This window comes from Micropterus salmoides, unplaced genomic scaffold, assembly GCF_014851395.1.
Source record: "Micropterus salmoides isolate LMB-PRFRI ecotype aquatic unplaced genomic scaffold, ASM1485139v1 Ms_hic_scaffold_2, whole genome shotgun sequence".
Classification (NCBI taxonomy): domain Eukaryota; kingdom Metazoa; phylum Chordata; class Actinopteri; order Centrarchiformes; family Centrarchidae; genus Micropterus; species Micropterus salmoides.
The window spans coordinates 36,111,638-36,172,585 of NW_024041150.1; the positions used below are offsets into that span (position 1 = coordinate 36,111,638).

The 60,948-nt window shown below is 39.5% G+C and overlaps 2 protein-coding genes and 4 long non-coding RNA genes across 6 annotated transcripts; 2 read left to right on the plus strand and 4 right to left on the minus strand.

The window, feature by feature from the left end:
• Positions 1-666: 666 nt before the first annotated feature.
• Positions 667-3,640, plus strand: LOC119913308. The gene is made up of 3 exons (XR_005446433.1): positions 667-1,152; positions 2,237-2,376; positions 2,521-3,640. It is a non-coding gene; the product is annotated as an uncharacterized LOC119913308 (long non-coding RNA).
• An 849-nt stretch (positions 3,641-4,489) lies between these two features.
• On the minus strand, positions 4,490-15,646 carry LOC119913180. Its single transcript, XM_038732532.1, has 10 exons — positions 15,429-15,646; positions 14,189-14,269; positions 12,816-12,949; positions 11,784-11,901; positions 10,536-10,568; positions 9,389-9,468; positions 9,168-9,258; positions 8,976-9,083; positions 7,027-7,197; positions 4,490-5,883 (listed from the first exon to the last, which is right to left on the minus strand). The coding sequence occupies exons 1-10, from the start codon at positions 15,460-15,462 to the stop codon at positions 5,738-5,740; spliced, it is 996 nt and encodes a 331-aa protein (XP_038588460.1). The 5' UTR covers positions 15,463-15,646; the 3' UTR covers positions 4,490-5,737.
• A 3,072-nt stretch (positions 15,647-18,718) lies between these two features.
• Positions 18,719-27,089, minus strand: LOC119913427. Its single transcript, XR_005446447.1, has 3 exons — positions 26,357-27,089; positions 21,100-21,264; positions 18,719-19,968 (listed from the first exon to the last, which is right to left on the minus strand). It is a non-coding gene; the product is annotated as an uncharacterized LOC119913427 (long non-coding RNA).
• Positions 24,955-25,894, plus strand: LOC119913426. Its single transcript, XR_005446446.1, has 2 exons — positions 24,955-25,135; positions 25,627-25,894. It is a non-coding gene; the product is annotated as an uncharacterized LOC119913426 (long non-coding RNA).
• Positions 27,090-30,490: 3,401 nt separating the features above from the next.
• On the minus strand, positions 30,491-40,438 carry LOC119913385. Its single transcript, XR_005446440.1, has 3 exons — positions 40,236-40,438; positions 34,011-34,124; positions 30,491-32,212 (listed from the first exon to the last, which is right to left on the minus strand). It is a non-coding gene; the product is annotated as an uncharacterized LOC119913385 (long non-coding RNA).
• Positions 40,439-41,189: 751 nt separating this feature from the next.
• On the minus strand, positions 41,190-60,559 carry LOC119913219 (protein FAM160A1-like). The gene is made up of 18 exons (XM_038732586.1): positions 58,629-60,559; positions 56,996-57,047; positions 55,062-55,311; positions 53,720-53,912; positions 53,413-53,634; positions 52,977-53,139; positions 52,294-52,405; positions 49,586-49,687; positions 49,187-49,243; positions 49,004-49,090; positions 48,389-48,556; positions 48,214-48,293; positions 47,878-48,050; positions 47,684-47,795; positions 45,064-46,445; positions 44,278-44,456; positions 44,048-44,168; positions 41,190-43,340 (listed from the first exon to the last, which is right to left on the minus strand). Exons 3-18 carry the CDS (start codon positions 55,164-55,166, stop codon positions 43,108-43,110), a joined length of 3,489 nt encoding a protein of 1,162 aa, XP_038588514.1. The 5' UTR covers positions 55,167-55,311; positions 56,996-57,047; positions 58,629-60,559; the 3' UTR covers positions 41,190-43,107.
• Positions 60,560-60,948: the final 389 nt, after the last annotated feature.

The window sequence follows — 60,948 nt, forward strand, 5'->3', positions numbered from 1 at the left end:
CAGAGAACACAAACAAACAGCTTGAGCCCAAAAACACTTGACACCCCTCCCTCGCTCAGAGAACAGAGAAAATTAATCAAAACACACTCACTCACATTCAGGGAGTTTCCCTCAGATCTGCTGAGTCTTGACATACCAATTTTCATTCCAGTTACTATCCCCTCTAGGCGATCACTTGTTTGTTCTTGTAGCCTCAGTATGTGTGTGTGTGTGTGTGTGTGTGTGTGTGTGTGTGTACCTGTCCGCTAATCTCATGTACCATTGGGCCCATCTGCCAAATAGTTTTTGTACACATTTGTACACAACTGTATGCTTAACTTTATTGACTGATCCTCTCATAAATCAAAGTCCATTCAAGGCCATTGTAAGAAAGACGCTGTTTGCTGTCTGATGGCTGAACCTGTGTCAGGTGTTCATGTTTATCTCTGTCTCCTCTGACAGGAACAAATGTTTTGCAGGATCCTGCAGATCATCATCCTGGCCTCTTGTGTCTCTGGTTAGTTTCCACCTTCTTAATTTGAAGCCACCATAAATGACTTGGGATGAACATTAAAACACACAATAGACTCCATTTTAATAGGTTTGGTATGAACTAGTAGAGCACAAACACGACTATTGGAAGTGTCTTGTTAATTTATTGCTCTCTTTCCTTTACAGAGGCATGTTTTATGAATGTGACCGCCAGGATACACAATGGATCTACAACAATAAGTGTGAACATGTGTGGTCAGAAGACACCCAACATGTCCCAGATTGACCTTGTTTATATTTACAATTCAGATACTCACAAGGAGCTTTTAGGCATTCTTAAAGGTAGTGATACGGATAAAGGTAGCTACAGCATCAGTGGATGCATAATGGATATCAGGTTGTCACATTTCAGGCCTAATGACGTGGGAAACTACATGTGTAAATTAATCGATATAAATGGCAGCACCTTAGACAGTGGTGAGTTGTCTTAGTGGAACTTTGCTGATTTGGTTCATTTCAGCAAATTCTTCAGTTAAAAGGGAAACATGCAAATGCTCCTGTAACACTAACAATGATTTCTGCCAACAGAAAGTTTTGTCTTGGATGGGCTCCCCACCAATGGTGGAAAGAAGAGTGATGTGCCCCCCATCACACCAACACCTGGACCAGCAGCTACTGAAGGTAAGTCAGCACAGTGAACAGTTATTTTACTCATGTAGAAATAATGGCTGGTGATGAAACAGTGAATAAGACACATGCGTTTGGTGAGGGAGACCTGGGTTCAATTCCTGTTGTGAGTACAGCGACTGACATATTTAGTGCTTGTAAGTTGCTTTGGATCATAGCTAAATGGGTAAATGTAAAACATATTTAGGAAATATAGAAATAGTCATTGTGTTTCCTGTTTTATTTTGAAGTTGTGCTGCGTCTGGTGTCCTTGTCTTACTTTGTTTCCACATGTGTCTCTTTATCTCCACCACTCTTGTGTATATAGGTCCTGAGCAGATTGAGCATTCAGCTCTGTTTCTTGTGTTCCCTGGTGTCTTGTGGATTTTCTACCTTGTGGATTTCTCGCTCATGCCATTCATGGCATTGTTTGTGCTTTGCTTTGGATTGCCTGCCTCACTCACAGTTGTATGTTCTGCGTCTGTCCTGCGTCTGGGTCCAAATCCCCAGTTTTCCTGTGTCAGCTCTGAGCTAAACATAACAGAAATAATGTTTTCAGTCCAGTAATCACTTTAAATTTCACACAAGTGTCTGCGTGCAAAGCACAAATGTATTTTCAGCTTCTGACATTAACTGCTGTACCACATATTAATAATGCAAATGTGACCAAAATGAAACATGCTATTTAATCTGATGGATTTACCATCTCACACCATTTTCACATCTCTGCCAACTGATTTTAATACTCACGACACTGAAATCAGCGGTTGTCTCGGGGATGGTAGTTTTGATCCAGAGGATAGGTGGAAAAGACAGTTAGCTCAGCTCAGCAGCCTTTTACCAATATGAGATTAAGATTATTATAGTCCCACCATCTGGCCAAAGTAGTGTGTGAAAGTGAATATTTTTTTTGTGACTGCTTGATGAAAAACACTTCCTGAAGAGGGTATTTACATGTATTTATTCCCCAGCAAGATTATGCATTGCTGGATTTATTTTTAATTCTCTGAATTTCTCCAATTTTGTTGAATTTATGTGAAGTTGTAGAGATCATGCATCAGAAATCATATACAAAAACTTGTGTGCTGTCTTCATCCAGGTCCAAAACAGACAGTTGATTCATGGGTTTGGATTTTAAATGGACTTTTTGGACTGGCTGCCCTAGCAGTGGGAACATTTCTCATTTGGAAGTTCAACATACCAAGTCTTCTAACAGAATTATGTCGTGGGAACCAACAAGTAAGATGTTCTCATTTTTAATGGAGCGGTTTTAGGTGTGTTTGGATTTGTAGGTGACAATTATATATCTGCACTTAATTCTGTCCATCAGTCATTCAGATCAAAACCGGAATGGTGATGTTCTGTACTTTAATCCCAATAAAGATGTGTCCCCATCACCAAGTGAAAATGGAAGAAGTTTGCATTTGCAGAGGTGGGGGTGACGTCCCAGCGCTCAAAATGTGATCAGACCCTGCTTGAAGAAGAAAAAGTGACTGGGCCCACGTGTTTATTTTGAATAACTGAAGTGATGGCTTTCAAGCAGTGGGCATGTCAGTAAACATCCTATTGTCACAGTGAGTCCTCTTTTAGCTTGTACTTTTGGTTTTATGGCACATTGACTGTATGGTCCACTGTCAATGATCTCATCTACATCGTGTCCAGCAGTATTAGGCCAGTTGTTCTTTCATCATTTCAATCTGTTGTCTTCAGACTGTTTCCTATTTGAGATAGAGTCAGCTCGAAGAGTGGGCTCCTTCATTCAAGTGAAGGATGGGAGACAGCTCCTATCTAAGAGCTGATTTTTGTCATTTCTTGACATATTCGACTTTTTGACCATCAATATGACAGAATATTTCAATGTATTAGATGATGAATTCAGCATAATGCAAATAAAGCTATGACTAGCATAAGTGGTACTAAATGAAGAGCCGGCTCTCAGAAAGGATTTGGAGCAGTAATTCTCATCACTATTGCTAGGAACAACTTAATTTAGCACTTTACTAAAGTATATATTTTTCTATGGTATTTTTTATTTGCCACTTTAAAATGCATTGAAGGTAAGTGTTTAAAATGAAAGTTTACAAGCTCAGTTTCATAAGTGAAGGATGTTTACTGAGTAAACCCAAACCTCATTTTTCTTTGTTAACATCAGTATTTTTTATCTGTTTTGTCAGATAGAATGTAAATTGTGGTGCTATGTTGTGGAGGAATTAAAACAAGAAAAGTAGTCATTGTGAAATTTTAATTGCACCTCCGTTCTGTGTCTGGGCTGAGCGCCTCCACATACACACAAGCAAAATACACACTCACACACACACACACACACACACACACACACACACACACACACACACACACACACACACACACACACACACACACACACACACACACACACACACACACTCTGATACAGTAAATGTGCCATATACCCATAATTATGATGCAAAAGAGGATAAAACGTTCAGAAGAGTTGCAGACTTCTTCTAAGTCTCTGTGTCAATCAGAGGGCTCACTGCTACAAAGCTTTGTTGAATAATCTGTTTTTTTTTATTTAGAAAACAATTTTATAAGCTATACCTTTTGAATTGTTTTTAAATGTTTGTACTTTTGCATATAAATAGCATTTATTTTATTTCATAGCCTGTGCTGTGTATAGGAATAAATAAAATGTATTTGTATGAAACAATTGCCAGTGGTTATTAATGTAGTTTGACTAGAGGCATTCATGGGGGTGATGTTGGTGCAGTGGATAAGACACATGCCTTTTGCGTGAGAGTCCCGGGTTCGAATCCACTGTGACGCATCCATCAATGTGTCCCTGAGCAAAACACTCAACCCCTAGTTGCTCCAGAGCCGTCCGACCTCTTCTCTTATCGCTTTGGATAAAAGCATCAGCTAAATCACCAGCCGTAATGATTCACCAACACATTTAACAGTGTGTGTGGTTGTCCAATGTAAATAGATTTATTTTATAATAATAATAAAGATGTTTATTTGTGTTGCACTTTTTAAAACAACAAGAACCAGATAACGTAAAAATATTTGTGATGCTCCATAAAAGCCTAAACGCTGAGTAAAGTTGAACAGGACAAAACAAAATGGTCAAACGTTTTTTCTTTCTTAAAGGGATAGAAATAAGAGTTATAATCAAGACTTTTAACAACATCAACAGTCTTAGCCTTTGTGACACAGTTCAGTATAATTATAAAGTGAACAAGAGCTACAGCTGCGAATGCAAACTGGATTTGTTTAGCAGAATAAAAACTCCAGATGAAGATTAGTTTACTGGCTAGATGGCTGAGAGAAGGTCCCAAGGTCCAAAGCATTACCTAAATAAAGTAAAATGACAGAGATGAAATATGTTTTTTATTTATTTCTAATTATTTTCTACAAATAATGTATTCATTAAAAAATTGTAAGTAAAAACAAATACTAAAAATCCAGCAAACAAAACCACAAGTCCCTAAAACATTTCATCTTCTTGGATTTATAAACAGATGTGTTGTACAGAATTTAAAGAGTTACTGAAAAAAACTTGATAACCCATATTTTAAAATATAGAAAACATATTTACAGTAACTCTCCAGCAGTGAAGACATTATTTAGTTAGGAAACAGGTTTTTAATGGCTTGAAAGCATCATATTCTTGTAGTTTGAGAAACAGCAGTTAGTTAAGGCTGATAATAGCTCCATCAAAACACATGCTGCATTCATTTTAAAGAGACCACTGCGATAACACAAAGGCTTGCTACTGCTAACTGCAATAGTAAAATGTTTGTCTTGCTAGATAGCTAGCTAACGTTTAGTTCAGGTTAATTGAGCTGCTGTTGTTTTGGTGTTTTGGCGTAAAGACCCAGCCCGTTCTCTTTCCCAGAGCGTCAAACCGCTAAGCTTTGTCACGTCCTTCAGTGTCTGGTAGCAATGCACAAGGCACCCTTCAGCGTCATAGTTCAATGCTTGAAGTACAACTTTAAATAACAGAAAAGTCCAGGTAAAGAGCTGGTTGAGGCAGGTGGATCAGAAACTGGGTTTTCGTCCAGGATTCGTTTCCCGTGTGAAACAAAAAGTTAACATTGATTTCTTTTTAGTGATGTTATGCAGCTTATTAATTTATGTATGTTCACGTAAGTAATGCAGTTATTTTAACCCAAACCATGATCTTTTCCTACACCTAACCAAGTAGTTTTGTTACCTAAACCTAACCAAATTGTGATGTTTCACAATGATAACCACTAATTTTATTTTGAAAGTGTATCCAGACATTGCACATTTATTCTTGCTAACTTGACCACGGAGTCCTAGAGGTACAAAAACTACGCCAAAGGGGTACCCAGAGTGTTAAAAAGCGACACCAAGGGGTCTTGCAAACGCGACCATATGTGACGCCCTGGGATGAGAACGGGTTGCGAGACCACAGGTGAAGACAAGACCTCCAGTCGAAACACATCACAACAAAATGCTTAAGTTTACATTTTCACTTGTTTCACTGACAAAGAATCCCAGTTTGTTTAGGAACAGACTTGAAATAAAAGACAAAAATCTTTTTAAAGACACAGACGCTGCCTCCATGTTGATCTTGGCGTCATCAATGAAGGTGCTAAGAAGAAGAGGAGGAGGAGGAGGAGAAGGAGAAAGGAGAGAAGGGGAGGACTGAAGAAGGAGCTTCAGGAGAGGTGAGGAGCTGATCACAACACGCCGGGTCATCAAGGTTTATTTCAACGAACGGGTCACTGGAGCAAACCGCTGAAGAAAGTAGAAGAGAAGGACAAGATTTCATACAATATAGTGTATAAAATATTACCTAAAACATTATATTTTCCAAAACACTTGTTTCTTTACTTAAATACTTTTTTAGCCTAGCTTAGCATTAGGGTGAAACAGCTAATCTAGCTCCATCAAAGGTGCCTTAACAACTCCAGAGGTGTGTTTAACTTGTAAAAATAAAAAGTGAAACGAGTGGTGGAAGAAGGATCTTTTACTTCGGTATTAAAAACAATACCAACATACTCAAAGGTCTTGCATTAAACATCTTTCTCAAAGCAAAAGTACAAATATATTCGAATACTAATAAGGCACAATGTCAATTTTCAGAATGACATACTGTATATTATATCACTGGATTATAATTAGTGATGTATTCATGTGTAAGAATTACTAATGTTGCAGCTGGATACTGGATACTACTTTAAATGTAGCTGTGATGCTAATCCATAATAATGCATTAATTTACCTGTTAATTTATATTTTATATTAATAATCTCAATCTGTAAAGTAAATAATGCTGTCAAATAAATGTAGTGGAGTACAAAATACATAATGTATCATAAAAAGAAAATACTCAAGTGAAGTGCAAGTACCTCAAAACTGTACTTCAGTAGGTACAAAACTTGAGTTTCCACGACTGAATGAAACACAGCGGTGAACAAGTGCTATTTTTACTAACCACAGACACAACATATCAGTTCATGTCCACTAGCTATAACAGCCTAGTTGGCAGGTTTGTAAATTTTCCTAAATTTAACCAATTGAACTGAGACTAGCTCACAAGATAACAAAACACAAAATGTGACTAAAACAGTTTTCGAGTTGTTTTAAGTCAATACATGTTTTTTTCTGCTTTTGGTGGAGGCCAGCAATTTTCCCCTGCTTTCCCACTTTGTGCTAAGCTGCTGTAGGTTAAACACCATTAATAAGACTGGGCGGCTGTGGCTCAGGAGGTAAAGTGGTTCACTTTTAAAATTGACAATCTAAGGGAAAGGAAAATACTTTTGCCTGTTAAACAATAATGTCTCCATGCACATTGTACATTTTCTAAATCAGCACTAAATCAGTTGCGTATCCCATTAAGACATATTTATGTGTTTGTATCAATATAAAGCATCTTACATGGGTTGTTGTTGTTTTCGTTCTGCTGCTCCTTCCCAACAGCATCAAAGAATAGGTTTGTAATGCTCGATGAGCTGGATGTCTTCTCAGCTGGGTCGTCGCCCAGTGAGAGGCTGGTGTGACTGGTGGGTGAAGAAGCCAGACCGTTTGCTTCTGGCTGTTCCTTTGGAGCTGGAGTGAGGGAATGAGCAGACGAAGAGAAGAAAAGGTTAAGACAAGTTGCAATGTTTTATGACTGCACCAGGCTCAGTGACAAGATGTAGACTTGATAAATGTGAGGATGTGAGTAGTTCAGTGTTTCGCCCCACACACTCTATTTTGTAGTTTCACGGTGAAAATTTTGTAGTCTCACATTTCATTTCCTCTACTGAGCTCTATCGCTATGTCAGTTTTGTGAAAACATGTGGACTGATGATGGATAACAAGGTAAACAGTAAACCCTGTGTTTAGCTTGATACAGATGATCTCATTTACTAACATGAACATGACGACAGTTCTGCCAGTGGCTAGATTCAAAGCAATTTAAACAAACCATTTATCCTTGCCTTTACTGAATGGTTTGCTCTCAACAGAGTTTAAATTTTACTGACTTCACTGTTTTAACTGGACACAAAAGCCACCAGTCAGTGTCCCCCTAGTGGAGAACAGAAGCAGAAGAAATGCACAGACTGTTCAAACCCCTCACCACTTAACAGGCATTCCCGAGCAAAAACAGAGCAGGCCAGACCAGACTCACTGGATACTGTTAATTAGTTGGTGTGATGGGGCGTCCTGATGGTCTAGTGGTTACACAATGAAATCAATCTAAAGCACACCGTCTGCTTCAGAAAATGTCAGTCAGTACCAAGCAGGTAACTTCCGGTCTGATACGCAAAGCCAATGAGGAAGTCCTATAAACCTGCATTATATCAAACGGCCAGCAGGGGGCGACTTTTCTGGTTGTAAAAAGAAGTCTGGCTCCATTAGAAATAATGGTAAAATGACCCTACTTCTCAGCTGATATATTACTTCAGTAAACACTTATAATAAGCTTATGGTCTCAATCACTAATTTCAGGTCTTCTTCAATACAACATGATGTTCATTTAGTAAATTATGGTCCCATTTATTTTAAAATAGACCATAAAGCAGAGTATGCTTCAGGGTGGGATTATCTTGACAGGTCGCCATGGTAACAACTTGTCAATCAGGATAGAGTGACTCCTACCCACAGCACTGTGTAAATTTAACCAGCGCCGTTGAAAAAGCTTATTAGGAGTTGGATGTTCACTTTCTCTGGTGAGTGTATTTAGCTTTAAGACAAAATTGTCAGCCCTGTTAAAATGACAGTTAACGTGAATTACAGCTTCACCTAGCTAAGCAAGCTAGCTAGCTCCACACACGGCCGTTAGCTCCACCGTCTCGCCCAAATATGGTCACGTCTCAACATGGCGGCGCCCTATTGGCCAAACTCGAGGCTTCAAACCAGCAGTCCAGCATGACTACGTCCACTTCTTATATACAGTCTATGGTCAGTACAAAGAAATATTTTAAAGAAATATATGCTAATTGGATTTCTGTCTTGGAGTTAGATGACAAGATTGATTTATCATCTATGTGTGAAGCTATAGTGCAGCCTAAAGATGGGAAATAATCTGCCCAGCACCTTTAAAGCTCGTTAATTAACACACTATATTTTGATTATTTCATTTGATTATTTTAATTTGTATTAGAATTGTAAAAAAAATATTTTGTGTGAATTTGTGGGGTTAAATGTGGTCATGAAATATGCGGAGTCAGGCTAGCTGTTTCTGCCTGCTTCCAAACTTTATGCTAAGCTAAGCTAATACTTCATGCTCATAACTCTCAGAGAGAAAGAGAATAAGCATATTTACCAAAAGTATTGAACCATCTCTTTAAAATGAAATAACGGCCACATGAAAACCAGAAAAATATAATTTGATGTTGTACCAATCTCTCCGTTGGAGCCCTTTTCCTCCGACTGTAGAGTCGTGCCATTGGCTACTGGAGGAGGTGAAAGGTCGTCAGGGGTCACTTGGTTTTTAGGGGCAGGTTGATCTGAGATGCAACACACGCAAACCACGTCAGGATAGGCTCATATGTATTCATGACACAGTAATTTAAATGTAACCCCACACATACCCAGGTCGTCCAGGTAGACTGGTTCAAAGGTGCCAGTTGGTTCGTTGTGATGGGTGGCGGGACTTGGACGCTGGAGGTCAAACGAGTACGTCTGGACAAACGAACGAGCAAGTTAGTTATTACAGTTCAATATAAAGTGCAACATAAGAGCATCAACTGACTGTCCTAGCTGTAACAGATATGAGATATGAGTGGGTGTGAAATATATCTCATCCTCTCACCCTGGAGACTCTCCTGAGATAGTAGAGGATGACACACAGAACAACGATCGCCAGGATGATAAACACCAGGATCACATAGACTAGAGACAGAGGTGGAGAGAGATCCATTTCAGTTTTATTAGCAGTGACCGTAGAATCTGGGGGCTCCTTTGTGCCACTTATATGATCAATTATCAAGAAATTATAGATATATAATCATTTTTATTTTTTAATAAAAACAAAAATCTGTACATTTGATCACTATGAATGTATGGAGCCCCAAAATATCAATGTTACAAAAGTCACATTAAAATGAGATTAAATGAAATTGTAATTAGGGAAAATGCTGTTATAAAATGTCACACAAAGGGGAAGTTCTTTTGTTACAGTTGCTCGCTTTACACATCAAGTTATTAAAGGAATAGGAATAATAATATAAAGTTAACAAATAGAAAATACAAATAAAATATTGCCTACAAATATAAAAACATAAATATCAAATATAAAAAGGAGCATGGATAAGTACAGTATTTACAGTATTAACAGAAGTTTAATGAATAAATATTAGTAATAATAATGATTACTGGTAGTGTTGAGGTGGAATGGATAAAAATCCTTAAAAACTACCGTATTGTTTTGAAATAAGCACATATGTAATAACATAAAAACTCAAAAACTTGTTGTAAGGAAGTAAAATTGCATTCTGTAATAATAGGTTGAGTTGTAATAATTAATTCAATTATTTCACAATTTATTGGTTATATATATATATTTTTTTTTTATTTCATAATGTGTATTTATTTAATATGAACCACTCCTCTATATGGAACATTGCATTCCCCAAAGAAAAAACAATTAGACATGTTTTTTTGTAAGTATGACTTTCATATCTTGTAACTCTTATTTCGTATCTCAAAATTTAAACATCTGTTTCACATAATTACAAGAATCAGAATCTTTTTTTGTTGTTGTTGCTGAATTTGTTGTGTCTTTCCATGTATGTAATGATATGTGGGCTTTGCTTGTTTTGCACCTTAAAAAAACTGTAATCAGTCAGTCTGTCAGTAGTTGTGTTTCAGGAGCAGCAGTGAGGAATGAAAAAGAGAAATAGAAATAGGATATAACATGCTGGTTTGGTATCATAAATAAAACAATAAATAGTCCTTACCCCAGGATGAATTACCCGTGTTTTCAATAATTACTACAAAGAGAAAGAAGACACAGAAACCTGGTTACTGTTCAGCACTCTGAGGTTCAGTAATTCATAACAACAAAAGTCAGTTCTTGGTGTCACCACGTGTGCCATCTAGTGGAGAACAGAAGGCTTTGTAGACTGACTGGATAATGTTAGTGTGAGGAGCATCCCTGTGGAATAGTGGTTAAGACACAATGTCCCTGGTTTGATACCAGCTGGGGACATTTGTTGCATGCCATATAACTCCCTATGTTTCCTGTCTCTATTCGCTGTTTTCTAACAGTTTTGATTAGACATGATACTGAAGACGCAGGAAACAGCAGAGACAGAGAGGGTGTCATCTGTAACCAACGTCCTATGCTCCTTTAATCATTAATCACTGGGCCAGCAGGACGTCCTGAGTCCTCTTTTATTAATTCAAAGTATTTTAGAAGTTCGAAAAAGAGATGATGTATGCATGTCACAATAGCATGAAGCTTTAATAGTGCCACGTTATCAATAATCGAGTGCAGCATTAGAAATACAAGATAGAAGATTCCCCTACAATAGAGAGCATGTTCTTCTTTTCAAAGAAGAAACAACTTGATACAACCCCTTAAACTGTACAAACTTACAAAGATGTCTAAGAGTAAATAAAAACACATCTCTTTTTATTTATGCCTCCTTTTTTTTTCATAATCAGGGCTGTAACTAACAATTAGCATATATTTATTTACAGTTAATCCGTAAGTTATTTTTCTAAATTCACCCATTAACTGTTTTCACTATAAAATGTCAGAAAAGAGTTAAAAATCCTTAAAATTCCCCAGATTCTTCAGATTGCTAGTTTTATTTGACCAACAGCCTATGAAGATATTCAGTTTACTGTCTTATAGGACAAAGAAAAGCATCAAATACTCACATTTGAGAAGCTGCAACCAGCAAATATTTAATATTTATTTTATAATAATTTATTTTCTCATCTCAGTTTAAACTTGACTGGTTGCCATTTAAAACTGAATTTATAGAAACGCTGGGTGTGGTTGCACTTTGTGTGAGCTTGACACACCAGCCGTTGCGTGTGTGTCTGAACGTTTGAGTGTGTTTGACGGTTTGAGTGTGTTTGTGTGGCAGCAGGGTAGCAGTTACAGAGAACCACGTGAGTGTGTGGTTTGACACACAGGAAGACAAAGCTGAGAGGCTCGACTCTCACATATATAGCTTTTACATCGAGTACGGTACCTGATGGCTCTGGTGAGGTACTTGACGTTGTCATAGAAACTGTTGTCTGGGAAACCTGATCTTCCTCCCTCCCACTGGCCGGGGTTGTAGTCACAGTGTCGTTAGAGTCATTCTGGGTCTGTAAAAGATTTCAGAGGGAGATCACACATCATTTCTTAAGATCCCCACATTTACTTTTCTAATCTGCTCTGTCTCAATTAAATTTCCTCTTACTGGCTGATTGATTTCATTCATGTACTGTGTGTATGTCACCACGCACTGGCTGGATTCATGTAAATTAAGCTTTACATGTGTTGATGTTGGATAGTGGATCCTGTTTTTGTGTGAAGACGTCATGTCTTAGTCATCTGTGGTTTGGATTGTTTTAGCTCAGTTAAATTTAATGTATATCTTTTTAGTTATATTTAGAAAGTCACTGTTTCCTGTCAGTAACATGCGATAATCACATAACAATGTGACAAAATAGTCTTGGTGAACAAGACTTGAAACTTGCTTGAGGTAATCCATTTTATAGAACAACTGGTGACAGTTTATTTACTTTCGTCAAAGTTATATTATTAGGGCTGCGCTTTAGAATCAGTCTATAATTTTATCATTATTTTAGTCAATAAAATGGCAGAAAATAATAAAAAAATGCTCATGTAGCTTGTTTTTCAGATTGAAAGTCCAAACCCCAAAAATATTAAATTGAAATCCTCACAATTATTTTTTGTTGTTGTTTGTTTTCTTAACTTTTATTTATTCAGAGGAGGAAGCCTCTCTTTTGCAGGAAGGCCCTGATCATATTCACACCTGGAAGCTGCCCAGTACAACCGCAGCCCCGTCTGCTGGCCAGCTCCACTGGAGCTGCTGGGGTTATGGACCTTGCTCAAGGGCACGTAAATGAGGGAGGGCAAGCACTGCTTGGTTTACTTTCTACACCTAGATTTTATCCTGCCAGCTCAGGGATTGAACCAGTGACCTCCCGGTCACAAGCTCGCTACAGTTCTAACTCTCAGAAAGAAAGAAAATAATAAGGTAATAAGGTATTACCGTAAAGACTGGCAGATGTGTTGTATTTGATAATGCATGATCAGAAAGAAAAGATGTGGGCAGCGTGGTAACTTCATTGACAGTTGTGTTCGATGACAGCGGGGACGGGGAAGCAGTCAAGAGCTCAGAAGAATCTGTGTCAGACAAGGAGGAGACACACAGAATCAGCCAGAGGTTTTCTGAACACTTTGAGGCCCCCAGACCATCTCCCCCCACACAACACTGGTACAGGAAAGATGCAGGATGTGGACACTGACACCATGCAGTGTGCCAGAGGGCAGCGCATTTATTCAGCACAGATCATATAACCTGATAGAGCACAGCACATTACAACAGATCCAGCCGTTATCGTACACAATCGTACAAGATACAAAGAAGGACAGTAAAAAGACAGAACAGTAGAGGATGTTACAGGACATTGCGGGACAGTACAACTCAGGACAGTTCAGCACAGGACAGGACAATACAGTACTGGGCAGTTTAGGACAACAGAGTACACACCAGGACAGGACCCAAGAGGACAAAACCAGATAAGACAAGAATAATAATATAGGACAATAAAGTACAGGACGGGACAATATAATACAGGGCAGGGCTTGATGGTTTAGGACAGCAGAATACACAGGACAGGACGCTAGAGGACAAAACCGGACAGGACAAGAAACAATAACATAGAATAATACAGTCTGGGACAGAACAGTACATTATATTACAGTAGAGTAAGGGACAGCACAGTACATTACAGAACAGGACAGGACGCCAGAAGACAAAACATGAAAGGACAGGAAATGCCAATGACAGGCCAGAACAATTGAGGACAGTATGGAGGAGTAGAGTTCAAGACATGATAGTACAGTACAATAAACCATAGGACAGTATATAACAGTTAGGACCTGACAATACAGTACGGAGCAAGACTGGACAGGAGACTGCAGTGGAGTAAGTTTGGATGCTAGAGGACAAAGTGGGACTGTACAAAAAGAGTACAGTTCAAGCCAGTACAGTTCAGGATAGTACAGTACAGTGCAGTTAGACACAGTAAAGTGCATTATAGGACAATTTGGGACAAAGCAGTACAGCACAGGACAGTACATTTCACTATAGGACAGGACAGCAGTGCTTCCCAAAGTGTCTCAAGGACAAGTCAAGGTTACCTTAAGATTTGTTCATTTTACTTTAATAAACTTTCAGCACATTACATTAACTTAATTTATGTATCTCAAAAACATGGTCTGGCTGTTACAGTCCGACCTACTATAGCACTCAGCGCGCAATTGCTAGTTGAGCAAGATTTGGGAAACCACTGAGTCCATGACAGGACACAAGCTGCCCTGATCCACAGCACATGTCAATAAAGTCTGTTTTCACCGTACCTGTCTTGTTTTTAGGATGCTGGTCATCTTTTGAATCAGAAGGACCAGTTTGTCCTCTGGAAATGAATGAAACTGCTAGAACTGGGACAGAAAGAGAGAGTTATTATGCAAGGTCAGGTAGACCATGGACCAAGGACAGATCAAATCTTCATATGAATTGCTTCTGGCTAGTGTTAGCTAAAGAAAACAGAAAAAACATTAACACATATACTCAGTTATAGTAAAGAGGTCACACTTGTTGACAGGTAGAGTTTTCTGCAACAAGTTTTCATACGTGTGAAAAAGACAACCGCTGGTGTGCAAATGTGAGCAGAGAAGTAAGACACAAGAAGGACAGGAGATCATGTAGGAGTGCATTAATCATATATGTACACACTTATTCCATCTTTTACTGTGACCTTTAACTCCAGATTTCAGTATGTGCAATGCATGAATGTTTTTTGCACTTCATGTCTACATACCATCTCATATTTACTGTGGTTTAACAAATCACTTGTTGAGAAATCAATGGGGCATACGATGGCTCTGTAAGTTGCAAATATAGAAGACCAATAACTTGGACAATACCTGCATTATATTGCAAATTTCAGAGAGAATAAATGAGGCTATGCTAATGAGAAAAGTGCCACTCAGGGTAAATAGATCTTGAGGTGACGGTAAAACTAAATAATATGAGAGTAGTTTAACAGTAGGGTTGGGTCATAGTTACAACTTTCTAAATGTACTTTTAAATTTCCTGATAATTCAAATTGGGTCTCCATTAACTTTTCACCTGTATTGCAGCATGTGTGTGCTCCATAGTACTTCCTGCATACGTCAGGTGTTCCTGAGTCCTTAAATGAACCCAAAAGTCATTCAAGGACCTTGAAGTGTAAATTAAAGACAAAATCAAGGCCTTGAAAGTGTTGGTAAATTAATGGACATCTGTTTACTTAGAGATGTTACCAGCACTTCTTGCATCTACGCGCGCAGCAGTGAAACCATGAGGCCGCTGCAGCGTCTCTTTCAACTACTGTCAAAACAATGTGAACATTTGAAAGTTTTGGATTTGGTGTGCGAGTGAGCGCGGGAGCCCTGCTCTGCTTACAAAGTTAGTGTTCCTCTTCTGCTTTTTAACAAATCAATTAACTAGTCACATTTTTATGTTAAGTTTTGTTTTTTATCACCATGGAAAACAACACATGCATACAAAAGTTTGAAATCTGAGATGAAAGCAGGTGGGCGGTTGAGCTGAACTCACCAAGGAAGCAGAGGCGACTCCACAACTTCACCATGGTGACAAATTCTCTCTCTCTCTCAAAATATGTTCTTAAAGATGGTGAATGATCATCGGCAGAGCTGTTGAGAGTCCTTTTATATTATTTATTTTGTTCCTTTTTCCACCGGCCTCTACCTCTACTCTCACTTCTTGTCTACGAGCTTTCTGCTTTGTGCTCTTTCTTCCTCTCTCTCTCCACTCTCTCTCAGTATCTCTCAACATCTCCGCCCCCCACTCTCTCTTCCTATCTCTGCTTTCTCTCATACTCTTGTCGTGTCTCTATGTCTCTCACTCATCCCACTAGCTAATCACTATTTGTCTCGCTCCCTCCTTTGCTTTATTCTCCCTCTTCCTGTCTCGCTCTTTTTGTCTTAGAATACAGCCAAAAGTATGTGGACACAGAACAGTAGTTTGGTGTGGTTCACTGGTTCACCCACAGTCATATCAGATGGGCCTCAGTTCCTTTATCATACTTTTGTAGTTTTGTCCAAGTTTGCATATGTACCCTAGCAACACTTTTACAATATCTTTACTTTTTGTTGTCTACAGGTGCTGGTCATATAATTAGAATATTATCAAAAAGTTGACTTATTTCAGTAATGACATTCAAAAAGTGAAACTTGTATAATGTATACATTCATTCCACACAGACTGATATATTTCAAGTGTTCATTCCTTTTAATTTTGATGATTATAACTGACATCTAATGAAACACCAAAATCAGTATCTCCGAAAATTTGAATATTGTGAAAAGGTTCAATATTGAAGACACCTGGTGCCACACTCTGATCAGCTAATTAACTCAAAACACCTGCAAAGGCCTTTAAATGGTCTCTCAGTCCAGTTCTGTAGGCTACACAATCATGGGGAAGACTGCTGACTTGACAGCTGTCCAAAAGACGACCATTGACACCTTGCACAAGGAGGGCAAGACACAAAAGGTCATTGCTAAAGAGGCTGGCTGTTCACAGAGCTCTGTGTCAAAGCACATTATTAGAGAGGCGAAGGGAAGGAAAAGATGTGGTATAAAAAAGTGTACAAGCAATAGGGATAACCGCACCCTGGAGAGGATTGTGAAAAAAAACCCATTAAAAAATGTGGGGGAGATTCACAGAGAGTGGACTGCAGCTGGAGTCAGAGCTTCAAGAACCATCACGCACAGACGTATGCAAGACCTGGGTTTCAGCTGTCGGCTTCCTTGTGTCAGTCCACAGGACTGGAATGCTGCTGAGTGGTCCAAAGTTATGTTCTCTGATGAAAGTAAATTTTGCATTTCCTTTGGAAATCCAGAGTCTGGAGGAAGAGAGGAGAGGCACAGAATCCATGTTTGGAACCTGCACACAGTGCCAAAGCTACCAGTACCTGCTTTAAGGACCATGGTGTCCCTGTTCTTAATTGACCAGCAAACTCGCCTGACCTTAACCCTATAGAAAATCTATGGAGTATTGTGAAGAGGAAGATGCGATACACCAGACCCAACAATGCAGAAGAGCTGAAGGCCACTATAGTTGTGTTTTGAGAGCCCAGCAACCTGGGCTCTCATAACACCTGAGCAGTGCCATAGACTGATCGACTCCATGCCACGCTGCATTGCTGCAGTAATTCAGGCAAAAGGAGCCCCAACTAAGTATTGAGTGCTGTACATGCTCATACTTTTCATGTTCATACTTCGTACTCAGTTGGCCAACATTTCTAAAAATCCTTTTTTTGTATTGGTCTTAAGTAATATTCTAAGTTTTGGAGATACTGAATTTGGGATTTTCATTAGTTGTCAGTTTGAATCATCACAATTAAATGAAATAAACATTTGAAATATGTCAGTCTGTGTGTAATGAATGAATATAATATCCAAGTTTCACTTTTTGAATGGAATTACTGAAATAAATCAACTTTTTGATGATATTCTAATTATATGACCAGCACCTGTAGTTTTTCTGCAGTCTTGATCAGCTGAGGCAAGTCTTGTGCATGGCTTATTATCTTATTATTGTCAATAATAAGATAATAAGATCAGCATCACATAAATGTCTCATCTTATCAGTTTGTAGATTTTCCTCCTAAACACAAAAATGTAGATATATATTATCATAATTTCAATTTTTTTTAAATTTAGCTGAGCTTCACAATTTTTCCACACACCCCCTGCTACCCCTTGGAGAACAAGTACCCCTGGTTGGGATTCACTGGTTGAGCCTCTTTAGTTCTCATGAGGGGAAATCTTAATGCTACACCATACAAGGGTATTTTGGACAACATTTTCTTGGTGGAGAGTTGTCTGTGGAGAGTTGTCTTCCAACATTGTGTCATCAGTTTGGGGAATTCAAACCTTTCCTGTTTCAATGTCACAACCTCCGAACACAAGATATTGTGTTCCCAGTTTGTTTCCATTTTGGTGTGGAGTGTTGGACCTGACTGATGCTCTTAAGTTTGAATGGGAGCAAATCCCTGCAGCAGATTCAAACCTCTGGTGGAAAGAAGAAGAGTGGAGGCTGTTATATCAGCACACTGTTGCCCATGATTTTCGAATGGCATGTTCAGCAATGACATATGGTTTTTATATTTTGGTGTACATTTGGCCATGTGGTGTACATTAATTTTCTCTTTTACCCACATTTCCCTGTTTGTATTGTTTTAACCTCTCTCCTCTTGCTCTTTCTTGTTTGGTTCTTTCGTTCCACCTACCATGATTTTTTCTCCTCCCCACCCCCCTTCTATTTCTCAACATCTCAACCCACCCTCTCATGCTGTCTCTCTCTCTCCCTCTCTACACTCTCTATGTCTCTCTACCCTCTAAATCTTTCTCAGTATCAGTCAGCATTCAGGAACTGAGTCATCGACCGCAGCGCTAGCTCCAGAACAACACAGGATGCTAGTTCAGTTTTTGACTTCTTTGCTCAGTAACTCATTTTAGTACCTGTTCACAACTAATTTTCACTTTGTCATGTGTGAAGGCATAACATACAGACCACTTTAATAACAACACCAAGCTTCTACAACTTTATTTTAAAAGCTCCTGAAACACAGATTTTGGCACTTAAGTTTGCAATTATGTGCTTTTTAAGATTTTACTGGATTGATCAGATGAATTTAATGCTTTTCTCTAACTTGATAAAATTATCTAAACCTCTTCGGTTTAGTGCATTCTTCCTCTTTCTATACATAGCTGGCCAATCATAAAATATGTGACTTCTACAGCAGCTCCAGTGAAGTTTGATTTTGGTTGTGTCAACAATTTTAGGGGCAGTAGTGATAAAAGTATGCATACCAAGTAAAAGCAACAATTTCACAATAACAATATTAACTTTATTTATGTAACACATTTCATACAAAGATGAAGCCAATGTGCTTAACTACGCAAGCTCAGAATCAAAATAGGTTAAAAAATTTTTTATTAAAATTAAAAAACAGAAATTAAAAGTTATCTATCATATTTTTCACATAATTCTAAGATGATAAAAACACGATTGCACAAACTTTGTGGTGTGCTGCTCGAAACTTAAATTACAGTCAAACCAGACAGCAAGATTCCTCGCAACAGACTGGACATGATCCAACACATAACCAGCAGATAGCAGAATTTGTTTTGCCATATTCTTGGACCCAAAAACTAGTATCTCTGTTTTGTTTGAGATCAGATCGAGGGAATATTTTAACAAACAGTTTTTGAAATCACAGAAGCAGTCATTAAGTGAAGTGGGGAGGGGTCATCTTAACCACCACCAATGTGTAGCACCAACCTGGGTGATGCCCAGCAGCCAACTTGCGCCAGAACACTCACCACACATCAGCTTGAGGGAGAGAAACATTGAGCCAGTTACTCTGGGGGGGATGTGGAATTTTTCCGTGACACCGGGGAACCCCCTACTCTTTGTGCCATGGGATTTTTAATGACCACAATGAGTCAGGACCTTGGTTTAACGTCTCATCCAAAGGACAACATCCTCTACAGCACAGTGTCCCCATCACTGCACTGGGGTATTGGGATCTTACTATTAGGACCAGAGGGAAGACTGCCCCCTACTGGACCACCTACATCTGTTCCAGCAGCAACTTAGTTTTCCCTGGAGGTCTGCCTTCCAGATTCTAGCTAAGCCCAAACCTGCTTAGCTTCAGTCATTCAGCGGAAGCAGGCTCATAGGACTTTGAGTTCTTAAGTTAACTACAGTGATAATATAAATGTACAGGAGTTAAAACCATAGAAATACTGAAATAAGGTTGAGAACATTTTCTATACAAGAAATAGACGAATAGAGTGACTTCATCTGCAGACAGACACAACACGATCATATCACCAAACAATCCTGTACTTTCACAGGAGGAGGTTAAAAATAAGCCTTTTCACATAATGGTTAATAAAAGTCTACATTGTGTTTACAAGTACAACAAACGTTACCACAAACATGACGTAAAATGTGTTTTAATATGCGAACATGCACAAACCCGAGAGAACAGAGACCGGAAAAAAGTAGTTGAGGTTAGCTGTGGAGGAGGAACAAGATGAGCCCCTGATGTTGCTGGTAGCTGTAGGTAGAGAGAGAACAGGTAAGTTATTAAAATACAACAACGTGAGTGTAAACCATCACATAACATTTTATTTTAAAAAAGGCACAACAGAAAGTGGTTAAACATGTTGAAGGATCAACTGAAATTGATGGAAGCTGCTGATCAAATAAATGACCTGCCTTCTCAAAATGATCAAAATTTTCATGGGAGATCTCCCAGACTGTCCACTTAATAAGTGTCCCCTCAAACCTATGCTCATGCTTTTCTACAAAAACTGTACCCCATACATTCACAAAAAAATGTGAATGATACTAAAATGTCTCTGATATCATTTCGGGGGGGAACATTCTTTTTTCTTTTTTATTGCAAGACAAAATACACATAGACATAGACAAAACATAAACATGACGATACAAAGGGAACAAGAAGAGAGAAAAGACAAAAAAAAACAAAATAAAAAACAGGTACGTGACAACATTAACAACAGCAGCAACAAAATTTATTTAATACTTAATCTTGTGTGTGTATATGTGCTTATGTATGTGTGTGTATGTACATGCGTCCTATATTGACAGGGAAAGGGGATGCCTATTGGATAGATAATAGAGAGAGGCAAAGAGGCTGGCGGGGAGCTACAAGTGAAAAAACAAAACAAAACAAAAAACCCTATGATAACAATAGCAACAGCAATAATAAGAAATAAGTAAGAGTTATTAATAATTATACAAACAAAAAGTCAAAATAGAATTGGAATAAAGCTGCAAGTGACCATTTACGCAGTACTTGGGTAAGCAGCCCCCCCTGCCCCAGGCCCTGACAGTGAGGCAAAGCAGGGGTGTCGCCCAGGACATCACCAGGTAAGGTTTGGTCTCCCAATTTAGGTTATAACGTCTGGAGGATGGCAAGTATGCAGATCACACTTTCTATTGGCTTTTTGAGGAGTTTAGCTGCAGAAGCTTTTATACACTGCGGTGCAACATCACAGACAGTTTAGTGTTTGGCAAGTTGGATTGGGAGCGGGACATATAAAATCAGTCAACACTGTCAAATCAAATAAAACCTGAAGTGCCTACATGACGAGAAGAGTGGGCTGGCCAAAGCTAAAACAGGAACATCCTCATGTCAGAAATCAGAGGAGATTGAGGGTACCTGAGGAGGAAAGAGATGGTGGGTTGTCTTCATCTGGCCATAGTTGTGAGAGGTCAAAAAGGTTGTCTGGTATGAATAGGGAGAAGTCACCACTGCCAGAGAAAAAATCTGAATGATTAGTTCCATCATAATCATCGTCTCCATTTGATAAAACGACGGCAGCACCTACAGGTAAATGACAGAAAGAGCAATTCAGGTTTGTTAAAACTACAACTAGTGAGCAAACTGGGTGACAACGTTTTCTTGGTTGCCTGATAGTTTCTAATGTTGCAGAGTTTTGTTTAGTTTTTTTAGTTTTTTAAATTCATGTCCAGATATGCAAAGCAAGAGGGGCCAATGGTTCTAGACATGTCATTCTATTTTCCCAGTTAAAATTTTTCTTTAACCTCATTTCAGAATAGATGGCACCATAGTTGCAGAATTCCTCTGAAGGTCAACCAGAAAATTAAAAGTGTATTTGTTTTATGCTATAGATCAGTTATCTCAACAGGCCAACCTTTTTTTTTTTTATCAACTCTTATTGCATTTTCACAAATGGCTAATTACTTCACGACATATGTATTCAGGAGTGCAATAGGTAAACAGGAGAATAGAAAAAAAAAGACAAAAACAAAAAAGAGAAACAGCAACAATAAAACAAGAGATGGAAAAAAGACTAATCCAAAGTGCAATTGTAGAGAAGAAAAATAAAAAGCAAGGCAGAGATAATTGTAATGAAATAAGTGTACATGGCTGATGTTTAAGCATTTCCTTTCCTACTATCTATGGAACAGCGGGCATCTGTGATTGTATTTTATTCCTAATGTGGTCAGTGAAGAAAGTCCATACTCTACAAAAAGTATCTGTGGAGCCCCGTAATGAGAATTTTATTTTCTCTAATTTAAAGAAGAATAGTAAATCTTTGATCCAATGTGCAAAGGTAGGTGAGTATGCATCTTTCCATTTAAATGAATTTAGGCGCCTGGCAAGTAGGGTAGCAAAGGCCACACAGTCAGCTTCAGTCTTAGACAATCCGAGGGATCTGGAGGAGTACCAAAGATGGCTATTAAAGGACAAGGAGCAATAGTGTTGTCGAGGCATTCCGAGATAGTATTGAAAATAAGAGACCAGAATTTGTGATGCTTAGCACAAGACCAGAACATATGGATGTGAGAAGCGGGAGACAGGAGGAGGGACCACCAGCCAAAATGACGTCGTATCTGTGTCCAGATTTTGATGGTTGACTTCACAATTTTATTTTTAGTAAAACCAGCAGAAGGAGCGGAGAGTGAGGTGTACACTAAAGCTGGCAGAGAGGAGGGTAAGCATGATAAGGATTCAAGAGTACATCATGATGGAGCTTCAGTGCGTGAGTCTATATAACCAATGCACAATGGCACGAACGTTGGATGCCCAGTAATAAGACAGACAGAAAATTGGGTGCTGCCATGCCTCCAAGACACTTTGGACATCGTAGGATGCTATTTGATATTCGGGGAGCTTTAACTTTTCAGATAAAAAAGAAGAAAATTGAGTCTAATCTGCGAAAAAAAAAATATTTTGGGATGCATTGAAACAAATAAGTGAATTTAGGAATTTAGGAGTGTTGTACAGAGTCCCAGTTACAATTATATAGCGCCCGTTGCGGTCCATTCTCATGTTTGAGGAAATAAATGGAATGGAGCGATGGATGAGGATGGCAACCCCTCGCACTTTACTATTAAATAATGAGTGGCAGGATTGTGAAACTCAGCTCCTACGTATCATAATATGGCCAGACACATCCAGATGAGTCTCCTGAAGGAAAACAATCTGTGCACCCAAACTGTTGAGATGATACAAAACCTTGTTAAGTTTTGTGAGCTTACCCAAATGTAACAGACGTACACGCTGCTCCACAAATCAGACCATTACTCAATGAAAGCAGAAGTAACAAAATTGATAGCACAATTAAAATCCTTGCCATGCATTGCCATGAACCTAATATCACACATAAAAGCTCAGGTAAAAACTAACAACACAGACCAAAAACACAACCCCCACATCAGTGAAGCCTGAGGACAAAAGCCCTCGGTGGTTGATTAGGACTAGGCCTGGCTTGTAGGATCTTGTGGGCCCTGTCGAGCAGAGGCTTCTCCTCTAAATTAAGTAGGCTACCTTCTGCAGGAGATTTGAGACAAACTCAGTCGACAATGTGCCCTCTTGGTCCTCTGGTACGCCCACCAGATGTATGCTTTCTCCTTGACCTGTTCTCCAGATCTTCACACTTATTTTGGAGGTCTTTCACATCTGACTGGAGTTTAGAGGCCGAAGCCTCCAGATCAGATACAGAGTCACTGGTAGTAGTTGCAGAAAATTCCACCTCCTTTAACCGTCAACTGTCATGTTTGTCTATTGCCCTCTGTGTGGAGGATACCGATGAAGTTAGTTCTACTCTGACACCAGCGATGTCCGTCTGTATTCCACTTACGGCCGTCTCAATCTTGGTGCAGATGCCGTTTCTCAGGGAGTCCAGGGCCTTCGCAAACACACTAGTACTCCTCTTGTCTTCCTCTCTGGAACAGCCCGGCTCCGTGTCTTCAGTTGAAGCGTTAGCACCTCCATTAGGGACCACGGCGGACCTGTTAGTCAGCGGTTTATTAGTTAGAGGCTTCATGTTTCGCTCTCGAGAGTGTGTTATCTGACGAATACCGGGCGTCAAAATCTTATATTGAAGTTAAAAAGACACTTCACGGAGCTTGCACAAAGATCGCCTTTTTCGCTCCAGTGAAACAGCGCCCCCCAACGAACTCTCTACAGCCCAATTAATGGCACACGTAACAAATAAAAAACAAAACAAAAGAAAACCTGGGAATATATGTTAAATAAATAAATGCTGATACCAATTTAAATGTAGTTAGCTCATATCTGCTAATAATATCGCCAGGCCGATAAATTGGTCCTGGATAGACTAGAGGTGTTTCCAAAAAATAATACCCTATAATTCAAAATCTTGATTGTGCGCACATGTGTGTGGGGTCGGCGGGTGGGGGCCCTACAAGACATTGTGCCTTTTTGTCCCTAAGCAAAAGGTTGTCTGGTTTACAATAAACATCTGCTGGCATGTAGGTGAGAGTTTTAACATAGACCAATCAAGAGACATCTGATGCCACATACATTTGCATTTCCTTTCTTAGCTCAGGAAGAGTTTTTGAGTGTATGCTTATTCTCTGCCATTTGTTCATCCTTCATCTACCATTTGCTGGCTGTTGTTTGCTTTGTACTTGTTCTGTACTTAAGGAGAGGAAATGCTGAGTTTGGGAGAGTAACCGTGCGTTCTCTCCATGGCCACGTTACATAAAGAAATGATTCAACACATCTATTTGACTCCGTATTCTTTGGGAAGGAATTATTTTCCCTGACAACACACACACACACACACACACACACACACAAAGAAACTTGCCTTGTAGATTCTGCTGCACCCCCAACTACCCTCGCCCCTGACACACACTGCTTGTTAGGAATGTGTTTTTTGTGTTCATGTCTTTCCTGTTTAAGTTTGTTTTTTGTTCTGTGTTTCTCTGTGTAGTCTTGTTCAGTTAGTTCCTAGTTCTGTACGTTAGTTAATATCTTTTGTGTTTACTCCTGGTCTTGTGTTCCCTGTTTTGTCTTGTGTATTCCCTTGTTCCTTTACTGGTTCTGTTTAGCTCGTACTTGTGCATTCTTGGTTATTCACCCATGTCTGCTTGTCTAAGTGTTCTCTCTGTTACCCCCTGTTGTCTCTGCCTGCCTGCCTCTCTGTTTTCCTGCTGTCTCTCTGCCTCCCTCGTTAGCCTCATGTCTGTCACCTGTGTTGCTCCCGCCCTGCTCGTTATCCCTGGTATATATATGTGGTCTTTCTGTTCAGCCCTTGTTTGGTCATTGTTGGTGTTACTCCCTGTCAGTTGTGGCTTCCGTCTCCCAGTCTCGTCAAGTATTTCTTCTATTTTCTGCTCTTGGTGTTTTGTGGATTACCTGTGTTGGATTTTGGTTTAGTTTCTCATTATGGCTTTTTATGGATTCAGCCACTCAGTATGTAAGTGTGCTCGCCTTTCATTTTTGTATAATTAAACCACTGAACTATACCTGCTCCGCTCTGTGTCCTGCGTTTGGGTCCTCCAACCTGCTCAACCCTGCCTCACCAATCCACACCCACCGTAACACTGCTTTCCACTGCATACTATGCACATCGCAATTAAACACTGTATATATCTTGCATTAAGCAGAACTGTCCTTTTATTACAATGGTTCACACTGTTGTGACAATTCCACACTGTACATACTGTTACTGTTAATACTCCTTGTCCTTACCTAAGCCTAACACTACTGTCAATTTTTATCTTAATTGTTTAATGTTATCTTGTTTTTAGCACTATGGACCATGAGAAAAGGCATTCAATTAATTTGTATACTTTGTATGATGAGACACTAAAACAAACTATTTGCCTTGAAGCCTATTGCACAGCAGTTTCATTGAGTGCTACACATCTTGGGTTCTGTATAATGTTTCAAATTATTTCCTCACAGCCTACGTCAGCTGAAGCTAACACGTGGTTCAACCGCAGAGAAGAACTACTGTATTGACTAGCATCCTGTATGACGGCAAATCAGAAACCTTTCGTTGTCTGTGGCCACGACGCAAAGTGAATTTCCTCATTCCGGCATCAGTGCAAAATCTCAAGTATGTGTTGTAAAGGAGAGAGACATGCACTTAAGCCGCATGGCATCATGAAGTTTATAAACCAGTGACAGCGAGGGTAAAGAACATTTGAATAAAGTCAGAAATGAGAAGATGTTATAGCTTCAGTTTACTTTCTTCACATTTCCATCCCTACTACATTAGTGTTCTGATTGTTCGGTAGACTCCCATTTACAGCCATAGATTACCTTAAGATGTGTTCTGCGCTGGTTATAAAATTAAAGTTAATAAGTCAAAGAGGATTGGCTGAACTGATATTGAAATTGTGGTTAGTTCATATAAAAAGAGACAAGAAAAAACAATACTGAAGGGTTAAATAGGGCACAAAATGCAGGGGGGAAAAAGTTAATGCTGAACTGCTTTCATTTCTTGACAGGAATTGGTTTTGCTTGGTATTCAGTATGAAGTGAAGCTGACTGGAGAAAAATCACAATATAACTTTTTCAAATTTACCAGATTCAACTAAAATCCACATCTTAGGGTGTGTTGCTACCACATTCTTATCAGGATGCCATTTCAAAGCAAACAAAATAAACCATGTTTCTTTCACAGACTCACCGACAATGCATATAATTAGGTAAACCTTTATCGTGGTCGTCATCATCACCTCTTCTTGTCTAAGCACCAGGCGAAAAACTCTTGCCGCTGTGTTTCTGATGCCTGTCTCTTCCGATTTGTGTCAGTGTAGGCTCAGCCTACCAAAAAATGAACAAGCTAACCACAATGTTTGTTTATACTTGTCACGTCAGCATACTTGATGTTTCAGCCAATAGGCCCTATTAAATCAGTAGCCTATATTGTTATTTTTGGCTGTACTTTACAATATAACACTAATTAAATATCACACTACTGTATTGTCCTACATACACTCCTTTTTTGTGCTTCTCTCATTAGTAGGCTACAAATAAAAATTTAAGGACGCAGCCAGTTGCATGGCAACACTACTGCTGTGTCAGAAGCATTTCCAATTTTTTTTAAAGGATATAGTTTGACATTTTAATTGACCTTATGAGTTAAAAATTAGAGAAAAAAGATGTTGTGTTTTTGGTTTTGTTTTTTTCTGTTGATCTGTTTTGAAGTCTCCGTTGGTTGCCTTGCAACTGCTCCAAACAATACATAACATGGTGATCAGTGAGCATTAGATGTGCTGGTCGGTGGATTTTGTGACCTTTAGGCATTGCCAGGCTAGCTGTTTTCCCTTATTTTCAGTCTTTGTGCTAAGATAGCTGGTTGCTGACTTAGCCTGACTTTGCTGATTTAAGGGGCTCCCTAAAAGAAAACAAGGCTGTTGTGTCATTCCCCTTGGTTGTACTGTTCAACAAATAAAGCTTTCATCATTTATATTTTTAGAATATTTTATAACATATCACATTCAAGATTTCCTTGTGTAAGACACAAGGACATTCAGTGTGACTGTTTGCACCATTTTTTTATTGCAAAAAAGTCATCGACCGGTTGCAGATATTGCTAAATTGCCACCAGGGGGTATCGCACAAACATCTGGTACTTGTACAAAAGCACTCTCTATGGTTCCCTCCATGACTACTTATTCTAGTAGGGAAGAGCCGGAACGATTGAAACACAGCGATTTTCTCGGAGCCCATACAAGTCTGATATGCCAAACTACCTCAGCACATACAGTCCACACAGTACTTAACAGAACAGGGAAAAATCAGGTGGATACGTCACACTTTCACGAGTTATATGAAAGAAGCTGTTTTCAATCACAGAAAGTAAATTCACTCAAGCGATCTTTTTTTTTTTGAATGACGAGTTGTGTTTATTGTTCCATGTGCCATGGTCATGATCACATAAAAGATTAGCTAGTACTTTAACACATCCTGAAGTTTTAAATGTCAAAGTTTTACAGTTTAGAAGCTAGTGAAGTTTAAACATCAAGAGTCACTGTTTGGACGATTGAAACAGGTGATTCATTCGTCCTGACACGCAGCCATTCTACCTTATTTAGATACGGCGGGAGGGGGGCAGAGTCCACTAGGCTGCAGGCTGGACCACCAGGATGCTCACAGCCAAATAACAGGATCTTCACAGTAGACCAGGTAAACAGGCTGCAGATGTCTGATCTAAATGTGCATTAGCTGTTAGATTTTCTAGTTAGCTAGCTAAATTGTATTTCTACTATTTTTTATTAAGAAAAAGGACATAATGAGTTTGCAATTACATATTAAGCAGGATAGTGTCAAGCTTTCTAAATAAAAACAAGAATAACTTAAACTATTTAAATGTATGTCGTTGTGTTTCTTCAGTCCCGCCCCTGTGTTTCATCCGTCCGGCACAGTAGGGACGAATGAAACAATGCGCACCTTTCCTTCAAAGTGATATTATACTGAAGTCGTTCCACATATTAACAAGATAACACCTGGTATTGATAGAACACACGTGAGTGGTTGATGGCAACAACAAATGATTTCTGTCTGTAATGTTATATTTCAAAATGATGTATATCTGAAAAGTGTTTCATTCGTCCCGGCTCTCCCCTATCTTTGTGGACACTCCTCACATGAGGGCCCTGTTTACTCAGTTGATTTAGGCTGTTATTGGAGTTACATCGGTTGCATAACTTATGTAATTTACATATAACCTTAGCTATGTTTGCTATGCTTACTATGTTAGCTTCGTAGCATTAGCTGACCAGCTAACTACGTTAAAGAGGTCATATTATGCTAATTTTCAGGTTCATCATTTTATTTAGTGGTTGTACCAGAACAGGTTTACATGGCTTCATTTTCCAAAAACACCACTTTTTTTTTATCATACTGCACATTGCTGCAGCTCTTCTTTTCACCCTGTGAGTTGAAGGCTTCGTTTTAGCTATGGAGTGATACATCTTGTTTCTACATAATCTTTGTTGGGAGTTGCACATGCGCAGTTCCTAATTAAGGACTAGCCAATCAGAAGCAGAGTGAGAAGTCGCTTCGGTTCAGCTATATGTTCCCCTTACCAGCTTGGCAAAATGGACTGGAGCAACAGTTTCAGAGTGGTGAGTTATTAATCTGTAACAAATGTATCTTTCATCAATAAAGTTTTAACTGAGCTCTGTCTCTACATCACAGTACCAACTTTGAGTCTATTGAGTGTCTGGAGTGTCTGTAACGGTTTTTGGAAGGGAGAGGAGAGGCAGCAGGTGGACGTCTTGTCACTGTGTGCTGCAGCTCAGTGTTTTTCCGCCGGTGTTTTTGAGGGCGTGTTGGACTAGCCCTTTGGAGACCATTTTGCTTGATGAAAGGGAAGCGGCTGGACTACAAATGAGCTGTTTTCAGGCAGTTCAGAGCAGTGTTTTCTATGGGAGATGGCAACTCCCTTTGGGGTGAACTTCAGTCTCAGTAAAAGAGAGGGCAAAAGCCAAAAAGCAATACCATCTATAATGTTAAAGGCAATAACATCCCCCAAAGCCCCCTACCCTTACCTTAACCTTGCATGGACAAAGTCACCTGTAGGGAAGCTAATTTGGGATACACTCATATGGGTCGTATTGGGAGCACAGTTTATATGACCTATATGGTCATTTAGATTGGAGGACTTGTTGGTTATGGAGGTAAAGTCTGGACTGCACATTTATTTTAGTTTTCATGCAGTTCAGGAGCAGTGTTTTCTGTGAGAGATGGTAACTTCCTTTGGGGTAGACTTTGAGGTTTTTACTTTGTAAACCTACCTATCATGCACAAAATATACTAAAGGAAAGGAAAAAGCCAAAAAGAATTAATAATCAGCAAGATATTTTATGACCATCTCAAAACCAGATTGTCAAAATCTTTTTAATTATTTTCACATAATTTTGGAAACAATTTATTCCTAATGGAGAAATGAGAGAAAGTTAAAAGAAGAAACATGTTCCAGCTGTGATTCACCAGCAGGTAGCAGTATCAACATTCAGCAGACAGACTCAGCAGGCCTCACAGAGAGCGGTACCACTGCAGACTTCACCTAACGTGGTCCATCCCATAAAGTCTCCATGGTAACACAGTTTTAGGAAGAGAGGCTGGAAGTGTATACACTGCATTTACATCAAATAAGCAAAAGGTGTATTTTATTCTGTTACCTGGACGCATCTTGTGTGTTCAGATTGTAGCCTACAGCATTGATCAGCCAGCTAAACTTCACATTTTACCTCCCTAGTGGATAACACTTATTTTTACTGCTAACAGCTTTACAATAATGAGAATGTGTCTAGCCCAGATTTCCGAACCCCACTGCAGGTGTCTGTCTGCCTGGTGCCTCCACTGTCCTCTTTTCTGAAAAACAAAAAATGGTTACTATATCAGTACTACTTATCAGTATACTACTATATCAGTAGGCTTACTACTTTGTGTTTCTCTTGTATTTCAAAAACATGTCCTATGACCAATTTGGTACAATTTGAGCAGATTGCTTCTCACCTTACTACATTCTACTACATATAGAAACACTGACAATGTTACACACTCTTGGCTTACGTTTTACATGTTATCTGTCAGTGACATCTTTTGTTCTGTAACGGCCATCATAACTTCCCATATGTGCCTGGAAAGGGAGCGCTAAGTGGTGGACTGAACCTTTGGTTGTAATTTGCAACCTCACCACTAGATGCTACTAAAATATTTAAACTGAACCTCAAATATTAATCCATGACTATCAATCAAAATAGGTGGCATTTAATTTTTAGTGAACTGATAAATGGAGATTAAATAATAATATTACTAATAATAATCTTTATTTATAGAGCGCATCCAAATTACACAGTGCTTAACAAAGGCAGCAAAATAAAACACACAATTCATAAAACCATCTGTTTTAAAGGAAAACTTTATAAAAACAAGAAAAACATTTTATGGATGTACAAGCATGTTCAAAGAAATGTAAAACTCTGGAAAAGACCTCAGATAAAACTATGTTTTAATAAGGGACTTGAAAGACTTCACTGACTCAGCCAACCTGATTTCCTCAGGCAGGCTCTTCCAGAGCCTCAGGGCCCTGACTGCAAATGCTCTGTCCCCTTTGGTTCTCAGCCCCACCTCTGGAACAGACAACAGACCTCTGTCCAAGCATCTCACGGTACGTGGTGGTGTGTTCAGGATGAAAAGGTCAGAGATATGACATGGAGAGACGCCATGAAGAGCTTTAAAAGTAATCAATAAAATTTTAAGTCTATTCGAAAACGCTGTGGCGGCCCAAAGAGTTCTGTGTCTTGGGTCTGAGAGCACGTGGACAGACAGACGCCAATGTTGTTCCTGCAGCTTTCACTTCGCTCTGCCTCGCTGCCCATTAGTTTCATTCTGTTCTTCTACTGACAACACACACCACATATTAATCATTGCACACATGTACCATGTGTTGGGTTGTAACAGAATGAGATGGTGGTCAGAGATATGACATGGTGAAAGGCCATGGAGAGTTTTAAAAGTAATCAATAAAATTCTAAGTCTATTCTAAAACATACTTGGAGCTGGTGTAAAGAGGCTAAAACGGGAGCGATGTGATCACGTTTCTTGGATCTGCTTCAAAGCCTGGCAGCTGAGTTCTGCACAGTCTGGAGTCAATCAATAGATTTTTGGTTCAAGCAAGTAAAAAGGCTGTTGCAGCAATCCAGGCATGATGAGATGAAGGCATGTAAAATGGTCTCAGTGTCCTTAAAAGTTTATATAGATTGTATTTTCGATATATATCTATGATAAAAACATGATTGCACAAGCTTTGTGGTTTGCGGCTCAAAAGCTCAATTACTGTCAAACCAGATACCAAGATTCCTCGCAACAGGCTTGATATGACCCAATAAGGATCGAGCAGATGGCAAAATTAGTTTTGACCTTGTGCTTAGATCCAATTGATCTCTTTTTTGTTCAGATGGAGGAAATGTTGTGACATCCAGTTTGACATTACAGAGGCAATCATTAAAGGAACTCATTATTAACATCAGATAAGCAGCAGAAAGTCACAATGTAACCACAAGTCCAAGTTCCTGTTAGGACTTCTCATCTCTGACAGTTCTTAAGCTGAGAAACTACAGCCACAATGTACAGGAGTTAAAACCATAATAATATTGTCTGAAATGAAACTGAGAATGTTTTCCATATAAGAAATACACAAATAGGGTGACATCATCTGCAAACAGACACAACATGATCATTTCACCAACCAATCCTGGACTGTTACAGAAGGCGAATAAATATAAGTCTTTTCACTTAACGGTTTATTAAAGTTTACAATGTGTTACAAGTACAGTTGCCTAAATGCCTTATGTGTTAGCCATATGTGTTACATGTACAGTAGCCAGTTTAACAAATGTTCCCACAAACATAATAAAAAATGCATTTTAATATGCGAACAGACACAAAACTAAGAGAACAGAAACCAGAAAGAGGTGGTTGAGGTTAGCTGTGGAGGAGGAGCGAGAGGAACCCCTGGCGTTGTTGGCAGCTGAGGATATAAAGGGAGAACAGGCAAGCCATTAAAATGCAACAACATGAGTCTAAAATGTCACTTACAGAACATTTTATCGTAAAAGGCCCAGTTACACCAGAAAGTTCTAAAACATACTTGGAGCTGGTGTAAAGAGGCTAAAACAGGAGCGATGTGATCACGTTTCTTGGTTCTGCTTGAAAGCCTGGCAACTGAGTTCTGCACAGTCTGGAGTCCATCAATAGATTTTTGGTTCAAGCAAGTAAAAAGGCTGTTGCAGCAATCCAGGCATGATGAGATGAAGGCATGTAAAATGGTCTCAGTGTCCTTAAAAGTTTATATAGATTGTATTTTCGACATATATCTATGATAAAAACATGATTGCGCAAGCTTTGTGGTTTGCAGCTCAAAAGCTCAATTACTGTCAAACCAGATACCAAGATTCCTCGCAACAAGCTTGATATGACCCAATAAGGATCGAGCAGATGGCTTAACGGTTTATTAAAGTTTACAATGTGTTACAAGTACAGCTTGTACATTCTGTCCTAAATTGTTTACTCCAGCCTGAGATTTTGTTCTGAAAAATATACATCATTTTATAAAACACAGATATTTAAATGGGATAAAACAACTTTGAGAATGCTAGCTTTTAACCTTGGTCGATTGATATTCCTGGTGATCTGTGTTCCCCAGTTCAATACCCTCTTTATATGGTTTTATGTTCTCCGCAATGCTTTTTCTTTAGGTCAAATGTTCAATGTATATTTCCCCGGATCAACATATTGTAATCACCCACCTTGATAGCTACTCCCTCAAGTTTGTGGACAAGACCATTTACTTGACATTAGACATTGATATCTCCACAGTGGTTGAATAGATTTTTACCTTTGAAACTGCATTTAAAAATGTCCATCTCCATCAAGTTCTTTTGCACTTCTTTTGAACTGTGAAGTTAACCCTTGCCAATCTGTGTTACAGTGTTAATATATATCAAGAGACACACATGCATAGCACCATAGGAACATAGGAATGAGTCTGTTAACTTAACCAAATGTTTTGTTAGCGAGGCAACTGTCAGTTAGCAAGGGACAGTATGTTTACACAGTTTATTCAAAAGACAAATTTGTCAGTTCTTGTTTTGTCTTGTCTTTTGTCGCTATGATAGGTTCCTCTGTTTGGAAATGTCCAGCGCCTTCCCTTAAGCTGAGCACTATCAAGACAAATTGCTTCTGCTTGATGGCACAAATGTGTGTGCCAAATGACATTTATGGTTGTCTGACTTTACCTTTGTGTACAAATCTGAATTAATTATAACTAAAGTTTATTATGTAAAGAAAGTTTCTCCTCTGCATACAAAAGTTGACTCAAGCCCTTGGCCAAATTAAGTACGTGCATACTGGATGATTCTTTTCCTAATTCTCACTTTCTATGGCTACAATGGTATGATTATGTTACTGTGATCCATATGATGATCATGATAAGATCAGACTGTTTCATTTCATTTTGACAATAGAGATTGGATTTGTCGAAACAGTAGCACACACAAAAGGTTTTAAGGGTGAGGACCAACCTATAACAATAACCTCATCTCCAGCTATCAAATAAAACCTGAAGTGCCTACATCAAGAGAAAAGTCGGCTGGCCAAAGCTCAAACACGAACATCCTTATGTCAGACTTGCAAACTGTAAGTCCACACTTTCAGGCTACATTAGGTGGAAAGTAGGCCATGATTGGGTTTAGGGTCCCACAGCAGCCTGAGGTTATCACTGTGGTAACATAAAGCAGTGGAGATAAACCAGAGGAGATTGAAGTTACCTGAGGAGGAAAGAGGGGGTTGGTTGTCTTCATCTGTGTAGTCACCACTGCCATAGAATGAATCATCTTCATCATGTGTTTCAGCTTCATAATCATCTTCCCTTGATAAAATTACTGCAATACCAACAGATGAATAAGGACAAGAGGAGCAATTAGAGTTTGTAGAAACGGTGACAACAATGTCTTGTCACAATGTGAAATTTGTGAGCAGTTCAATAGAAGAGTTTTCCCTTTTCGGAGTCTTTGTATTTATTAGTGATCATAAATGCATCCTATTTGATCTTGTTTGTGATGAGGATCCTCTGCCTGTTAAACGAGCCATATGGTTTTGTATTTTACGTCTTGTTGATTTATTTGTTTCCCCGCGACCCTGTACGCAGGATAAGCGGTTGACGATGGATGGATGGATGATTTATTTGTATATTTATTTTGTTTATTTTTTACTATAAAGCATTTTTTTGTGACCCCTCTTGTCTGTCAAAGATGCTATTTAAATAATTTTATTTACTTACTTACTTTCATTAAATACATTTTAGAGTCCTGGAGTCCTGCCTTGTTAATGGACTCTGTTAGGCATACTGATGAACACTTAACAGTGGGCACCCCCATTCTAATGTATTACTTTAATTGTTTTGATTTTGCTTTAGTAATCTGATATATAGGTTCTTGTGCAATAACAACTGTAATATTTTAGTAGGCCAATTCATAGATATAATGAGTAAGGCTCACAAAGGCACTTTGGGCAGCGTGTGGGGTCCTTCGGGTTAGTCAAGAGGGCACACACGTCAGTCAGAAGACGTAAACAGCCTGCTGTACATAGAGACAACGTTCTGCTGAAGTGCTTGTGTTACTGTATTTACAGGTGAGCAAAATTGATGAAAAGATGTAAACGTGGTTACTCAGATGCAAAATGAAGGTGTAAGACTATGAAGGACTGTCGGTAATGCAGACATGAGAGTCACTGTGTATTGTAGTTTTGTGAGTTAATTTTGACGGCATGTCGTGTTAAATAGTAGCCTACTTCACCTAGTATGCTAATGAGGAAAACAATACTTTAGCTACCCGTAGCCTGCTAAATATTGGTTGTGTGTGTAGAGCATTATAAATGTGTGTTTGTTAATGTAGACATTGTTCATAGAGTTAAGGGGGGCACACGTCAGTCAGAAGATGTAGGCTAAACAGCCTGCTGTACGTAGAGAAACGTTCTGCTGATGTGCTTGTGTTTCTGTATTTACAGAGAAAGCAAAGTAAATGATTTTATTTTAAACTTATGCATGCCTGGAAGTCCCTTTTTGTGTCCAAGTGTGCAACATACGACACATTTCTCCAACTTGTCACATACGGACACTTGGTCAAGAAGACCACTTGGCATTGCTTTTTAACAACTTCAGTACGTTTTGCTGCATCTAGGTTTCTGCGGTCAAGTTAGCAACAATATACTGTACATGCAATGTCTGGTTACACTTTCAAAGTAAAAGTACTTGTTAATGTTGTGAAACGTCACAATTTGGTTAGGTTTAGTTTAAAAACGACTTGGTTAGGTTTAGGAAAAGATCACAGTTTGATGGTGGTGACAGTTTTAACAGTAGTGACGGTGGTGACGATGGTTACCCACATTAATTGCATTTCTTATGCAACTTGTTACTTGAGTACATTCAATGTTGACTTTTGTTTCACACAACAAATGAACACCGGTCTCCTGGGTAAAAGTCCTATTTCTAGCACACTGTCCACCCGAACTACCTGCTTACCTACCGACTTTTCTGTTAAACCCCCTCCAGTGTATTTTAACATTTCTAGGATGTTTCATATTTTTCTGAGTCATTTCCTAACAATGTTGATTACTCACATAGTTGCCAAATATTTTTTTGACAAATAGCTTAATTTTGTGCTCAAAGTTGCAAAAATTGCTTAGTTGTTAAAACGAGGTGGTGACATATGACTATAGTAATTCCATAAGTCCTATGTCATTGTAAACATCGATGTTGTTGTGAGCTAGCTAATCAATTTATCATGTAATTTACTTAGAACTTACAGTAGGTATGTCTCTCTGTGTCTGATTGTTGGTTTGTCTTTCTAGTTTAGTTAGCTAAGTTAACTGACGACCGTTTTACCAATGCATCGGCGGAGGCAGCCCCCACACCGCCGCGGTAAAGTACTGTAAGCGCACCATAAAACATAATGAGAGTTATCGCGTGCAGTGCGTAACAGGCCCATCGACTGTGTGATTGAAAACAGCTGATACACGCATATTAGTTTCTATCATGGGTAAGTAATAGCTACACTGTACAGTGTAGTGATGTTAACACAGCCAGTCAGTTTTTGGTTGTCATGGTAATGTATTACATCTGACTATTAACCACACCCCCATTCTCTGTTTGAGAAAGAACGTTACCCAAAAACGGCAGTTAAAACTGGCTGGAGGGGGATTTAAATATCCTACATCTACCTTTGACTGATGACTAGAGTAATAAATATTTTACCTTTTCACTTGATGATGTTCAAAAAACATGAGGATGTTTCTTTGCATTTTTCTGCTTATTGTAAAGTTTTCTTGGTTGGACGACATTGGAAGTTTCCAATGTTGGTGACTTTTTATTGTTTTTATTCATATCAGGATCCGGGCCGCTTGTCTTACTCTGTTTTCCCAGCAATAACCTCACTGTTACATACAAACACTCAGGAATCTCCTGTATAATGGAAGAATCCCATAGGTTTTCACTGTGACCACCACCTTTAATTATTTCAACTTGATTTCTGAGAAATCATATTTTGTCCATCATTCTGGCATGGCGTATGACTCTGAATACTACAATCCAATGAGACTTAGCCGCCATTGCCATGAAGAACCCAGCCCGTAGAGGTAGAGAAACATTTTGTTGTTGCAGTTGAGAACAGAAGATGATGCCATAGTTGCAGAATTCCTCGAAACGTGAACCAGAATAAACATATATCTAAATAAATATAAATAAAATAAATATAAAATATGAACATGGCAGAATATTTACAATTTACATGTGCAATAAAATAATTGGTTTATTATAAATGAACTTGTTGCTGCAGATCAGTTTTCTCAACAGGCCAATCTTAAGCTTCTGCTCAACAAACTTAAAGAAATAGTAAGTAATTGTAATCCAATACACTTATTGCTAAATTCAGTGAATATTTCCTCACAGTTTGCTCACTCTCTGTTTTGTGTGTAAAAAATCTGGTTTCCTACACAGCCCTGGCTCTGTAATTCAAAAAAGAAAGTGGTGTGGACCTTGCCAAACAACATTGTTACAGCCAATCAGCAACAGTTAGTACTCGTGCACTGGAGTGATGGGGGAGAGGATAAAAAGGGAGAGAGAGTTCTGTACACTGGCACATTTGAACATGCTGGACTCAAGGCATTGTGACGAAGGAGAGGTGGCCAAAAAATAGCCAAAGGAAAAGACTGAAGAGTGTAAACAAAGAAGAGAGTTATATGACCTGGCAAGGTGCAATGGCATTTCAACCCTGGAGAAACCTCAAAGATTTTAAATTTGGGGGAGTGGAGCTTCTGAGGGAGCACTGAAAGTTGAGTTCAAATATCAACAATCCTTCTGCAGAATCACTAATAAACAAATGCACTCCACATTTGCTTTGTACCGTTACATCGTGCAGGCTAAAATCAACACTTTTACATAATAGGCTACTGGTGTTATACAGGATAGTAATATAGATCACATTAGCTGGTGAAGTTACATGGAAAGCCATAATGCTACAACTATAGTGTTTTGAACAGGATAACGTTCTTAGCTTCTCGCAACTGGTCTGCATTATCTAGCAAGCTATCTACCATGAGCCAACTAAAAAATCCCAATATGTTTCGCATGCTTTGCAGTAATGATACTTTATCTGTCCAGTAGGATGAAAGTGAACTCAGTGCCAGTTTTGTTTTTGGTCATTTCCTTTCCAACATTTTGTGTTGTTTTGTTTTTTTGCCTGCCGTATCACCATAAGCTGGTAGTACTAGGGGGACACTAAACCCACGAGACAAGACTTGAGATTCAAGATTGGGTTCATAAGATCGAGACGAGATTTTAACACTATTTTTATGAAATCTTTAATGCTGATTTCTGCATCAGTTTATGGTGATTTGTTTATTTAAAGAGAAACACAAAATTCAGGTAGCAGGTGACAATTCAAAATCTATAGCCCAATTATAACAGAATATAATTCATTGCAGCTCTCAGTCATTCTGTGCTGTTATCAGATCTGTTTCTCCTGTAGATCAACTTATTTAATATCATCCCTGCTGAGTCATGATTTAGTCTTACCTCCTCTTTGTGTCTTTGTTTGGGGAAGTAAACTCTTTAAATGTGACTGTGACACCTTTTCACCATAATAGTCATTTTTTAAATTTTAATGTAGTTATAAACTTTAATAACTCTCTTAATAACTGTTTCAGCAGATTTTCTGCTCATGTTCAAAACTTTCTGCACATTCAGAATCGCTCCCGCATATCTGTGTTCTCTGACATGTCCAGAAAAAGTCATAAGAGAATAACGTCATCATTTAATGAGAAGTCTACCTGCCCTATACTGATGTGCGTTACATTTTTGATCCACTGGTAGTAACGGTAGAAATCTCACCATAAATCCACACAGGTTAACTTCCAGTGCAGCTCACAGTCCCAAACAGAGCAGGCTGTGCTTTTTTTTCTGTTTTTAGATGTTTATGTTGCAAAACTACACCAGCTACATTACCACTCCTCACATCTGTCTGGACTGTTGACTGTATGTAAAAAGGTATGGACTCACAGGGCGAGGGGTGCAGTTGATCACTATCAGGGTATTATTTTCAAAGTAATGCCTTACTTTACTAGATTACTCACTGTTAAAAGTAACTAGTTACGCTACTAGTTACATTACTTTTGGATTACTGCGTAACATAACCTGATGCACAATAACAATATAAAGTTAGGCATACACCTCATATTTTCCCAGATCAACACAAATCCTTATTATAATGAGGATCTACGCAGGATCTCTCTTGTATGCTCTTTAATATTACAAAGCTGACAACAGAGTTGTGAACATCAGCCCAACATTTGTACAGAACAGTGCAGTAGCCTACCTTAATGCTTAAAACTTTATTTGGGCATTTCATTGGACACATTAAGTTATTTTCTCTGTGAGAGGGAAGAATTTAGAAAATTGCGTGGCGCTGCGGAGATCCCCCAGCTGCAGTAGTGCATAGATCATGCATAATATCCATCCAGCCAGAGGGAACGATCACAAACTGTTCACAGTGTGTCGGTCGTACTAGCGACACAACCCGTTGCGGCGAGTGGGGCGATGGAGCGGACAGAGCCACCGCAGAGCGACCGGCCCGCTGCGGACGGTCGGTGATAGTTCCCTCTGGCTGGATGAAGTCTGATTCTCCACATGATCCATGGTAATAAAGAAATATAGAGATTAACGTCTATAAAGCATGCTGTCAATATTTTAGAGACCCCCCCAAAATATCACAAATCATGCTTTTAGGGGAGCTGATGTCTTATTGAGCTCCCCCGTAGTTCGCACCCTGGGCAGGAGTCTTTGAAATTGTGCAACCTGTTCCTCCTCGGAGTCAGCACAAGACTGCCCAGGCTAAAGAGCCTCGTCACAGCCGCACTATGAATCTCAAAAGGTGTCAGTAAAGGGGTGAAATATGCACTTTACGTCTGCTGCATGTCATCATTAAGTTGCAAAACCGATGGAGGTTGCGGGAAAGTGAAGGGACAGAACATTTGAATAAAGAAGAAACAAGAGATATTAGCTTCAGGGTACTTTCTTCACATTTCCATCCCTACAGTATATTAGTGTTATGATTGTTCGGTAGCCTCCCATTTACAGCGATAGATTATCGTAAAATATTTTTTTTTGCTGTTTGTAAATTAATTAAAGTTGGTAAGCCAAAGAGGATTGGCTGAACCAATTTAGAAAATATGAGATTGTGGTTTGTTCACATTAAAAACAGACAGAGATCAGGGATCTCAGCTGAAATGTTCTTTCATTTCTTGACTGGAATAAATGCTTGATCATTCAGTATGAAGTGATGCTGATCGGAGAAAAATTACGACATAACAGTTTTCAGATATTGTTTTCTTCCAGATTTAACTAAAATCCACATCTTAACAATGCGGTTGTGACGCACCCTATCGGTATTCCATTTCAAAGCAAACACAATAAACTACAGATGTTTCTTTCACAGACTCACCGACAACGCATATCAGCAGGTAAACCTTCATTGTGGTCATCATCATCATCACCTCCTGTCCTCTTCTTCTTCTCCAAGCACCAGGTGAAAAACTCAAACCACCAAAGTTTCCCCAGTTGACCAAAAGATGCTGATGTGTTTCTGACGTCTGTCGCCTCAAAGTGTGTTAATGTGTAGGCTGAGAGTGCCAACACAGGAACAAGCTAACCACAATACATGAAAACTTGTCACATCAGCAGACTTGCTTCCTCAGCTGTTATTATATCAGTAGCCTATAGTGCTATACTTTGCTCTACTTTGCAATACTATCCTATTCAGTATCGCTCTATCCTGTTGTACTACATACACTCCTTTTGTGTGTTTTATCTCATTAGTAGGAACAAATCAGATTTTGAAAACATTTCAAGTTGCATGACATGAGCCAGACTGTTTCTTACTTGCTGAAGTCCCCTTTGGTTGTCTTGCAACAGCTCCAAGCTGAGAAATAGTGTGTCACATAAAACTATATTTTGTTTGATTTTTATTCATTCTTTTTCAACAGATTAAACTAACAATACACAACATGGCGACAAGGGAGCTTGAGAGGTGCCTTGACAGAGCAAGGATAGCTGTTACCTTGTTTCCAGTCTTTGTGCTAAACAAAGCAGGGCTATTGTGACATGTCCCCTTGGTTGTACGGTTCACCAAATCACGTTTTCATTAGGTTAATAATTTATATTTTTTTTATAATAGCTATATGTAAAACCACATTCTTGGTTTTGTTGTGTTGTTTAAGAGGATGTGTGATTGTTTGCCTTCCGATGGTATTGTTTATGCTATCACCTAAGTGCAACAAAAAGCATCAGCAGTTTGCAGATGTGGTGAACCACTACATTTAACCTGTGACACCTAAAAATACATCTAGGACCCTTTCAATTACTGCATCATATAAATAATACACAAATACAAAAAAAATAACATTCAGCAAGATATTTTATGGCCATCTCAAAATTAGATTGTCAAAATCAGATTTTGTTTCACATCATTTTGGCAATAATTTATTCTAAAAGGAGAAATGAGAGACAGTAAAAAGAAGAAACGTATTCCAGCAGGTGGCAGTATCAACGTTCAGCAAATGGACAGCCGGCTGAACTGAGAGCAGTAGTTTGCCCAGCTTGGTCCATCCCAAAGTCTGCATGGTAACACAGTTTGTATTAGGAAAAGAGGCTGGTAATGTGTATTTACAGCATTTTCTATTACATGGATACATTTTTTTGAGTTCAGATTAGTTTGAATACCCCGTGAAGAAGAACAGTGTTTTCTGTTGTATTTGCCACCTGAAAGTTCAGCTGAATGATATCTGTAACCAGGAACTCAGATTTACCTTCTTCTACCACTTGACCTGAATGCAGCACAAAGTGAACACCACAGGAGCAGCAAATACTTTCACTTCTTTCAGGTGAAAAAAGGAAAACATGAAAGAAATATGTCAACAAAAATCACATATTTTACATTAAACATAATGACATACATGTTGATAGAAGTGCAAATTAAATAACTTAAGATCTGATATTTGCATATGACATTTCATTTTTCCGTCTTGGTTTCTTGCACTAAAGTGTCAGCGTAGGTTAAAGTAAGGCTTTGTTATTATTCTGTGTGTTTGTATTGTGCATATAAATACTTGCACACTTTATAAACAGGAAGAAACAACTGACCACAGAGGCTCTTCCTCTTATAAGTCAGATTCAAAGTGTGTCACTCATCTTTATCATTTTCAGCATTACATAAAAAATGACAATTTCAGCTGTATTAAAAAAGAAAAATAGAAATGTGGAGCCACACTTTGATAAACCCTCCGAGGTTCCAGTTTTGTTTGGTTTTGTTTAAAATGCAAACAAAAAAGTAATTACTTTTTTGTATTAATTTGAAAAAAAAAAACATAATTTATATAAATGTGTCTTAAGAAATTGTATGAGTAGCAGTGACATTATGTTAATTGTTGAACAAAACTGAGACATTTTGGAGGGGGAAAAAAAAGAAGGAAATGGCTTTTAAAAACAAAATAAATAATTAAAATGGGATTAAGTTGAGCAGGTGATAGCCCCCCTGCTTCCACTCACCCATCTTCTGTATCAACAAAGTGTTTATTTTATTTAATAAGTCATTAAATTTCTATCACTTGGTGATATTGCTGATGTCAGTGTAGTACATTTGAACTTCAAGATTAAAAGTCAGCTTTTCTTATCTTGTCAACTAGAAACTTTCTGAATGCTTTGAAATATTAACAGAACATTAAATTGAATAAAGTACTATAAGTTACTTTTATTTTGATACTTCTAGTTTATGCATCAAGTTTCCTATCCTGAGTAGAAGGTTGATTTAAAATGACCGCCACAGAAATAAGGTCTGAAATAAAATTCCCAATCATATTCATTTTTTCCACATTAGTGCAAAGATTTCCAAAAAGAGCACAGAAAACTATTTGCAATAATCTCACAAAATATGTAGAAAACATTGATTTATCTTCAAAATAATCTCCTTCAAATAATTCTCATCTTCATATAAATATCATCCATGGGGAGAACATCGAAATATTCAAGTGCTGCCAGGAATATAAACATAGTTTACATACAAATATATGCATAAAAACAACATTTAATTACTACACACACATTCATTACTCACACATTGCTGCTCCATGTGTGATGTATGTGCATGTTTCGTGCTTGTACTTTTAGAGCTTTCAGCAGCCTTCAGTCTGGTCTGATGACCACTTAGCAGCTCCTTAGATACGTTATCCGCAGTGCTCTGATCAGAAGTGCATCAACAGCTATATCTGAGGCAGATTATCACAGCCGGACTGGTGGTTTGCGCCAACTACACTCTACCTTTACTCCTCGGCAGAACAGTCCAGTGCGATGCTGTGCTCCTGAGCGATGGCGGCCAGCTCTTTCAGGAACTCGGCGAACAGGATGATGGCGAACACTCGGCTCTTGGCTTGTGGGGGAATAGGAGGGCAAGGCGGCAAGACACTGAAAGGAGGCAAAGCCAGAGCGTTCCTCACAGAGCCATTAGGAAGAGATGGGTCCAGGATGATGTCGCCGCACTGAGACTGCAGGCACTCTGAGACACGTGGGGAAATGTGATTAGAAATGTGACATGTACCGGCATCAGTATGCTTGTTAGATCATCAGGGTCTGAAAGTTCCTTCATCTACATCTTTCTGATGACAGATTTGGGGAAGCTGCACCCAACCTTTCTAACTTTCCGAAACTGACAAAGTGACAAACATGCACACTTAATGCAGTGATTCATGATGTTAAGTACAACATCATGGATGCCTATAACAAGAAACTGTCAACCAATGATGTGCTGTTATCCTCATTTGCACAGTTCATTGGATCTGGTGCTTCTCTAATACAGGCTTTTTGCCACGCCTACAGCCAACAGCTGGTTAGCTTAGCTTGGCAAAAAGACTGGAATGGTGGGGGAAACAGCTAGCTCAGACCATAAAGCTCACCAGTAAACTTATTATATCTCCTTTGTTTAATTCATACAAAATCCAAAAATTAAGTTGCAGTTTTACATGGTGTAATGTGTGGGACTATCTCTTGGCAGGGAGCACGAACATCGTGGAGTCACTGCTAAACATCTCATGTCTGTAAGTTCATATTTAACAGATGGCTCTACTATGACAGTTGTGGTGATCTTCTTCTCTAACTCTTGACAAGAAAATAAACATTTCCCATAAGAAGCAGAGCAACTGTAACTTCAGGCAATAAAACCTCCAGCTAGAGCATCTGTGTGTGTTGATGTGTGTGTTTATTAACCTCTAAACTTGCTGTCCTGGTCTTTAGCCAACAAGAACCGCCAGGCCTCAGTGACCAGGGCAGGATAGTCTGGTCTGGCTGCCACGTAGAGCTCTATCTGAGCATGCACTGACACCAACACCTACAAATATACGCACAGACAAACACAGGAATATCAGTGCACACAGTATTCTCATTTAGGTGGAGTAAGAAATCAAATCTGACATTTGTGACATGTGTGTGGATGTTACCTGGTAAAGTGTGCGTACGTTGGGCTGGTTGTTTGTGTCTGTGCTGAGCAGGAAGGATCTCAGAAGAGGCTGGGGGTATGAGGCCAGCTGGGCCAGGATGCCCGTCACCAGCAGGTTCACAGCAATGGAGTTTTCCAGGAGGTTCTCGAGCCGGGACAACAGGACGCTGATGAACGGACCTGGGGCATCATGGAAAACTTCAGGTTTAGTGTAAATATACTTTCAAATGTTTTATACTTCTTTAACTTATAGTCTTAAGTGAAAATAAAATATCAGTGTTGTAGAATCTGTAAAAAATAAAAAATAAAAAATGGCTCTAATCTGATGCAAAAGAAACCCTCTTTGGGGTTACTTCAAAAACTAGACAAGAATTATTTCTGTAAACATTTAGTTTTCAGCCCAGTTATTACATATTATGAAACTATAAACTTAAAGGTCATTTTCTAATGTTCTTCTATGACTTTGGAGACATAGTATGCTGCCAGTATGCTTCATCAGAAGAATACGCTTGACAATTGGTTGAACAGCTTCTTCTGAAAAACTGAGCACAACGTTATGAATGAATTCCAGGAGAGATTGTCTGAATATGTGTCTGTTAACATCATTTTTTAACATTATTATGTCCTCCAGTGGGGCCATCCAAACAACACAAAGCAGTTCTGTTTGAGCACAACCCGACCCTTACACAACAAAGTCACTTTTAATGTTTCTAAAGGATGTTTTCTGCTTCACGGAGCCTCATCATTCACTTCAGAGCATCTTATTCATGTGTGCTTGAAAACAGACCTGTAAATGGAACTCCGTGCCTGCTGCTGCCTTTCTTAATGCTGCTCCTCCTCTCCTCTCCTTCATCTTCCTCGTCCATTGCCTCCTCCTCTTTTTCCCCGTCTCCTTCATCCCACGAGGAGCTAAATAAAAATTCCTCACCTTCTCCTCCCTCCTCCTCTTCCAGTTTATGCCTCAGAGCTCGGACACGCTTCCTGAATGTGCCGATGTCATCTGTGATGTCGTCGCAGTCTGGCTCCACACCCAAAGAGAGCATGAGCTCGTGGTATTGAGACAGGAAGTCATCATTATTAGTGACTTTGTTACAAGGCAGACTGGGAGGCTTGGCATCAGTTGCAGACATCAAAGGGTCATGTGGCTCAAATTCAAGATGGCCATTGGGTAAAGCCTTTGTCACTAAACATTGCTTGGGATGCTTTGTGTTGTGGTGTGTGAGATTGATAGTAGTTGTGAAGTCACTCAGGTTGCAGTTTTCCTTGAACAGCTTGTAGTCTTCACCAATATCATCACATTCATCGATGATGTGATTCTTATTAAAGCCGTTGGTGAAAAACTGACTTCCCTTTGGCTCTCCTTGTACATCCAGCCTCTTTATCTCATTGTCTCCTTCCTCCTTACTTCTCCCCATCTCCTTTACACAGTCCTCACTAGTCCTCCTCCTCATCTCCTTCCCATAATCCTCACTCCTTCTTCTTTCCTCTTTACCTCCATCCTCGCTCCTCCTCCTTGTTGACATTATACTGTTAATTGTTTCCATTACCGTCCTCCCCGTTGTCGTTAACATTGTTGTTATTGTTGTTGTCGTAGCTGCTTTTGACAGTCGTTGGCCATTTGAGATGCTTCCACGTGCCTGCCGATTCGATGCCATGATTCGCTCCAAAATGGCCACCTTTGTGTCTTTCTGCGCAACGAGATCGTAGACCAGAACGTCATCCTCAAATTCAGATTCCTCTACGTACGAGCCGTGCACCAGCTTGGTAGCAGTGCGCCGCATTTCTTGGATGTGTCTAGGAGGTAGAGGGTGAAGTGCAGGGGTAGAAGTGCATCTGTCGACCTCCATGGTCATGCTGCCATTTGCTAGTGCCGTGTTTATCACCGCTGATAAAGAGGAATCGTCATCTTCAAAAATGTCATCCCACTCCAGCTCCAGCGCAGAGCTGGCTCTTCCTGTGCGGTTGCCCGTGGAGATGGTATCTGAGGAGGAAAGGGTGGGGGAGAGGGACAAGGGGGGTGGAGTGATGACCAAAGAGCAGATGGAATCACTCTTGACTCGCGGTATAATCTCTTCCTCATCTTCTACGTCGTCCCCTGGTGTGTCAGATCGGTATTCTTGAGGCAGAGGGTTGATCCCGTCATACGGAGCCGACCAGAGCCGACATGCCCTGCAAGAAAACAAAACTAATCAAAATTGACATAATGAAATAGACAAATGTCTTACTTATCCTCCACGTATTCCCTTATCAAATGTTACTGTATATCTGATGCTTTTGAGCCATGATGTAGAGACTCTGGGGATTGTCGGTCCACCACTTTGATCCAAACTGAACTGGGAGTAGCTTAGTCCGTAAGAACTTGGCTTGAAAACCAGAGGGTCACGGGGTCGAGAGATACAGAGAGAGGACTGGTGGCTGGTAGACTTGAGCAATCTCTCCATTTGTTGTTGCAGGTGTAAAGGTCCTGTTTGTGCATGTGTGTGTATTTCAGACCCGTGTAACAATAATAATTACAACAGAGTGAAAAAACATTTAATTTCCCCTTGCAGGATTAAAAAAGTATGTCTTCTTCTTCGAAATATCTCAACAACTAAATATTGGATGGATTGCAGTGACATTTAGTATTCACGGTTCCCAGAGGATGAATCCTAGTGAATTTAGAGATCTCATCATGTTTCCTCGCACCACCAGATAGCTGCTTGCTTACTGTCTTAAACTGGGCATTAACTGTTTTAAACAGACTGCCAAAGACAAATTTCCATTTTATGCAAATTTAATGGACAATAAAGTTTTCTTATTTTATCTTATCTTATTCATCCTCTGGGTTGAAACGTTTGTTTTTAGTAAAATATAATGACAACTTTTGAACAGGAAATAGTTGTATAGAAAGTTCATACATAAATGTCTATATTTTATTACAGACATGTACATTATGTTCCCCTTAAGTAGAATCCCCTTACCTTCATTTAATGCCATCATTAGGTTAAATTTTCTAAATTTGTCCAATACTCTGGGTTAATACTTTATGACCAAACACCTGTAAAACATTTCCAACAGCTTCAGCTGTACTTGCAGTGCAATACCAAACATTGCCCAGCAGATGTCCCTAAACACTGACCATGGTTCAGTGCCTTGAAAAGCTTCCCCATCACTGCTCTGATGCGCTGTGGACTCCTTTGCAACAGTGTATTTTGGGTTGTCTGTGTCTCTAAACTGGTGTTGTCCTAACACCTGAAACCACCTATCCATCAATTTTCTCTTTTCCCTTTTCTTGTCACACTGGGTTAGACCCAGTTTGTAATTGTATTTTCCTTTAAATGTAATGACCATAATCAGCAGCATCTAAGATACTAGATCCATAGTCAATCCCCTGATTTTATCATAGAGGTACATAAGTTGAGACTGACCTGTAGGAAGTGGAGATGGCCTGGCGGGCATCCCAGAGGTAGTGGAGATAGTTTACATCCATCAAAAAGTCTGAACCACGACAGTAACTAACGCTGTCCGATACTGACAGATCTGACACAGACAGAGAACTTCAGTCAGCATAAATATGCTGTAAGTTAGAGAGTATTTACTTGTGTTTGTGTGTCATACTGACCTGATCCTTTGGACCAGTGGATGTGCTCTGAGTGTGTGTTAGTGTTGTGAATGTTCCCGGGGCACCAGGAGGGCAAGAGGAGCAGGAAGGAGGCGGCGCTGGAGGAGTAACAGTCCCTCTGCTTTAGGGAGCAGCGCTGCTTCCTGCTCAGGTGGCTGCAGGGGATAAGATACCTGAGGACACACACAGACACTGCTCAATCCCAGCATGCATCACTACTAATTCATACCGCCAGAATACCCTTACTGGTCTGGCTAAAACTACTAAATGTAACTATATTATTTAATACATAGCGTTTGCTTAACCTCCATGGACCTATAAACCCGTCAGACTGACCTGAACACCAGCTGCAACATGACGTCTTCACAGAAGAGACCAATCAGAGTCTTGAACAGGGCCAGTGACACCGTACCCAACTGATGGACAAACAAAAGGTTAAAGGTCATCTCACAGATTAGGGTTAGTTATAAAGCGTGAAAGAGCAGATAGGACGAAGAAGAGCGTGTGTTACCTGGAAAGGTGTGTTGACCCTGCTGACCAGAGTGTCCAGGATGTGCACGTTGTCGTGTGTGTGCAGCAGGATGAAGGACAGGAAGGTCTGGAGGAGGGCGGGCTCAGGGATGGACCGCAGGAAGAGATCCAGGTACGCCGTGGTGGTCATCACCTCCTCCACCGTCAGCTACACACATTAATGTTTATGTAATGTGATTAAATATGGTGATGGTAAATAGTCTGTATTTGTATAGCGCCTTTCTAGTCTTTCAGACCGCTCAAGGTGCTTTACACTCACCCATTCACACAAATTCACACACTGTTGGCAGAGAATAAGTTGCCTGCACATCGGGGAGCAAGGGATCGAACCACTGACCTTCCGGTTAGTGGACGACCGCTCTACTCCACTTGATCGAAATAACAAAACAATTCAATCTCCATACAGACTGAAATTTGAAATATACTGTATTCAGATCCAGTTTTCACCAGGGAAAGAACAAGTTTGTGCCCTCTAGTGGTGATGACATGACATGATGGACATAAATAAATATCCCATCTGCTGCAGCAGTTTCAAGTATGGCAGCACCACAAAGTGAACAGTGAACAGTGAACACAGAAACCAGCAGCACTATACCTTGTGCAGAGCGGGAGCCAGTACAGGCACCAGGAAGCCGTTGTAGATGTAACCTAGCAACTGAGACCGGATTGAGGGATGAGCGACCTGAGAGAGACAGATACAGACATAGAGTCAGCTCAAGCACTGTTTTCTTCTTTTTTCTGTTTGTGTTTGTGTGTGGGTGTGTTTTGTGTATATTACCTTGGTAACAGCACTACAGAAGTCCAGTGAGTGCAGGAAGTGGACGAGTGCAGGAACCTGTTGACCCAAACATCAGGTGAGAGTGACACAATCAGTCCTTCATTTATTCACTGAAATATCTCAACAGTCATCAGATGGATTAAAATTCACTCTCTCACTCACTCAACACATTCATTTCTCAAATATTGTAATCTAGTAATCCCTTTATTCACACGCGCGCACACACACGTCGCTTTGTACCCTATTCTGTCCTTCGTTTTGTTCCCTCAGTCCCATTCAGTTGTTAACAACAAATGAATTACCATCATGGATCCATTTGTCTACAAACACAGAGAGTACACAAGTACCCAGGCTCACTCAGATGAATTCATCATTTCATTGTGTGGTCCTAATGGTTACCTGCTGCCAGTCAGCCTGGTCCAGACAGTGCCAGTCTTCACTGTAAACCTGCAGCCTGGCTGGAAGAGACGAGTACAAACCAGACAGACCTGTTGCCAGCACCTGTTAACACGCACACGTACACATATTAGTACGTCTGCTAGCAGTTTCAAGCACGCAGTACATGGACACAGTTAAAGTAGCACACACATGAAAACACACAGGCTTTTGTGAAAATTAAATTCCAGCGCACATTAGTGTGTTCTTTTTATAAATAGCAGAGAACTGGGGCAGACATAAACCATGGATGTATAATAAGACCTGGATACGGCGCCGCCGCTCAGCTTTGCTTCCACCACTCACGATATTGCAGAAAAAAATTCCCCTGCAGCCCAAAAACATTTTCCTCATAGGCCATCAATGTGAAAGAGAGACGTGTGTAAAAGTGTTGACATGGCACATCAAACTGCAAACAAGTTCAATTATGACCTAGAAACAACCAGAAACGTTTTTTACACATACGCCAGGCGAGCCGTCCTTATTGGACTGAATAGGCGCCGTCTTTGGATCTAGGTCTTAACAATACAGTATGAGACAAATTAGACAAAGAAATCAGTTCTTTCATTGAAGGTCAAATCCAAAACTAAAATTCTTTCTCTCGTATGAGGATGACGATTATGACTTAGAAATTGCTCTGCATGCACTGATATCTCACAATTCTTTGTACTTGTTCTACTATTTATCACTTGTTATTATCACTTTTGCAGTTTGTTCAGAACCACATCTCCACAATACTGGCCTCTCGTCCCTGATTATCAGTTGAATAAAGAGTTTGTTTTAAACTCGTGCTTTTCATTGTTTTAAAGGTCTTGCGTGGATCTGCACCATCGTATATTTTAGATCTCAAGTTGTATCATTCGTCCAGGTAGATCGTCAAACCAGCTCCTTTTAGCTATGTCACAGTCTCAGATGAAACGTGTGAATGCGCCTTTTCAGTTGTGGCCCAAAAACTATGGAATAAACCTTTCATTAGGTCATCCCCGACTACCGGGCCTTTCAAGTCTCGTCTTCAAAAGTATTTTTATTCTTTGGCGTTCGAGTCAGTCTAGGGACACGTGTGCTTATTTGTCACGTTTGCTTTATTTTTCTATTTATTGCTGTGTGTTTTATTATTGCTGTGTGTTTTATTATTGCTGTATGTTTATGTATGTTAACATTTTGGGAGATATGCTTATTTGCTTGTTCAAGAAAGTAAATAAGTGTATTTCCCAAAATGCAGAACGATTCCTTTAATAAGAGAGGGAAGAAGAAGAAAGAGAGAAGACATACAACGATGTCAACAGCTGCAGTCTTGAGTCTTGTTAACAATCAGGCAACCGTCCAATCACGTGCAGACTTACTAATCCTTCTCTGTGCACGAGCCAATCTCACACTGATTTCCTAATCTGCTCTCTACGTAAAGATTGAGGTCAGACTGTGGTAACATGGGTTTAAATCTCACACACACACACACACACACACACACACACACACACACACACACACACACACACACACACACACACACACACACACACACACACACACACGTGATTAAGTGTCTTTGCTCGCCCATTCACTGGTCATTATTAATTTATTACATACCTTGAGTGTTGATTTCATTTATGTTTTATGACATTTTCGTTTATTTTACTCTGTCTTTTATGTGTGTTTAGTTTTGTACGGATTTCAGTTTGTTTTGTTCTGTTTTTGTTGTGTTTTGTTGTTTTTTTATTGTAAAGCACTTGTTGTAACTGCTGATATATAAATACAGTTTATTATTGTTGTTCTGATAATGAGATTACAATGCAGAATGGAGATGAATGGATATAATGACTCATCCACTGCACCAAAAAACTTCAAACTCCACTCATTTAAACAGCTGTCTCATTCATAAAATAAATCTGTATCAAGGTAGTGGGTACATTAAACGGCCCCAAGCATTATTTACTTTTTAGGAGAAGAATTTAACTTGTGTCACACTCAGGAAAGACACAATACTGCCTTTTTTTATTTCTTTCCACACATTTTGAAGGTATGTAGAGATTAACCTAGTTTAGCTCAGCGAGTGGGGGGCTATGTGGGATAAACTGCTCAGACAATATACCTTTAAATTCTCTACAGATGTATGGCTGGTCTAACTAATCTGTGTGATATAAACTGCATTTAAAGTCGCTTATCAGGCAGCTAACACGGCACTGAGAGCACCTTCTTGTTGTAATGCATCTTCGGCCACATGGGTAAAAACAGTAGCTAACAATATTAAAAATATTAGGATGTTTTAAAGAAGTTGCAAAGCAGGTTATTACCATACATTAGCAGGACTCTTATTTATGCTCTTGTCTTTTTTCTTTGACAGTTTTACATTAATAGGACCATGTTAACCGCTTGTCACTGAAAAACGAGAGCAAAATACAGAAGAATGCCAGTTAGCCAATGGGCTTATCATGATCCACATCTACTGAGTGACACTGATCCTGAACAAATCCTTGACATTTCCAACTAGCAGACACTCTGGCAGACGTAAGGCGTCTTCGCCTCAATTGTCTTCAGGAATGAACCGTCAAGGTCAGTGATGAAGGAACTATCTGTCCTCGATGTGATGTTTGGCAGGCTGTAATTTAGCATCAGTTTGGGTGTGTGTCTGTGTGTGTCTGTGTGTGTCTGTGTGTGTGTATTTGTGCACTCACAGGACAGAAGTATGTGTTCTCGGCGATGTGCTGGGCGACTCGGGGATCTGAGGCCGACAGAGACATGATGAGCAGCAGAGCATCTCTGGCCTGCTGACCAACCGAACCCTGTCTGAGGGGGATAGAGATGCAGATTGTGTTATTTGTTCAGTCACCAAAATGTGAATGTACCCTAATTGTGTGTACACACCATAAATGTTATGCAAATGTTGCTTTGCCTTGCTAGTGTGTCTGTACCTGTTTTTGTCTATCCCTACAAAGATTAGTGTGTATGTGCCCCTCCAGTGTTTGTGTGTGTGTATCAATTTTTCCGTGTACACTACCTGTGTATTTTGCATGTATGCACTTGTGTTTCTATATCTGTGTCAGTGTATATGTGTCCCCTACCTGTTTTTGTGTATATGTATGTGTGTATCTTACTTTTATTTATATACCCGTGTGCCCACCTTACTTGTGTCTGTGCGTGAATGTACACTACCTGTGCGAGTATACGATGTGTCTGCACCTGTATATATACCCCTATGTTTGTATCCTATGTATGCACATAAACCTGTGTGTTTGTATACTGTGAGTTCCTGTGTATCCTCTTCATGTACAAGTGTGTACACCCTGCTTATTTGTGTGTCCTACATACAATATAGGTATGTATGCATCTGTGTGTGTGTACACCCTTGTGTTTATACCTGTGCGTGTACGGTATGAGCAGGGAAAAGAGCAGGAAGTTGGCGGCTCCTTGGTCCTCACTGGTGTGGAAGAACAGTTCCAGCACTGAGGGATCTTTGACCAGAGCCACGCACAGCTGGTTCAACAGGAGGACCAGCTCCGCCTCCACAACACTACCGCTGTCTGGGGGGGGGGGAGCACAGGCAATTAACTATCTAGGTGACTGTTTAAACATCTTACTCAATCTCATGGACTCCAGAAGGTCTTAGACATAGTCCAGAACACAACACGCCATGTTTGTGCTAAGCTAAGCTAGTCGCTACTGGCTCCATTGAGAGATTTAATGGACAGATATGAGAGTGGTGTCGATATTCTCATCTAACGCTCAGCTAGAAAGAAAATCTCCATCTTGCCAAATGTCAAATTATTCCTTTAATGATTTCACCACCAGCTCACCAGTTCCCGCTCCAGCGCAGGACGCCAGCAGCATCATGAGCGGTCGTAGAACTGGTTTATGGTGCAGTAGGGGCTGCTTGGCCTGAGATAGAAGCATCTGGTACATCCTGAGCTGCTCCAGCTTCATGTCCTCAGTAAACTGTCTCCTCAGGCTCCACAGAAACAGCCTCTCCATCACACCCTCCAGAACCACAAACTCCAGGATGGTACCCATCGCTCCTCCTGGGAACAGTGTGTAACAGGCGTGAGAACAAATGCAGTAAATCACAGTGGCATGATGAAACACGTTGTTTCTTTGTTCTCTTACCTTGCCCCGCCTCTTCCTCCATGAGCAGGAAGAGCATGTGTTCCACGTAGTTCTGGACGGCGCTGGCCTCGTCAGCCGGGATGGGACCGAGGCGTAATGCTCCGGAGCTGCTGCTACTGGCATGACCAGAGAGGAAACTCAACGCACCAGTACCGCTACGACCCGGCTCGTGTTTCTCCAGAATCTTTACTACCTGCAGAGAGACGGGCATTAAATACATCTTCAAGTCACAGTATTGCACCAAAGTTTTTGAAAATTTGACTTCTGCCAAGCAGCAATCACCACAGCGGCATGTTGAAAGGTTTTGAGCTTATGTTTTTATAATAGTTGCTCGGCACCTGAAGAAATGTTGAGGAGAATGGGAACCCTTTGTTATTTTTCTAGAAATACATAGTCAATCAATTGTTTAGACAAGAAGAAGAAAAGCTAATCACAGTCCTTCTAATGGGTGTCTTGGTGGTGATTTGGTGAAATCATTTTTCATCAAGAATATATTGAGGGTTATTTTGGCAGCGTATTGATTGATTGGCAGGTGTCTCTGCCTATCACACTTAATTATATATTGCTTGGTCATCCCACATCAGCTCCTGCCAGGCTCCATCCTTATTGCCCAAATTTGGATTTTGTGACTCCAGCAGCTGAGTGCCGTGTGCAAAACCTAAATTTTAGGCTTTACAACATCCCTTCAGAAAGCTTTGCTTGACATCACATCACCCATGTTTTTCTACATCCGTTTGAAATCAACTGAAATGAACAAAATCTTTAGGTTGTTCTTCATTAGGTAAAACAGTGGCCTTTTTGGTTTTGCATCTTTAATATTTATACTTAATTTGCATTTATAAACAACTCAATAATTCATCATAATAAGAAAAGTGAGCTACTGTAGATAACAGATCACTGTGGGAGGGGGTGAACAAGGGATGAATACATGAACTGAAAGAGAGAAGAATGTAATTCACTGTCTGGACTTGTGTTAACCTTTGACATCAGCTGCTTCAGACAAGCACCACACACACACACACACACACACGTACACGTACACGCACACACACAGAGTGATGTGTGGGTTTTCTTGGCGGGCGTAGAGAGGTTTGTTCTAAATGGATCCTGTGTTTAAGGGCCAAAGTCTGGATCAGTAAAGCACACGCACACACACAATCACACACTGTGTCTGCCAACCATTATGAGGAAAATAGGACAGACTGAAGAGACTGAAACTGAGGGACAGAAGAAATAAAGAACGACAAATAACAGGGAAGTGAGTGTGATAAGTTGATTGACGGATAAGCTGATAATACCGTAGGGGAAGCCTGGAGGGTGGTTACTAGATGAGTTAATTTACCTGTGCCCAGTGGTTCTTAAACACGATCATGCAGGTCTCGGGGTCCACCCCTCTCAACGTGAGAGACTTCTTCCGGTTGCCCCCGACAACCACCGAGGCCATCATTTTTGATTGTCAGTCAGGCGGCTATGGCATGATCCAGTTCAGTGTGTGGGATGGTGGGTGTCTGATGAACGGAGCAAGGGACATTAGCTGGCTCTCTCAGCCCAAGATCAGGCCCTTTCCCTGGACTTGGTGGGCAGCTGCTGGCCTGCAGGAGGTGGAAGTGGACAGGGTAGAGATTTTTTATTATTCCTCTAGTTACTGAGTTCAGAGATATATTCTTTATTTCCGGGAGCTCACCAGTAGTGTTGCATGTTTTAGCCCAAAAGACGCTATTTTTAACTCCAGAATCTGCCAAATCTGCAAAACTAATGACACACCCATCAGCCTCAGCTCTGTACTTTGTGCTAATCAGTAAATGTTAGCATGCTAACAGGCAAGGGCGTCACTTAGTGTTGAAAAGTGGTGAGGACATTTATGCGCTTATATTAGGGGTGTGACGAAACACTTAGTCCACGCGACGTGATAATGCACAATACTAGAGTCACGAGAACAGGACTATTGAATATTACTGAATATTTTGAGCATTCAAAATTTTCTGCATTCGAAAGACTTTTTCTGCACCAATTTAACCAAATGTCTTTATTTAAGTGAAGGAAAAATTCAGAAAATTCAGGTGGCCGGTAACAAATCAGAATAAAAAATATTGTAGAATATAGTGCAATAATAAGCAGCTTGTTTTTTTAGCCTAAGGTACTTTTTTGGACAAGGCTGGTCTGTTTATATTATATTTAAATTAATTGCATTTCATGTTTTCTCATTGTGCAAGTAAACCTTCCACAAAGAATTTTTATTTGTAATTTAACATTTATTGTGGCTACTTTTCAGAAAACGTTTAGCAAATGCCTTTAAAAAAGTGGTGGGGACATGTCCCCAGTGTGAATGACACCTATGCTAACGGGTTGACCTGAGACCTGAACATGATAAACATTTTCTAAACATCAGCATGTTAGCCTTGTCATCGTGAGCATGTTATCATGCTGGTGTTATCATCAAGTTCAATGTGCCGCTGTGTCTTATTACAGCCTCACGGAGCTGCTAGCAAGGCTGCAAATAAATATTAAATTCTCGAATGATCAGTGAAGCAAGTTTCAGGTCCCTGCAAGTAGATTTTCATAAAGTGCTGAAGTGCCTGTCTGGAAGGCAAGAAATGAATCTTTAAACTTGTACAACTTACTGTAGAAATGTTTTGTCGACAGTAATGTAAAGTATACAAGGTTTGGGGTTCATATTCTAAAACATATACAACTATCTGATACCTTAAAAAGTATTCTTTCGCCTCCCATTTTGTGTTACTTAACATACAGGTATGTTTCAATATAACATAAACGAGGGGGTTGTCATTTTGTTTTTGTTTCAGCCAAAACAAACAGGGCAGAATCTTCTGGAGCTTGTTGTGTATTTGGATTGGGATTTACAGGGTAAATGAGGTGAGATTAATACCCAGCGAGAGGTCAGTGAACAGAGCTCAGAGTTTGAAGCAGGAAACACTTCTCTTTTCCTCTTAGATATGACCTTTCACTGCACCAGGGGGTCAATATTACCAATCAGTGATCAGATGCTTAATCAGATTATATTTTTTTTATTAACAATGATGATGAGCGCAGAGCTATTTTCTATTTTTATGTCTTTATGTCTTTATGTCTCTCTCTCTGTCCCAAAACTGACAATACCAAAGGCCCCAACAGGAAGTAAGGGTCGTCAGCAGCAACAAGCAAACAGGAAAAATGAGAACACGTCCAAGTCCCACCCTGGGCGTTCCTCGGCGTTCCAGGACATTCCATGAATTCCCATCTGAGCTCTCCAAGAAATCACCCCAACAGTATACCTACCTCTGTGCAGCTGCTGCGACGACATGGACGAGAGAGCCCGCTGCCTGTTGTCCTGAGAGAGAGAGAGAGAGATATGAGTAAAAGGTTGTAAACGCGAGTTTAAAAATCCATCCTTCACCATCTGGGCCTCTAATCTGTCTGTCTGTCTGTCTGTCTGTCTGTGTGTGTGTGTGTGTGTCATAGACTGTATATAAGAAGGTGTGTGTGTAAAAGAGAGAGAGAAAAAATTGAGAGGAGTAATCTGAGATGAGACAGTGATGTTTAATCCCAAACCACCACAGTGTGTGTGTCTGTTAAAGTCAGACAGTCACATGCCATTACACGAACCAGGGATTAAACACACACACACACACTGACCAGAGGTGTCAGATAGATTTTCTGACCTGTTTTTTTTTCCAGGCGTTTAGCTGATTGAGATTGGAATAAATGATTATGACAGTGACAGTTCAAGGGCACTTCAGCAGGACACACACAGCCTGATGGGGAGATCCAACCTGCAGCCTTTCAGTTACAGGGCTGTCTGTGACCGGTCAGTGAAGGAGCGGTTGCATTGTCATCCTAGATTTCCTTAGTAATAAGACATACAAACTGAACCTGAAATGTATCTCCAGGGTGTAAACATGTTCACACACAGGTGTTAATCTCCTTCATCGTCAGCAGATGTTGGACTCAAGGTCTTCACTCTCTGCACTGTTGTGACCACAGCTGTTTGTTTCTCAGGGGTAAAAGTCTAATCAGCAAGTCCTCATATCAAATAGACAAAATAGCTGATTTGTCAGTGCGTTTCAAAATGTTTTTATCGATTTATCTGCAGATTAATTTGCCTGGCACTGGACAGGAAGGGGATCAATATTTGTATTCTGAAAAGTAACTCGTAACTAAAACTGTCAAATGTAGTGGAGTAAAAACTACAATATCTGACATGTGGTGGAGTAGAAAGAAGAAGTCGCATAAAATATAATAAAGTAGGCTAGGCCTTAAATGTCGACTTAATAAGTAGCCTACACGTGTAGGCCTTGTGAACATTACTCAGCAAAATTCACACACCTGACACACAAAAGAGTCAATAAAGTAGAAGCAACATATGATGAGATGCTCTATTCAGGCCACTACTTTGTTATAAGTCTATAATTTTCTACTCCAGTCTAAACGTGTCTGTTATATTTATTGTTCCTTTTTTTTTGCTGTACTATCTTCTAATGATTTCATTTTATGAGGTCATATTTTGCAGGATTTATGTTTTCTTCTTTCGGTTCACAGTCTGCACTCACTCATACTGTGTATTTTCTCTATTTCCATCACTTTATTCGGTTCTACTTGTGTCTTTTCTATCCCTGACTAAAAGTTCCTCCGCTGCTTTACTCTGCTTGTTAACACAGGCCTAGGCTGTTACTATAGGCTACTTTTATTGTTTTTTAATTATTTTAGTCTTTTCTATTCTGACTTTCTTCTTTTTCTGACAGTCAGCTGCTGTTATTCTGCGAAACAAATCTGAAAAACAGTCTGTAACTTAGTTTGATAGATAACCCTCCGGTAAAACACAAACTATGATATTATTACAGAATAATATTTTATATTCCACACAATATGTTCTGTACGCTAAAGCTGCAGAAAGCTGACAGGCGGATCTTACCTCGGCTGGTCAGGGGGGGGAGAAATGTCGGTCTAATGTCCAGCTGTTACTTCTTGTTCCAAAAACAAAATTAAGCAGTTTAAACTCTAACGTGTAGGCTGTAAATCCCGGTCTTTCTCGGTTTAACTCGGTTGTTTGTGCCCTTTCGGCAGTTTCTGGAAACCGCTTCGCTCCTGAGGTTTTAAGCCGCTCAGCTGTCAATCACGCTGCTGCTGGCTCCTAGGTAAACCTCTGGCCCCGCCCACATACACAGGAAGCCACGCCCCCCGGTTAGACAGGGATCACGCTGCAGTTTTACAAAATAGACCAGTGGTGGAGCATACTTATGTAAAAGTACTAATACCACAGTGTAAAAATACTCTGGTACGAGTAAAAGTCCTTAATTGAAAATCTTTCTTAGGTAAAAGTACTTAAAGTATTAAAGTAAAAATACTTCATGCAGAAAAATGTCACCTTTGACTGTTATTCAATTCAATTCATTGGGGCTTTATTGGCACGGGAAACAGACAATTACATAAAGTAAGTGTGAAATTTTACATGTAGGCTACATAAACATAAGAGTACTATGTAATATATATTAAATAGCCTATAGGCCTATATAGTCTATAATTACATTATTAATCCTCATGCATTAGCCTAATGTAAAAGAAGGATTTTACTGCTGTGGTTGTTGAGGTGGAGCTAACTTTAAACTATTTTGTATCGGACTGCAACTAATGATTATTGTTATTCTGGATTAATCTGCTCATTATTTTCTCCAACTGATTGTTTGGTTTGTAAAAATTGGTATAAAAAAAACCTTCACAGAGAGCCCAAAATGACCTTCCCCATGCTGCAACCTCAACATTAACAATTAAAGTTTAAAAAACAATTCTACATATTTGAGAAGCTGGAACCATGAAATGTTTTCATATGAAAAAATTACCATATGATTATCAAAGTAGTTGCAATTAATTTTCTTTCAATTGACTAACTGATTAATTGATTAATTGACTTGTCCTTTCAGCTGTAGTATAAATTGTTGGTAGTTTAATTTATAACAAATCATCATATTTTATATGCTGTTCATATGTTTGTAATGCAGAAATCTTGATTAGTATAGGCTAACTAGACCTAAATGTATCGTAGCAAATGTATAAAGTGGCATGAAAACAAAATACTAAATGTAGGCTACTTTTTTACTTACAGTCACAGGGGCTAACCTATAAGAGATGAGTCCCAATATTGTGAACATTGTGACCTGCAGAGCCCTATAAAGGAAAGGTTATCTCAGTATGCACCCTGCTGAGTGATACTGTTAACCAGGCTCCGTTAATCACCGTGGAAACACAGGTTAACTGCTGGTGTTACAGGAGCCGTTAATCTGCTGTGAGAACATGCAGGTCATCTGGATCCCAGTAAACCACCAACCACATCATCTGGTTTAAAACATGACCTCGTTTGCAGCAAGCAAATCATATTGATTTGGGTCATTTGGTAATAAAATAAATAAACAAAATTAAACTTCGTAAGGTTGCATTGGTGTTTAAGTTGGTGGAGTTAAAAAGTACATTTAACTTGTTATTTGGTTTAAAAAGTCTTGTTGTTTGCATGGATTTATGTGCATTTTGTTTTCTGTCTTTGGTGCAGCATATAGTTTTCAATCACATTCCTACACATCTGCAGGAAAAACAAGTGTATTTAGAGAAGTGTGAATGTATTTTGTGCGCATGCATGCACATTTTTGGTTTTAGATGTGTAGATTTGGTGAGGACCGAAATCAAAGTAATCAAAGTGTCAGTGCTGCACTCTGGTGGCAACATGTTGAAACTGCAACTGATTATTATTTAAACTGATTAATATTTAATGGTGGAAAAAGTATTCGTTATATACAGTCTATGGTTGCAAGTGATTGCAAGTAACAATACCATAAAGTATGAGTTTGTACTAATTTTGGAAGTATTTGCAGTAATACCTCCCTCAAACAGCAAAACTGCCATTGCGTTAATGTGTAAATGATATTTTAACAGTGTAGGTTCAGGGAGTGTTTATATGACTATAGCCTAATTGCATAAGTAAAGGAAAACATAACATTTCATGAGTTTATTGAATATCTGTCTTGGAAAATCTTCATCTGCAAAGTAATACTGGTGGAAGAATTATACATCATTTCCTTAAAAATATTGTATTATAGTAAAGGTCCTTCATTCAAAATGCTACTTAAGTAAAAGTACACAGTAAAACTAGGAGTAACTACAGTACAAAAGTAAAAGTACTTAGTTGCTTTCAATTACAGATTCAAGAGCCTGTTTCCCTCTAAAATAGTAAAACAGGAAATGAA

What these genes read in the sequence shown, in the direction of transcription:
- LOC119913180 (XM_038732532.1), bottom strand. Translation starts at nt 15,462, where the DNA reads ATGGTGAAGTTGTGGAGTCGCCTCTGCTTCCTTG. An exon ending in CACGGGTAATTCATCCTGGG is followed by an intron (nt 9,469 to 10,535) that starts GTAAGGACTATT and finishes CTCTGTCTCTAG; the next exon opens with TCTATGTGATCCTGGTGTTT. An exon ending in CGAAAACAACAACAACCCAT is followed by an intron (nt 5,884 to 7,026) that starts GTAAGATGCTTT and finishes TACTTTCTTCAG; the next exon opens with CGGTTTGCTCCAGTGACCCG.
- LOC119913219 (XM_038732586.1), bottom strand. Translation starts at nt 55,166, where the DNA reads ATGATGGCCTCGGTGGTTGTCGGGGGCAACCGGAAGAAGTCTCTCACG. An exon ending in AGAACACATACTTCTGTCCT is followed by an intron (nt 49,688 to 52,293) that starts GTGAGTGCACAA and finishes GCGTGTTAACAG; the next exon opens with GTGCTGGCAACAGGTCTGTC. An exon ending in GCACGGAGTTCCATTTACAG is followed by an intron (nt 44,457 to 45,063) that starts GTCTGTTTTCAA and finishes ATGATGCCCCAG; the next exon opens with GTCCGTTCATCAGCGTCCTG.